A 72,089-nucleotide genomic window follows, 5' to 3' on the forward strand; every position below is an offset into this window, starting at 1 on the left:
GTTTGTCCCCTATACTGAAGAATTATGGAACCTTCGTCTTGAAGGAATTTTTTTATTTTTATTTTTTTATTTTACATATAGTGTTTTTATCTTTTGCTTATAATTTTCTAAACCTTTTTTTTTTAGCTGTTAGACGACCATCTTTAAGCAAATTTTATCATGACTACGTCTAAAGAGCTCATTTATAGGCTGACATAAGTTTCCATTTGTTGGTCACCCTTCAATGTCTTGCAACAGTCCTGAGCCATCTCTTGAAGCTATAGCTCACGAGCTAACTGTTCGTAGATGTGAGTTTTCTTTTTTACTTAGAATTTATTTGAGTATTATTGGAGTTATACTCTTTAGCTAAACTTTAAAAATTTAATATTTTTCTTTTAGGGATGGCAACCATGAAAGAGAACAAGGGAAAGGAGGTGGTGGATGAGGTAATCGGGCCAAAGGAATCCCAGCTTTGTCCTTCTATTGGGGACAAAAGGAAAACTATATCCAAGACGCTTGTTTGGGAAATCTTCCCAGTCATCGAGGAAAGAAGGTGAAGCATGGGTCGTCCAAACTTGGGGTTGTCAAGCTTAGCCTTTCTACATCTCAGCTATCCATCCAAGTCCTTGATGTAGACTCGTCTGTTTCCATCAAAGTCACTCTGTCCAAGACCATTGTGCCTACCTCGTCTCAGCCTTCTGAGAGGGTTCCTATGAGCCTTATTGAACATGAGGATTTAGCTTGGGAATGTTTTTAGAAGGTTGTAACTGATGAGGACGTAGCTGCCTGCTATGACATGTCCTTGAAGGAATTTGAGCATTCTGCTGTTCATGATCTCTTCAAGTTATGTGATCTTACTTTTTCCTCATCTTGTCACTTTCACATTTTTCTCGTCTAACAATTTTTTGTTTTAATTTTTTTTAATCTTTAGGCAATGTCATAGTTCATCGCAGTGTCCAGGCAGGCCATAAAGATGGACAAGACAAAGATATAACTTAAGACAAGGATCCAAGAGGTTAAGGACGACTGCAGGGGTTGGGCTGAGGTGGTGGCCAAGGCTAAAGACGAGGCCAAGGAATTGTAGAACCTTGTCGAAGAGCTTAAAGCTGACATCATTGAGAAGGACACTCGTCTTGACCACCTTCAGAAAAGGAATGATGAGCTGAGCACCCTTCTTAAGAAGGCCAAAGAAGACGCTGTGGTGGAGTTTAGAGCTTCCAAATAGTTCACTGATCTGTTGGACACCAACTACACTGCTGGCTTCGAAGATTTTCATATGGACGCTATGGAAAACTTCCCTGAAATTGACTTTAGCTCCATCAAGCTTAACCTTGGTGCTGCAAGCTCTCTTCTCCAGACGAGTTTTGAAGATGTTAATATTGAAGATGATGCTACCACTCAGCCTACCCAAGATGAGCCTAACGTTGGAGATGACCCCCCACAATGAAGATGTGAAATTTTAGTGTCCTAGTTTCCCTTTCTCTTTTCTCTTCTTTTTTTATGAGGTCCGTTGTTTTGGACCATTTGAAGTTATTCAAGTACATTTCACTCGTCTATAATTTTTAGGATGAGCTTCCAGACATTTGCCTTTTAGGCTTTACTTTATAAGGGTTTTTGGACGTTGCTCGTCTACCATTTTCTAAAATTTTATGAATGAATGTTTATTTCCATCACTTCATTTTCTATTGAACATGTTATTGTATGAACGTACTTTTCTTTATTTACATCATCCCTGTTATACTAGTTTGAGTGTGGCCTGTCCACTCATGGAGGCTTTTAGCTCGTCCATGTTAATATAAATTCCTCATGTTCAACATTTTCACAATTCTTTAAATTTTGTAAGTATAACTCGTTTTATGAATGGCATGGGTTTTTGCTAACTTTAATCATCTAGAAATTGGATTGTTTTGGCTGGATATTTATCCATGGGCTTTGAATATTTTTACATGCATGTATTTCCTTGTCCATTGGTTGGATGAATACGCTTCAGGCTTTATCTCGTCCATTGTTTAGACGAATGTGCCTTAAGCTTATTTTCTTTGTTTTATCCTTATTTTAAGGAAAGCTTAATAGACGTTACATCCCTGCGTCCAGAGATTTTACTCATCTTAGGCCTTTAGCCTTCTTGTGGATGAAATCATGAAAATTAAAAATTCATACATCACATATATTGGAAATCCAAACTGTATATATGTAACATAAACATCGTCCACAAGCATGGCACATGCTTAGAAGCTAGTGCCTTTTAGGGAATTAAAAATACAAACAGATGGACCAAGTCTATGACTTCGTCCATAGTCCATAGCACGTAGTTTAAAAACTAATACACCTTTAGGGAATTAAAATACAACATATAATGCTAATAATGAACACATGAAAGTAACAGAAAGTAGCACAAACTTTATCTCATCCAGAGTGACAATGTCTAGGATGATCTCGTCTGTGATGATGCTCGTTTAGGCTGATATCTTACTGATAATATCTTCTTAAATGCTCGACATTCCAAGGGTGCTCTAGCTTTCTCCCATCTAGGGCTTCTAAGTAATATGATCCTTGTCTTTTACAATTAATAACCCTGTAGGGTCCTTCTCAATAGGTCCCAGTTTCCTATGGGCTGGATTTCTGGTTGCCAAAGAGACCCTTTTTAAAACGAGGTCTCCAATGTTGAAGTGCTTGGATTTCACCATTGCATCATATAGTCTAGCCATGAGGTTTTATACCTCGCTGTCTTTTGCTTTGCGTTCATCCTTACCTTGTCTATCAGATCAAGGTTGAGGTCAAGTTGCTCATCGTTATCCTTATCCTCGTCCTGATACTTCATCACCTTGTGGTTTTCCGTATGCACTTCTACAGGTATCACTGCTTCACTTCCACAGGCTAGTTTAAATGGAGTTTCCCTTATGGGGGCCCTTACAGTCATCTTGTAAGCCCATAAAACTCCTGGTAGCTCGTCTAGCCATACTCTCTTTGCCCTCTCAAGCTGAGTCTTATTTTCAATAAGGATTAGTTTGCCACTTCTACTTGTCCATTTGCTTATGGGTGGGAGGGTGAGGAATAATAATTCTTGATTCCAAATTTCTTGTAAAAGTCCCTAAAAAGTGTGTTGTTAAATTGTCATCCATTGTTTGATACTAGTACCCTAGGTACCCCAAACTTGCATACAATGTTCTTCCAAACGAAGTTTTTGACACTCTATTGTGTGATCTTTGCTAGGGGTTCTGGTTCCACCCACTTAGTGAAGTAATCGATTCCTACTACTAAAAACTTCATCTGCCTGGTTCCAAGTGGAAAGTGGCCCAAGATATCCAATCCTTATTGTGCAAAATGGGCTATGAGACCATCATCAGGGTGAGATACTCCAATGGTTGTCTAGGGATGTTGCTGAAGAATTGGCACTGATCACATACCTTGACATAAGCTTTAGCATCTACCTGAATAGTTGGCCAGTAGTAACCAACATGGATGACCTTATGGACTAGTGCTCTTACTCCCGAGTGGTTTCTGCATGCCCCTTCATGAACTTTCCTTAATATGTAGTTTGACTCGTCCGGAGCTAAGCACCTTAAGTAAGGTTGTGAGAAGCCTCGTTTATACAGCACCTCGTTTATGAGGACATACTTGGTAGCTTTGATCTGGAAGTCTTCCATCTTTGAGGTAAACTATTATTGGAGTCATCCAATTTTTTTCTCTTCTAATTTGCTGTATCTTTGGAAGAGAAAAAAATTGGATTGCTTGAGAGGCCTGAAAAGAAAAAGGCACAAGATCAAAGGTGACCAGGATGAACCGGCCAAGAACCCTCCGATGCTTAAGTTAGTTTTTTTTCTCTGGAATATTAGAATTCCAATTTTGAGAACTGTGAGAACTTACTTCCATTAGATGTGGATGATTGTTTATATAGTGTGCTTTGGAGTGGTTTCTTGTCTCGTAACTTCCTTAATCTTTGTGGAAGTTAAAAGGTTCAAACTTAACTTTTACAAACCGCTATAGAAGTTGGAATGTTCAATCTTATCTTCTATAACTGTCATTGGAAGTTAAGTATTTAGTAGGAAGTTATAGCAATGAATTAGGATCTCGCTTATGTTTCAAAATAGTAACATGTGCTTCGATTCACTAGTCTTTTGTAGGTAAATCTTTCTGGAAATTTTTCAAGTGTTGGGGGTTGTCCAGGTGCTTTCCTGATGGACGATCCTCATGCCCATGGATGACCGTCCTACGAGGAATGACCAATCCTATCTTCTTGACTTGGATGACACCTATGGACGAATTGGAGTTTATTCAATCTTCAGTTCACCATCATACCTCAAGTATGTAGGAAATTCAACTTTAACATGACCATAACCTTGACACCAAAAACATTGTTCGCCTAAAGAGTTGCTAGAAGATTGACCAACCTTATCTTTATTAAATTTAGGTTTTTCAGATGAATCACCTTTAGGTTGTTCATTCTTCTTCACATTCTTATGCTCAGAAAAGTTTTTGTTTCTTGCAATTTTATTATTATTTTTCAAAAAATTCCTAAACTATTTAGCAAGATAGGCAATTTCAACAGAATAAATCTCATCGTCAAAAGCATTATCATCAATATCATCTACTAATTTCAAGACCATAGATTTGGACTTGTTGGTCTTACGTAAATCAAACTCATAGGTTTGAAGGGATCCAATTAATAATTCATTCACAGGGATTGTATCCACATCCTTGCTCTCAGTAATGGCAGTGGCTTTGGGCCTAAAGTCTTCAGTAAAGGATCTTAAGATTTTTCTAACTATCTTAGGTTCCTCGTAAACTTCACCCAAATTAAAAAGTAGAGTTTACTATGTCATTGAGTTTAGTGTAAAACTCATCAAAAGTCTCATCTTCTGCCATTCTGATATCTCAAACCTAGAAGTTAACTGTTGCAATTTTATTGATTTTCACATCTTTGGTTCCTTCATGCACAGTTTGTAAGATATTCCATGCAGTGTGTGCTAACTCTGCGTTAGATATTTTTTTGAATTCTTCTAGGGAAACATCATTGAATATCACATTCATTGCCTTACTATTATAGCTAGCTGCTTCCATTTGAGCATCAGTCCATTAAGCCACAAGAGTGGCAGGTCTTTCCCAACCAGTTTATATAGACAACCAAACTTTCTCATTCATAGATTTCAAGAAGGGTTTCCTCCTTACCTTCCAATATACATAGTTATTCCCATCAAAGTGGGGAGGGATCACTAATGAGTGTCATGATCCATGACAACAGGAATCAATGATCAACTCTAGGTAAAACTACCTAATCAAGAGCTAACCTGCTCTGATACCACTTGTTAGGTTTTAGACCCCTGAAAAACATAGTTTGTTTAACATAATATATTAGCAAAGTTGTTACTTAGGTTAATTATGCAAGCCTAGGTTAAGCAATAATCAAACATATCATTCATAGTGGAAAAGTAAATAACACAATGATATGATGACCCATAAAAACTAATAAAACAACTCATTTCAAGGTAAAAAACCTAGGGGGAACTATCCCAAGAAAACAATTCACTCTATCAAATTGAGATTTATAGTCAAGAATACCAATTCATAATAAATCTAACACAGTCCAAACTAAGCACTGAACTCCTTAGACTTCATTGATCCGGATCTACTCTCACATGAACCACCTGTTAATGTCTTGATCTTCAATACACTTGATAGTTGAAGGCTTGACTATAACTTTACTCCACCAGTACTAGCAATATGAATTTGATCTTCAGTAGATGCTTAAAAGAGTTAGAAGATATAGAACCTCACAGATCTCACAAGAGTAACTCTCAAGACTTGAAAAACATGTATTGGGTAGGGTTTTTATTTTTATTATTTATTATTTATTTATTTATACCTAGCAGTGTTGGACTTAAACCCTAAATGTTTCATGGGTTGTTGGGCTTCAAATAAAATTCTGTAGATCACAGTTCGATTGATTGAGGCTTCTCTTCGATTGGTCGAGCTTGATAGATTATCAATTCTTCTTTCTGCAGCTTGTACATTCTTGAATCTTGACTTGTATCAATTTGAGCAATATTTAAAACATTTCAAAGACACTAAGATCTTATACTAGACAAGTTTTTGTTCTTGGTTTTTCACCGTCCAACAAATATAGAACCTAAACGTTTATGACTAAATATTTAGAACCTAACACTAACCTAATGCATCAACTTATTAGTGTGTTAACAATTTCTTGAACCTTTTTAAATACGGTGTAATTAAGTACTATACATTTTAGTCTTTGTCAAACATATTCTAAAACAATAAGTCTAGAGTCATATAAATTTTTATCGAAAAATTCTTATTTCTATTGTCTTTTTTTAATGCTAAGGGTCCAAGTGAGATACCATGTGAGAGTGAAAAATTCGGTGATAATAACAAGGCTGATTATGAAAATGATCATCAACTGGTGGACTGTGGTAGATGCAGAAAGGTCTTGAAAGATTTTTTTTTTTGCTGAATGTTTTATATTGGACTTTTGCCACACACACAGTAGCTTGTCTTTTTTATGACAATGATGTGTGATGCTACCACTTCCACATTAGAGAAAGTGCTCCTGATTGGAAAAAAGTTAAATGCAGGGATTTTTAGGACATGTCAACTATTATATATTCACTGAATTTCTATGAAGTGGGGTGGCAAAGGAATTCATGAAAATTAAAATAGGCAACAATAGAATGAAGCTAAATGAGTTATTTATTTATAAATTATATTTATTTTATTTTATACAATATTTAAAACTTTAGAGACTTAACTTTTATTACAAACAATACTTTCGAATTCCTCCGTTTAACAGAAAGAACCTCAAATATGTAACAAACTAAGGCTGAATTGATTACAGCCAAGACAAATGACCTATTGACAGGGGAGGCCCAACATTATTTGGGATCTAAGACAAAAAATTTATACAAAGCTTTTAATATATAAATATTAATTAAATAAAGACCTAGGGTTCAATTCCTATCTACATTAAAAATTGATTGGTGTATTGGTCTAACGATAAATAGCTATCATTAGAAGCGGACACCATAGGTTGAAGCTTTCTAAAAAAAATCTAATTTAATTTGATATATTAAATACATGATTTGATGAATAATATCAACTAAAATAATGTTAATTTCATATAAAGAATTGAATATCATAGTTGAACCATAAATATTAATAAAAAGAAATAAAAATATATTACGATTAAAAAAATATTTTATTTTGGATATACAGCAATACATAGTAAAGTTAAAATCTAATTTTTGATTTTATATCTTGTTTTTAAGAGTGGGAGATAGACATTATTTGGTGTGTGACTTTGTAGGATATCAATTTATAAAAATTAAAGTCTCAAACTATTAGGGGAGATTAATCTATAATTAATAATTTAACACATTCGCAACAGTTTTTTGAAACATTTTAGAGTTTCAATTGGGTTAGGGCTCTATTGGTCTTATACATTGAGAATCTTAACAGAAATGAAAAGGAAAATTGCGCTTAAAGCACTATAAAATGTTCTCAATATGATGTGACATTGACTCTCATTGATGAAATTCATCAATTTAACTAATGAATGTTTAAATCACTTTTATTTTGTGATCAGTAACATGGCAATTTATAAGTTAATAGTAAAATTTGTAGTATCCTTAACATCACTAATGTTAGGATATATATGTTTTCACTTGTTAAGAACATATGTCACTTATTTATGTAAACTGGCTAATCCTTTGACAAAACGCACTCTACTTGTAATTGGGTAGTTCTAGGTGTTTTTAATACTTTAAGAAATAAGGTTTCAAGATCAAGTGTTGAAGTCATCAAGTCTGTCCAAGAAAAAACAAGCTGAAGTGCAAATTCATTAAAGCTCGACACCTGCTCAATAGCTACCTCGACACTTGCTATTTGTCGAGATTTATAATTTTAGATTTTCTAATTTGATTTTCTTGGGATTTGTGAATATGCTTTTGGGCCTTCTTTTCTCCAAACCCTAAACATATAAAAGGATTGTTTTAAGTGCCGTCAAGTGTGACACAAGTTGAAAAATCATTGAGCAATCTCTGTTTAAGCAAATTATGACCAAAGACGAAGTTCTTGACCTAGTTCATATTCTCTGAAGAAGTTGCTGTGTATTTGTACCATAGGGTTTTGTGACCAAGCATCTTCCTGATCTTCATCGTATAGGATGAACTGAAGAACTTTGCAGCCAACCTCTCTTCCTTAAGTTGGTGTTTTGAAGTCGCGTATTGGGATCTGCGCATTGGTTAGTCATGTACTTGGGAGCCGTGTATCAAAGGTGGGAACTGTCACTACAGATCAAGTCCAATTGGGTATTGGGGTAAGGGTTCAACTGTAGGTTGGTAAGGTACTTGGGATTCCTTTACTTGTAACTGCTTGATTTGATAATAGTGGAGTTTTGGGAGTGGTGACCTGAAAATCACCCGGTGAGATTTTTGGCCGCGAGGTTTTTCCCCATTCGTAAACAAATCACCGTGTCATTTAATTTCTACTGCATATTTAGTTTTTGGTAATTTGTTTGTGCTTCCATGCAATTGCATGATAAATTGATTAATTAATAACTTGGCTAATTAATTAATTGGTTTAATCAGAAGGGGTCATTCAGTTTGTGGCCTATCAAGTGGTATCAGAGCGGGCACACTCTGATTAGGTTTAATCTTTGCTGTGTTGATCCATTGGCTCCTGTTGTCATGGCTATAACTGGTTTGAAGAGATCCTTGTTTTCAAATACATCTTGTTTTTCTAATCATTATTTGTTTGAGTGCCTCAGAAAATACAAGTCTAAAAGTTATTTGAATTCTTTCATAATGACTATTGGAAAGGATCTCAGTTTGGCTAAGAAGAAACTAGACTGTCTCAGAATAAAAATGTGCAAAAGAGTTCGTCTGAGAAGAGCAAAAGTTAAAGGCTTAGCTCATTAAAGGCAGTTGAGTGAAAGAACCATTCCCTCTGATTTGTCATCCAAGCATGAAGTGTGTTTCATGATGAAGTCTGCTTTCAAAGTAATGGATACATGTCTATGGTATCTTGACAGTGGTTGCTCAAGACACATGACTGGAGATCGATTTCTCTTCAAGATCTTTGAGCCTAAAAAGGGTGGTAATGTGACTTTTGGTGATGGAAGCAAGTCACAAATTAAAGGGAAAGGAATCATATCTCTACTAGGACTGCCAGACATTGCAAATGTTCTTTATGTAGAAGGTCTAAGGGTAAACCTGTTAAGCATAAGTCAGATATGTGATCAAGACTTCATGGTGCTCTTCTCAAAGGGAAAGTGTATTGTCATGGATGAGTCTGGAAAGAAGCTCATTAGTGGGGTTCGCACTCTGGACAATTGCTATGGATTGGTTCCTAATGCCGATATAGTGTGCAATAGCATTCGTTTGCCTAATGAAGATCTATGGCATCAACGAATGGGACATGCTAGTTACAAGCATCTATCCATTGTATCTAAGCATGAATCAGTCTTGGGGATACCAAAGCTTAGCAGAATGAGCAATGTGGTGTGTGGACCATGTCAGCTTGGGAAACAGATGAAAGCTAAGCATCCGGGCACTCAGACTTCAGCTACCTCCAGACCATTGGAGTTTTTGCACTTAGATCTTATGGGTCCAACCAGAACTGAGTCTCTTGGTGGTAAGAGATACATCATGGTTGTGGTAGACGACTTCACTAGATACACTTGGGTCATCTTACTTCGATCCAAGTCTGATGCTCCTGAGCACATTGAGGCTTTATGCACAAGACTGCAGAATGAAAAGAGCCTAAAGATTAATTGAATTCGAAGTGACCATGGTAAAGAATTTGAGAACTCATACATGGAGTCTTTTTGCATAAGATCAGGCATATCTCAAGAGTTCTCTACTCCTATTACGCCTCAGCAGAATGGTGTGGTAGAAAGAAAGAATAAGGTTATTCAAGAGATGGCCAGAGCCATGTTGCATAACAAAGATGTGGCTCGAGACTTATGGGGAGAAGCCATAAACACTGCTTGTCATATGGTTAATAGGGTGTACTTTAGACCCGGTACCAAAAAGACTCCCTATGAGCTATGGAAAGGAAGAAAGCCAAATGTGAAGTATTTCAGGATATTTGGAAGCACTTGCTTCATCCTTAAGGATAGAGAGAATGTGGGAAAGTTTGACTCTCGAAGCGATGAGGGCATATTTCTGGGATACTCGTCCACAAGCAAGGCTTATCGTGTATACAATAAGAGAACTCTGAAGGTAATGGAAACCGTAAATGTGGTCATTGATGAGTCTTCTAATTCCAGTTCTGAGAAAGGCATTGAGGAACTCTCTAAAGAAATTCTTCCTCTTGAGCCTAGGGAAGTTCAAGATATTGCTGAACCAGAACCTGTGTCCCCAAGTACTCCTAGTATTGTGGAAGACTCTGCAGATGCTCCTACTTCACCAGATTCTGAGTCTCATGAAGAAAAAGGACCCTCCTCTAGAATCAAATTAAATCATCCTCCTGAAGATATTGTGGGAAACATGAATGAACTCAGATTAAGGAAACGTACAGTTGATAAATGTGTTGCCAACTTTATGTCTTATTTTTGTTATTTGTCACAGGTTGAACCCAAGAAAGTTGAAGAAGCACTACAAGATGAAAGTTGGGTTGAAGCAATGCATGATGAACTAATTTAGTTTAAGAGGAATGATGTTTGGATTCTAGTACCTAGACCAGAAGGTGAGCACATTATCGGTACAAAGTGGATATTCCGCAACAAGACTGATGAAGAAGGCAATGTGATTCGCAACAAGGCTCGACTTGTGGCTCAAGGATACTCGCAAATGGAAGGAGTAGACTATGATGAAACATTTGCCCCAGTTGCCCGAATAGAGTCAATCAGAATTCTACTTGCCCTAGCATGTCAGGTGAATTTCAAACTCTATCAGATGGATGTAAAGATTGCCTTCTTGAATGGGTTACTCAAAGAGGATGTCTATGTGGCTCAACCAAAAGGATTCATTGATCCACACTTCCCAGATCATGTGTTGTACCTTAAAAAGGCACTTTATGGGTTGAAGCAAGCTCCTAGAGCTTGGTATGATAGACTCACACAATATCTAGTGTCACATGGGTTCACAAGAGGAAAGGCTGATCAAACTCTCTTCATCAAAAAGGAAGATGGTGAGTTGATAGTTGCTCAAGTCTATGTTGATGACATCATCTTTGGGTTGACTAAGGATAAACTTGCTCATGGCTTCTCAAGACTCATGCAAGCCGAGTTCGAGATGAGCATGATTGGAGAGCTGACTCACTTCCTAGGATTACAGATTCGCCAACAAGATTCAGGTATATTCCTTTCTTAATCTAAGTATGCTAAGAATCTTGTGAAAAAGTTTGGTTTGGAATCTGCTAGTTCTGTTAGAACCCCTATGAGCCCAAATGTTAAACTCACTGTAGACTTGTTAGGTAAGAGTGTTGACCCCTCTCTTTATAGAAGCATGATAGGTGTCTTCTTTACCTTACTACTAGTGGACTTGACATTAGTTACAGCGTTGGAATGTGTGCTAGATATCAGGCTAATCCCAAGGAATCCCACATGACTGCTTTAAAAAGAATTATAAAGTATGTCAAAACCACTGCTGAGTTTGGTGTGTGGTATAGCAAGGACAAAGTGTCTTATTTAGGTACTCTGATGCTGATTGAGCTGGTAATGCTGATGATAGAAAAAGTACTTCAGGGGATTGTTTTTATGTGGGTAATAATCTGGTCTCTTGGATGAGCAAAAAGCAGAACTCCATCTTGTTATCCACTGCGGAAGCTGAATACATTGCTGCCGATAGCTGCTGCACCCAACTCCTCTGGATGCAAAAACTCCTTCATGATTATGGTATTTGTCAAGAGCATCTCACCATTTACTGTGACAATACCAGTGCCATAAATATCTCTAAAAACCCGGTTTAGCATTCTCGAACCAAACACATAGAGATTCGACATCACTTCATTAGGGAGCTTGTTGAAAATGGTACTCTCACTCTTGAGTTTATTCACACTGATGATCAGAAAGCTGACTTGTTCACCAAACCTCTTGATAGCAAACATTTTGAATTCCTTCATCAAAACATTGGTGTCATCTCTATGGATTGATCTCCTTCTCTTGCTCTTCTTCCTCATGCATTTGCATCTAGTTTTATGCTTTGTTTTGTTTAACATGTTTTTGTGTGTCTACTTTTAGTTTTGTTTACTTTTGTTTTTAAAATAAAAAAAAAAAAATTGAAAAATCAGAAAAATACAAAAACAGTGTGTGTTTTGTGTACTTTAGTACTTGTGTACCTTGGATGGCCATTGAAACAAAATTTCTAAACTTTGTATCTTTTGTAACTTAGATGAGCATCTCTATGCACAACTAAGCAAGTGAGCTTTGTGGCTCTTGTTTGTGATGAGTAAGATTAAGTTATCTCTTAAAACTTAACACTCATATCACTCTTTTTGACGGGTAGGACTAGAAAATCCTAAGAGAAAGACATAAATAACCATTTCACCACTGTTGCTCGCCAATTATAAATGACACATGTATGCTTCCGCATAGCAAAAGTGCGGTGTCATAAACACCTGTATGCTTCGGCATAGCAAAAGTGCAATGTCAAAGGCATTTGTATGCTTCGGCATAACAAAAGTGCGATGTCAAATGCTTAACATCTTGGGTATTTCTTTTCTCTCTTTTTATGCCCATGTATAGTATGCTAAAATAAAAGAAAATATGCAAAGAAAATAAAAAGCAAAAAGATCAAAAATGCTTTAAATATGGCTGCAAGCATGTATTCTAGGAGATGTGGGAGTTATAGGATGTACCTCGAAGGTGATAGTCCCCATCAAACAATTATGATTGTGTGTGAGTTAAAGTTATTTTCTCATATCTCAGATCGTCATAACATGTATACACATATGCAATCTTGCGATGTTTTTCACACACAACACGAAATATTCTTTGCTACTTTTGATACATGTGCAGGTACAATGTGATTTGGCCATCACAAAGGTTTTACATGTGCTAATGTATGCTCACTAAACTGTCTTAACTTGTTTTTGAAAAATAAATTTGGTTAGACTTGTTTAGTATGTGTGTGTGTGTATTTTTGAGGATCCATGTGCTTAAATTTTTGTTGAGAGATGATTTTGAGAGCTTTATATGTTGAGTGGATCTTTGGTTGAGGTGTATGTTGGATTGCATTCATGTCTATGTTTTTCTTTTCTCGAAAAACTGCCTTTAACTGCTGGCTCGACACCTCATCGATACCTGGTTATCTGTCGAGCTTCTCAAGCCTTTTCTTATCGCAATCTCGACACCTGTCTCGACACCTGGTGGATCGATTGAGAAAGTTCCTGTCTCTTCGACACCTCCTCGACACCTTGTCGATCGATCGAGCTTCTGTTCTTTGAAATTGGTCTTGTACCTCGACACCTCTCGATACCTCCATCTGTCGACGGCCAAATTCTCACACCATTCTTGACAGCTTCCTCGATACCTCTCGACACCTCAGCTGTCGAGAATTACTGAGGTGTCTATAAAAGGATCTGTCGCTATGTTTTACTCATTTCCTCGATCTCTCTCGATTTGTCCGAAGGCTTTTCATCTCCTAACCGCTTTTCTCTCACTCAAATCTTCAAATCCTCTTCATTTTCGGTCTTCCCTTGGTTTCTATCACTTGGTAAGTTCATTTTTCCCTCCCTTTCTCATGCATTTCATGTTTTGAAACCTAGTTTTTGGGATTTTTGAAAATTTTTGGGGTTTTTCAAAATTGATGAGTTTTTCTTGAAATTTTGGGTTGGGTTTTCACTTGAATGCTTTCAAAATGTCATACATTGCATTCCATGTGCATTAGAATGATATTTAGATGCATTTAGATGTGTGCTCTATGCTGTGTGTTGGTAGGATTGGATTGGGCTGAGCCTATGATGCCTTTTGATTTGCATATCATATGCTCATGCATTCCCATGCATACGTTCTTTTTGTTCAACATATTTGATCTTTTTGAACTGTTTTGGGACTTTTCTGATTGTCTCACTCTCTATCTCTTTCTCATTCTTTTACGTTAGTAGTGTCTATGGCAGCCAAACGTAAATCCACTTCTGCTCGGAACCCTCTGCGTTCTGGAGCTTCCTCTTCTTTTAACTCTGCTCCTCTTAACCTTTGGTTCTATGATAGAGATGCCCACAAGGCATTTACAGAGAACTTTTCTCGACGAGGTGTTCATTCGGAACACCAAGTCATTCTGGCAGACTTCGCCAACACTAACCTTCCCTCTGTCATTCACAGAAGGGGATGGGAGTCACTGTATGACATCCCTGTCACTTGTCCTCTCGTGTTGATTCAGGAGTTTTACTCCAATATGCACGGGATAGATCGTTCAGTACGTCTCTTTTTCACTCGCGTTCGAGGTACGCGCATCCCTGTCACACCACAGCTAGTTGTAGATGTGCTTAGGGTTCCTAGGATAGAGTTTCCTGACTATTCTTCTTGTGAGCATCTGAGGATTGTGTCCAAAGATGAGCTCATCTCTGCCTTTTGTCAGTGCCCTGCTGATTGGAGTGAGCATCAGTACACATCATGTAGGCCTTTTGCTAAAGGTCCTAGATTCCTAAATATGGTGATGACATTTGTAATCCATCCTCTCTCTCACTACAACTTTATCACAGAGCCTCGTGCTAGATTTTTGTTATTTCTTTTAGAGCATCTTACTATAGATTTTCCTTCTCACTTTATTCTTTCTATCATAGATGTTCATCTTGATTCGGCGTCCCGTGAAAAGCTCATCTTTCCTTCCGTTATCACGAGGATCTTACGCTATTTTTCTATTCCCTTTCCTATGTCCGGCCACTTCACACACATCTGTGCCATAGATGCCACTACCGTAAAACATAGTGAGGCGCAGTTTAGGTCGTGACAGATGAATTCCACTCCTCCCTCCCATTTGGCTCCATCCAAATCAGCTCCATCTACATCTGCTCCTTCTTCTTCTACGAGCGATGTATCTCTAGGAGACATTATGGCGCAGCTGCAGCGCATGGACACTCGCCTTGATACACTCTTTGCTGAGTTGTATCAGGTGAATGTTCGTGTTGGTTGTATTGCACGACGGCAGGCGACCATGGGTGGTTTTGCTCCAGAGGCTACTCCTTCACCACCTACTCCAGCAGCTTTAGATTATGAGGATGATGATGATGATGATGATGATGATGGAGATGCTAGCTCTACTGATGAGATGTCTACATGACACTCTACCCTTTGTTACTCGTGACAATAAGGGGGAGTAGTTTTTGGTTATGAGAGTAGTCATCTTAGGGGGAGAGTTAGTATATGACATTTTTGATAGGGGGAGTGTTGATAGTTTAAGGGATGTAGTGAGGTTTTGATGTATCTTTTCTTTTCTATTCTTTATAGATACATTGATCTTATATATGAGGTCCTTTGACCATTTTTACATACATTGTATTTATTTTTCTTTATATATGTGGATGTATGTTTCTTTCACCTCTCTCTTCATGTGTTGTTTCTTCTCTATCTTTATACACATGTTCTTTATACTTGTATACAATCTATTATTTCTGTTTCACACAAGATGCCTTGATGAGTTTTGTTTAAAGTGTTTCAGAAATACAGATTGTCAAAGTCTACTTGCCATAAACTCTCTTCTTGCAAAACTTTTCAAGAGTTTGTGTTAGGATAGATTTTATTGTATTCAACAAGTCAATATGAGTTTAGTGATTTATGACTTCTCTCATATGTTCATTTGTTTGTTGTGGTTTTGTCACGGATTGCCAAAGGGGGAGATTGTTAGGACATATATGTTTTCACTTGTTAAGAACATATGTCACTTGTTTATATAAATTGGATAATCCTTTGACAAAACGCACTCTACTTGTAATTGGGTAGTTCTAGGTGTTTTTAATACTTCAAGAAACAAGGTTTCAAGATCAAGTGTTGAAGTCATCAAGTCTGTCCAAGAAAAAGCAAGCTGAAGTGCAAATTCATTAAAGCTCGACACCTGCTTGATAGCTACGTCGACACCTGCTATCTGTCGAGATTTATAATTTCAGATTTTTTGATTTGACTTTCTTGGGATCTGTGAATATGCTTTTGGGCCTTTTTTTCTCCAAACCCTAAACATATAAAAGGATTGTTTTAAGAGCCGTCAAGTGTGACACAAGTTGAAAAATCATTGAGCAATCTCTGTTCAAGCAAATTGTGATCAAAGACGAAGTTCTTGACCTAGTTCATCTTCTCTGAAGAAGTTACTGTGCATTTGCACCATAGGGTTTTGTGACCAAGCATCTTCTTGATCTTCATCGTGTAGGATGAACTGAAGAACTTTGCAGCCAACCTCTCTTCCTTAAGTTGGTGTTTTGAAGTCACGTACTGGGATCTGTGCATTGGTTAGTCACGTACTTGGGAGCCGTGCATTAAAGGTGGGAACTGTCACTACAGATCAAGTCCAATTGGGTATTGGGGTAATGGTTCAACTATAGGTTAGTAAGGTACTTGGGATTCCTTTACTTGTAACCGCTTGATTTGATAATAGTGGAGTTTCAGGAGTGGTGACCTGAAAATCACCTGGTGGGGTTTTTGGCCGCGAGGTTTTTTCCCATTCGTAAACAAATCACTATGTCATTTAATTTCCGCTGCATATTTAGTTTTTGGTGATTTGTTTGTGCTTCCACGCAATTGCATGATAAATTGGTTAAATAATAACTTAGCTAATTAATTAATTGGTTTAATCACAAGGGGTCATTCAGTTTGTGACCTATCAACTAATAAAAAAAAAATACATAACCTTTTAAAAGTATACACAATTTTATAAAAATTTAAGCCTTTAATAATTAGAAGTGGGGTGGCCCTTTTCCCTAAGGGATTTTTTTTTCTTTTTTTTTTTTTTTTTTTTTGTTTTTTTTGGGGTGGGTGGGGCCTTAGGCCTAGGTAGGGATGACAAGTTTTGCCCGACCCACGGGTACCCGGCCCAGCCCTAATGGGCCGGATTTTACCCGGTCCAATTAGGAATAGGGTTGGGTATGGGTTTAAAAAAAAAAAAAGAAATTGAACTGGGTTCGGGTCGAGTTCGGGTTTTATCAAAAAAATTCAAAACCCGACCTGAAACCCAGCCTAGATATAACCCGTTACGTTGAAATTACCAAAACCCCCTATATATATATATAGCTATAACTAACCCTAAAGCCCCTCATTTCTTCAGCAGCAGCTCCCGCCTCCCTCAGTCCCTCCTTACCCTTACTCCTTCATTTCAGCTCACTCACTCTCAATCATTGCCTCACCCTCCCTAGTAAGTTACTCGTGCAATGCGCAGATAATGTTATAATATTTTATGTAAGATGGTTTTAGAGAATGTTGTATAAGTATTGTAAGGACTCAGTTTGTATCCTAAGCCCAAATGATAAAAGGATTTAGGTTCAAAGAGCCCTGTACAATGAATTTGTAGAAAGTGGGTTGGAAAACTAAGTTCTAATGAGTTGGGTCATGATTACAATGGATCCAATAGACAATAAAGCAAAAATAGACTGGATTTATATAAGGATAATCTTCCTTGGCATAATTCGAGAAGATCAGTTCTTGTATAGATTACTTGAAGTTGGTTTCAAATATAGTTTTGATTGCTATAGTGTCTCTTTCTCAATTTTCCCATCCCTTTCTCTTAGGGTTTCTCCTTTATTTTATACTATCTTCCCTTTTCCTCTCTACCCTCCATGTGCAGATCAGATTACTGATGTGGATCCTTGTCCCATCAGCACCTTCCTAAATTTTTTGGATAGTAGCTGTAAGACTAAAAACTATTGTTCAGGTATCACTTACTCATTAAATGCGGCTAGAGGGTTAGCTGCAGAGCATTCAATGTGATGGTAGCAGCTTTCCCTTAAATATTTCATAGCTTTCCTCTGTCTAGTTTCTTCCTAATACTTATCCTTATCCATGGAATAGTTTGGAATGTTACTCTTGATGGCAGACCACATCCTCTGACATCGACTTTGCCCAGCCGAAGAAGCATTCATCCTCAAACTGCCCTTTTGGATGATCATGATCACGCTTCACCTCTTCACTTACTAACACGGATTCTCATGAAAGTGTTCACTAATCCTTGGACTACTTAATGTTCTCGGATTGGGCCCCTGGCTCAATATGTACATAGATATGTTCCACTGGGCCTATTATCCCTACAACTGCCCTTTGAGATTCTTCTTTCTGGCTCTTCGGGAAGAAAGAAGGATTTTGATGTCCCTATAGTCACTCCGTGCTCACTGCACATCGTTTCTAACTGCGCAAATGCCTTTTTAACTGCCCAAGGCACACTCCTGACGCTTCGGCATCCGAGACACGCCTTCATTAAATTTTTACTGCTCCATGTTCCCCACGTTCTATGGCGCGATGTGAATCCAACGACTGAGAATTTTGTTGGAATCCGGGCGGGAATTTTCCTGCTTGTAATTTTCTTCTCAATATAAATACTGCTCAAATCTATCATTCCTCTCACTTTAGCAATCATACACTGAACCTGCAGACTTACCTAACTTACCTGTGCCTTCACAAATACCAAGAACCTGTCTGAGGAGAGTTTTATTCTTTCTGTAAGTCTTTATAAACCTTTTCACTTTATTTTTCCATATACTTTTCTTTTATTTGTGTCTTTTTCTCCTTATCTCCTCTTACTTCTCTCAATCTTTTTAGTACCTCCAAACCTTTCTTAGGAATGGGTAGATTCACCTATTTGGTAGACTCTAAGGAGGGTTTAGAGAGTTTTAGAGCTCAGTATAGGATCCCTTCAGGAGTAGCCATTAGGTACTATAAGGAAGGGCAATGGCATGAGGAGAGGCAAGAGGGAGAGGTGGTAATCCCAATGATTGCCTTTATAGAAGGAGGGATGAGGATCCCTATGGGCACGGTCACTAGGGACTACCTTAGGGCCCATAGATTAACTCCTACCCAATGTGCCCCCAATATGTTCAAGATCTTAGGTAGTGTCGATGCCCTAAACGAAAAAATGGGCTTAGGTCTTACCCATCATGGCGTTAATTGGATTTACAACCTCCACCGACTAACGGGGCAAGGGTATTACCTAAAATCGAGGTACCCTGAGGTTAGGCTCATCCAATGCCTCCCTGATTCCAACAAAGACCTAAATAAGGTATTGGGGGAATGGCATGATGGCCTCCCCTGCCCAACGAGAGAGGGGACACCAGGTGGGGCTCTAGGTCTAGGTTCATTATTTCAAAATCATCCCCTTTTCTTTTTCTTTTGTTTGTGTCTGCACATGAGTTTTCCTTTGATTCACGCTATCCTTTGCTGATGATGCTTTTTTGTTTTTCCTGATGGCTTTGCAGATAAGCGCACTACTGTTCCTAACTTCAGTCTTGTCAACCAGTCGAGCTTGGATAAGATATTAAAGGCCGATGTGTTCATCCACACAGACGGTTAGCTCAGAGCAGCACATTTAATCCTTGGCTAGACCCCTATCTCCAAAAGCTACCAGGCGCCAAAGTGCGTCATCAAAGCAAAAGACCCTCGCATACATCATATCAGTGTTGCCGCCCCGGGCTTTCTCATCACTAGTCCCATCCTAGAAGGCACTCTCACCATTAATCCTATCCTCAAAGGCATACCAAAGGTTGTAACAACCTAAGAAAAAGCACTAGCCACATCTGCGCTATACCTTAAAAGGACTCACAATTGAGGTTCCTTGTAGTTGTTAATAAAGCTCAGATCTACCCAGTAAATATCCGATGTGAGACTCATCACACACCCACACACAATCAATCATAATGGGGCATCACAATCTCCCCCACTTAAATCCCTAACGTTCTCGTTAGGGCCCACTTTGTGGGGTAGTGTTTTCGAGCCCACACGAGGTTACTGGGCCTGCTCTGATACCATATGTAATGACCTAAGGAAAAGCGCTAGTCACATCTGCGTTATACCTCAAAAGGACTAGTCACAATTGAGGCTCCTTGTAGTTATTAATAAAGCCCAGATCTACCCAGTAAATACTCGATGTGAGACTCATCACACACCCACACACATCACACAATCAATCAAATTGGGGTATCACATGGGATTACTGGGCCGACTTTGATACCATATGTAACGACCCAAGGAAAAGCGCTAGCCACATCTGTGCTATACCTCAAAAGGACTAGTCATAATTGAGATTTCTTGTAGTTGTTAATAAAGTCCAAATCTACCCAGTAAATATCCAATGTGGGATTCATCACACACATACACACACACACACACACACCACACACACACAATCAATCATAAGCGTTAACCATATTTGCGCTATACCTCAAAAGGACTAGTCATAATTGAGGCTCTTTGTAGTTGTTAATAAAGCCCAAATCTACCTAGTAAATACCCGATGTGGGACTCATCACACACACATACACCCACACACATCACACAATTAATCAAATTTGGGTATCACAATCATATATAATGACCCAAGGAAAAGCGCTAGCCACATCTGCGCTATACCTCAAAAAGACTAGTCACAATTGAGACTCATTGTAGTTGTTAATAAAGCCTAGATCTATCCAGTAAATACCTGATGTGGGACTCATCACACACCCACACACATCACACAATCAATCAAATTGGGGTATCACAATCATATGTAATGGCCAAAGAAAAAGCGCTAGCTATATCTATGCTATACTTCAAAAAGACTAGTCACAATTGAGGCTCTCTGTAGTTGTTAATAAAGCCTAGATCTACCTAGTAAATACTCGATCTGGGACTCATCACATACTCACACACATCACACAATTAATAAATTTGGGGTATCACAATCATATGTAATGACCTAAGGAAAAATGCTAGCCATATTTACGCTATACCTCAAAAAGACTAGTCACAATTGAGGCTCTTTGTAGTTGTTAATAAATCCTAGATCTACCTAGTAAATACTCAATGTGGAACTCATTACATACCCACACACATCACACAATCAATCAAATTGGGGTATCACAATCTCCTCCACTTAAATCCCTAACATCCTCGTTAGAGCCCACTTTGTGGAGTGGTGTCTTTGAGCCAACACAGGATTACCGGGCTGGCTCTGATATTATATGTAACGACCTAAGAAAAAGAACTAGCCACATCTGTGCTATACCTCAAAAGGACTAGTCACAATTGAAGCTCTTTGTAGTTGTTAATAAAGCCCAGTTCAACCCAGTAAATAGCCAATATGAGACTCATCACACACCCACACACATCACATAATCAATCAAATTGGGGCATCACAAAGGTAGCACTGCCATTCCAACGTGTTGCCGAGGAAGTAGCCATATCATTGCAACCAACTGCCAAGGAGGAGGAAGAGGAAGAAGAAAAAGAAGTGGTTGAGGTGATTGACTCTGAAGAGGATTTTGCCATTTTCAACCAGCCACCATCTCTAGAGCCTCAAGTTGAAGATTCTAGCCACCCTCTACCGGTCCAAGTAAGCAGCACCCAAGAAGACACCACCGCTCCTGAAGAAATGGGGATTCAGCGCAAGTCGAGATCAACTATCCAAGAGTTGCTAGAGTCCCAACCTGGGGGGAAGGCATCCCAAACTAGGCTTCCCACCCCTTCACCCCCACAGCCCCTCCGAGCTGATCCCGTTGACCATAAGAGGAAAAAGGGATTGGAAGGGTAAGAAGTTGGTGGAAACAAGAAGAACCCACCCCTCCTAGGAGGACGAGTCCCAGAGGGGGGCCAAATAGCCTAGAGGCATGCAGATGAGGTCATCCAACGAGGGTGAGAGAAGGGGTGACCAGTAAGTAGTCACACCAGCCTAGGCCCCATCCTTGGTTCTGGATGGTGCTCTTCTGCAAAGTGATGCCTTTATAAAAGACTTCTAGAGGGGCAAGGTGGGCTATGTGGCCAACTCAGTGGAGCAGGTTCTGTTACTGCCCAAGGATATGGCTGACCTCAGATCTATGAAGAAACATGAGGTGTTCCTCGGTCTAAAAAGGCACCTCGCAATGGTAAGTTCTTTAACCCCCTCTCTCTTTTTCACTTACTATATTTTTATTTTTCATTACTTCTTTTTCTTCCTTTGTTAAATGCTTTTCCCCTTGGTAGGCTATTCAAGCCACGTATAGGGCCGAGGAGATGGTGAGCTACTCTCACCGGCAAATGAAGGAGGAAGAAGGGAGACGAATAGCGGCCATGGATTCCTTCCACGTGGCTAAAAAAAACAATCAAAAGCTTAAGAATAAGCTGACCGAGACAGAGAAGGATAAAAGAAGTGCTGAAGTTGCCTTGGACAGTGCTGAGAAGTAGGTTGAAGGACCAGCTAGCTGCCTCTAAAGAGCAAATCGTCATGTTAAAGAAGAAATTGGAGGAGGCTGAGAAGGCCAAAGATAAAGCCGAGCAGGGTGGCTACGACATAGGGGTGACAAAGACCGAGGAGGCCCTAAGAGCTGAGGTCTCAGGGGTATGTAGAAACTACTGCCTCTAAGTGTGGAATGAGACCTTCAACCAAGCCAGGGTTGAGGCCTCTTCTATTCTCAAAAGGGTAGAGAGTGTATACTACTCCCTACCATCTGTGCCTTCTCCTCCATCAGCTCTAAGGCAGACACCCCTTCCGAGGTGGTAGAACTTGAGAAGAACAGCCTAGACAATGTCCCTCTCTCCTTTGGCATCCCTCCAAAAGAGGCTGAGATGACTAAGGGAGTGGCCTATGATGTCACCAAACCCCCAGTTGCTCCCCAGGATCCCACTAAAGACAAGGAGGCACCTAGGATGGAGATTGTTCTTGCAACTCTTCCATTACCTGCCAAAGGTGACCTCAAAGGCAAAGACCAAGGATCCTTGAAGGCCGCAGTCTCCCAGTCCAAGGCCCCGCCCAAAGAAAAAATTGTAATAAAAAAGAAGTTGTTTAGTGTAGGTTATTTTATTTTATTTTATTTTTAAATCTATTGTCTTTATTTTCCAAACTTGTAATCCAGTTTGACCTTTTGTAAGCAATTTGCCTTTTTCCAAGGCTCAGATCAATGATAATTTACAAGTTTTTCCTTTATATTTGTGATTTTGATGTTGATTCTAACATAGCTTTTGTTTTATCTAACACTTAACTAACATGGAAATGAGATAAAGCTCCATTTAGTTTTCTACATAAGTGGTAGCATAATTATCTCACCTTATATGATCAGCGGCAAGATAAGTTAAATCTGCTAAGTTCCCCGTCTCGGCAAAGTACAATTTCAACTTTAAAAACATACACATTGATGTAAGATATATACAGGTTTAACTCTACTCAATCCTTCACTCATTAGTAAGTTTAAAGGACTAGAGAAGCAATTAATTCTTAAACAGATATAGGTATTCCTGCAAATGCTTTAAGTGATGCTTATGAGCATTTTTTTTTTAACTTGTTACCACAATGAGGACCTTTGCCATCTAGAGTGGTTGGCCCCATTTGACATTCAAATACTTAATAAGTAGTACTAACTTACCTCAGGCATGTGGTCCAAGGAGCTAGGTATGGCTAAGACTTTGTTTTGATACTTGGCAGAATGATAAGAAGTATTAATTTACCCAAAGTATGTGGTCCGAGGAGTCAGGCATGACTAAAGTTCTGTTTAACACTTAGAAATATGTCATTAAGTATTAATTTACCCAAAGCATGTGGTTTGAGGAGCCAAGCATGACTAAGATTCTGTTTAACACTTAGAAAAATGATTAAAAGAATTCAATTTTCTCAAGGTATATGGTCCGAGGATCTAGGCATGACCAATGTTCTGTTTGATATTTAGGAATATGATAGTAAGTATTAATTTACCCAAAGTAGATGGTCCGATAACTGAGGTTCTGTTTAATATTTAGAAAAATGATTAAAAGATATAAATTTACCCAAGGTATGTGGTCCAAGGAGCCAGGTATGGCTAAGACTATGTTTTGAAACTTAGCAGAATGATAGGAAGTATTAATTTACCCAAAGCATGTGGTATGAGGAGTCAGGCATGACTAAGGTTCTGTTTAACACTTAGAAAAATTATTAAAAGATATCAATTTACCTAAAGTATGTGGTCCGAGGAGCTAGGTATGATCAATGTTTTGTTTGATACTTAGGAAAATGATAGGAAGCATTAATTTACCTAAAATAGATGGTCTGAGGAACCAGACATAACTAAGGTTCTGTTTAATACTTAGAAAAATGATTAAAAGATATTAATTTACCCAAGATATGTGGTCCAAGGAGCTAGGTATGACCAATGTTCTGTTTGATACTTAGGAAAATGATAAGAAGTATTAATTTACCCAAAGTAGATGGTCCGAGGAACCAAACATCACTAAGGTTTTGTTTAACACTTAGATAGATAACCTAAAAACATCAATTTACTCAAGGTATGTGGTTCAAGGAGTTAGACATGACCAAGATTTTATTTGATATTCAAATAAATAGTAGAACACATGACGCATAATGTAATAAACCAAAACATGGCAATGGAAAATTTCATTAATAAAAATACATTCTCAGGTTGTTTACATTCCAGGGGCATGGTACAATTTTTTCATCTAGATCTTTAAGATAATACGCACCTATTCCGGCCACTGAGGTGATAGCCCTTCCTAGTTAGGCCCTAACTTCCCCCATGCTGTGTTCTTTGCAATGCCCAATACGTTTCTTAATACTAGGTCTCCAGGTGCTAATAACCTTAACTTTACATTGGCATCATATCCTTGCTTGGACTTATACTGATAATACGCTAGTTGGACTATGGAATTTTCTCTACGCTCTTCAATTAAATCTAGGCTCTTTCCTAATAGCCCATCATTGTTGCTCAGAGTGAAAGAACTCGTTCTCAGTGTTGGGAATCCGATCTCCAGAGGAATAATAGCCTCGACTCCATAAGTCATTGAAAAGGGTGTATCTCCTGTTGATTTGCGAGGTGTGGTCCGATATGTCCAAAAGACAGCTCATCTACCTATTTTACCTTCGCATCATCCAACCTCTTATTGAGTCCACCCACTATGACCTTATTAACAGCCTTGGCTTTCCCATTCCCTTGAGGATAAGCCGGAGTCGAATGCCTATTTGTAATTCCCAGGTTACAATAATACCTCCTGAAGGCTTTGCTATTAAACTAAAAGCCATTGTCTGAGATGAGGTTATAGGGGATCCCGAACCGAGTGACAATATTTTTCCAAACAAACCTCTTGGCATCTACATCCCTGATATTTGCCAATGGTTTACTTCAACCCACTTAGTGAAGTAATCCATGTCAACTAGCAAATATCTCTTATTCCCTCCTGCCTTAGGGAAAAGACCTATAATGTCCAAACCCCATTGAGCAAATGGCCAAAGGCTGGATAGAGGATTAAGGACACCTTCCAGTTAGTGAATATTTGGTGTAAATCTTTGACATTGATCACATTTTTTCACATACTCTTGTGCTTCCTTATGCATGTTTGACCACCAATATCCCTGAGTGAGGGCTTTGTGAGACAAAGATTTGCCTCCTATGTAACTTCCACAAATCCCTTCATGTAACTCCTCGAGGAGCAGCTCTAATGCTTCAGGGTGTATGCATAACAAGTATGGCCCAAACTGAGGAGCCTTTCTCCGTACCTTGTCAGCTTCTGATTGCTCCTTAGGCATGATATCTTCCTTAAGGAATTGCACTATAGGATCCATCTAGTTAGGCCCCGCCCTAATTTGATGGATATGGACCATCTCTCTCTTCAATTCAGTAGGCTTGCACAAGTCTTCAGCAAGTTGAAAGACTCAAATCTTAATTGCAGGTGCCTAACCTGATTCAAATATTCTTGCATTCTCACATACCTGGCCTCCAATAGAGCCTCATACTCAGCCTCGTTGTTTGTGGTCGAGAAGCACAGTCTTAATGATTTCTCAATTATGATCATCTCGGGAGATATCAGAACTAGTCCCATTCCAGATCCTCTGTCATTCGATGCATTATCAACATAGACCCTCTAGGACAAAGGTTCTTGTAAGAAGACTAACCCAACCGATTTTTCATCCATGTCCTACTTCTCCATTCTCTCTTCTGATGGGGATTCAACAAACTCGACCACTAAATGAGCAAAGACTTGACCCTTGACAGAGGTGCGAGGCATGTACTTGATATCAAAAGCTCCTAGGATTGTATCCTACTTGGCAATCCTCCCTGTGTAATCAGCACTCCGAAATAGAGATCTAAGCAGAATTTGGGTTAGGACAACAACTGTCTATGATTGGAAGTAGTGGGAGAGCTTACACATAACATGCACCACTGCCAAAATGGCATTTTCCAGTAGTAGGTAATGGACCTCAGCCTTATGTAGTGACTTGCTCACATAGTAAATTGGCATCTACACACCACTATCAACTCATACAAACACCAGGCTTACAACATGGGAAGCCACAACAATGTAAGCAAACAAAACCTCATCCACCTCAGGCTTGGACATAATGGGTGGTCGAGATAGGTATTCCTTCAACTGCTGGAAGGCCAGGACGTACTCCTCAGTCTATTCAAATCTCATCCACTTGTTCAACAACTGGAAGAAAGGCCTACACTTGTCTGCTGACTGAGAAATGAATTGGTTTAGAGTAGAAGTCATCCTCATCAACTTCTGGACCTCTTTGGGATTCCGAGGTGGCTGTAAATTGTTAATTGCTTTAATTTGGTCAAGATTGACTTCAATTCCGTGGTGCATAACCATGTACCCCAAGAACTTCCCTGATATGACACCAAAAGAGAACTTAAAAGCATTAAGTCGCAGCTTGTGTCTCCTCAAGATCTCAAAGATATTCCCGAGATCGTTAACATGCTTGGATTCTAACTTACTCTTATTCACCATATCATCTATATAAATCTCAATGTTTTTTCCTAGTTGTGGCTCAAACATCCTGGTCATCATCCTCTGGTATGTAGCCCCCACATTCTTTAAACCAAAAGACATCACCTTGTAATGGTAAATTCTAGTGGGAGTGACAAAAGCTATCTTCTCTTGATCACTCAAAGCCAGTGGTATTTGGTAGTACCCTTGGAAGTCATCCAAAAACCTCATCCTAGGATGGTCTACAGTTGTGTCCACTAGCTGATCAATTTGAGACATAGGGAAGGGGTCTTTTGGACAGGCCTTGTTTAAGTCTGTTTAATCCACACATACTCGTCACTTCCTACTCTTTTTCTTTACTAACAATGTATTGGCCAACCATTTAGGGAAAAACACTTCCTTAATAGCCTCAGCCTGCTTAAGCTTGTTTGCCTCCTCCTTGACAACATCAGAATGTTCTTTAGGTGAGCGCTGAGGTGGTTGCTTCTTAGGGAGGACAGCTGGGTTGACATTCAGATTATGGCAAATGAAGTCTGGATCCACTCCAGGAGCTTTATAAGCATTCCATGCAAACACATCAATGTTCTCTCTAAGAAACGCTATCAACTTTTCTTTCTCCTGGGGAGGCAGCTGAGCTCTAACTTGAAAGAACTTCTTTGGATCATCATCTATAACAATTTCTTCCATCTTCTCACACTTTACCCCTTCCAACACCGCATTCGTAGATAGGACCAGAATCCTTGATTGCTATGAGCCCCCCTCAACAGAGGCTGAGGACTCAGCTTCAGGCTAGTGCATAATTGCAGCCACTAAACACTGCCAAGCTATGGATTGACTCCCAAAAAGCTCTTTAATCTGGTCCTCGGATGGGTATTTTACCTTCAAATGCAGGGTAGAAGAAACAGCCCCCAGGGCATGGAGCCAGGGTCTTGCCACAATGGTCATGTAGGGAGAATAAGCATCCACTATAATGAAGTCCACCTCCACTACCTCTGAATCTGCTTGCACAGGTAGTCTAATCTGACGTTTTGGAATGATAACTTTCCCATTAAAGCTTATCAAAGGTGAATCATAGGCTGTTAAATCCCCAAGCCTCAAGTTCAGCCCTTTGAGTAAGTCAAGGTACATAATCTTTGCACCACTGCCCTGGTCTACTAGTACCCTCTTCACATTATACCCTCCATTCCTGAGGGTGACCACCAAAGCATCATCGTATGGTTGTATGGTTCTAATTTTGTCCTCGTTTGAAAAACTCAACGCTAGTCGATTCTCCACTCTAGCCCTTTTTGACTCAGAATTAGAGTCCTCGGAAGGTAGCCGAGCCACAGACATCAACTTGGAGGGATGGGAACTAATTCTCCCAGGAACAGCAAAGATGACATTAATTGTGCCCAAAGGAGGCCTTGAAGAAGCATTCCCCTAAGCCCTTGATCTTGCTTGGTGTCCCTACCCATTGGCCTGATACAAAAACTTTTGTAAGCTTCCATCTCTGACTAGTTGCTCTAGATAGTTCCGCAGAGTTCTATAGTCCTCGGTGGTGTGTCCTCGTTCCTAGTGATACTGGCAATAAAGACTTTGGTTGTGCCTCATGGGGTCTCCTCCCATCTTATTTAGCCATTTGAAGTATGACTCATTCTTAATCTTCTCCAAGACTTGATGTATAGGCTCTCAGAACACCGTGTTCACTACTTGAGGAGCCATAGACCTAGATTGCCCAGCGAAATCCCTTCGAGGTTTGCTATTGTTTTAGTGGTCCAACCTGAAATCTCTCCTTTCCTGAGGGATAACCTTACCCTTCCCCTTGCCTTGTTGTTGGTCTTCTTCGACTCGCTTATACTTATCAATTCGGTCCATGAATTGATGTACACTTCTAGCAGGTTTCCTAGTCAAGGACTTTCTCAAATTGTGCTTAATAGGCAGGCTAACCTTAAAATTCCGTATAGCCACGTCATTAAAGTCCTCATCGATCTCATTAAAAATCTCCCAGTATCTGTCTGAGTACGTTTTCAAGGTCTCCCCTTCTCGCATAGACATGGACAATAGGGAATCTAATGGTTGAGGAACCTTGCTGTATGTAATAAAACGAGATCCAAACACTCAGGTGAGCTCCTTAATGGAATCAATGAAACCTACACCTAGGCCATCAAACCATCTCATTGCTTCTAGTCCTAAGCTGGACAGAATACCTTACATATCAAGGCCTCATTCTTGGAGTGCACAGCCATTCTCTGGTTGAAGTGGCTTACGTGCTCCACAGGGTCTGTTCGACTATTATACATGGTGAACGTGGGTTGGGTGAACCGCCGAAGAGGTCTCCCTCCCTCAATTCTGCGTGTAAAAGGTGATTTGAAAATTTGGTTGAGTGCTTTGCTCATCGCATCATTTCCCAGGCCTTTGGAAGATGAGTTCTTGTTTTTGCATTCATGGTGGTAGTCCTCATCATACGAGAAAGACTCACTAGGAGGAGTCCTTAATCTGGGTCTATAACTACCATCGTCCTCATTGTCAGAAGAGAAGTTAGAATTGGAGGGGGTTTTCCTTCGCCATTCGTGGCTCAACTTCCTCTTCAAATGATCAATCTCCAGTAGCATGGCTTTGGTATTCTCCTCATGAGAAAGGTGGCTCCCACTTCGAGACTGGCTCCTGCTAGTATGGGTGGTATGCACGCTAACCTCCTAGTCCCTTCTGCGCTCAAGATTAACAAAATGATCTTGACATTGGGACCCCGTGGATTCCTCTCAGTTTGGAATTGAACCCACCATAGCTGACTGTTACACTCACTATCACACAAGGTTTTCCCACATATGGCGCCAATTGTAAGGACACAGTTTGTATCCTATGCCCAAATGATAAAAGGATTTAGGCCCAAAGAGCCCAGTAGAATAAATTTATAGAGAGTGGGTTGGAAAACTAGGTTATAATGAGTTAGGTCACGATTACAATGGATCCAGTAGACAATAAAGCAAAAATAGACTGGATTTATCTAAGGAAAATCGTCCTTGGCACAGTCCGAGAAGATCAGTTTTTGTAGAGATTACTTGAAGCTAGTTTCAAATACAGTTTTGAATGCTACAGTGTCTTTTTCTCAATTCTCCAATCCCTTTCTCTCAGGGCCTCTCCTCTATTTTATACTATCTTCCCCTTTCATCTCTACCCTCCACATCAGATCAGATTGCTGGTGTGGATCCTTGTCCCATCAGTACATTTCTGAAGTCTTTGGATAGCAGCTGTAAGGCTGAAAATTACTGTTTAGGTATCACTTCCTCATTAAATGCGACCAGATGGTTAGCTGCAGAGCATTTAATGCGGTGGTAGCAGCTTTCCCTTAGATATTTCATAGCTTTCCTCTATCTGGTTTCTTCCTGATACTTATCCTTACCCATGGAATAGTCCGGAACGTTACTCTTAAGGGCAGACCACATCCTTTGACCTCGGCTTTGCCCAGCCGAGGAAGCATTCACCCTCAGACCGCCCTTTTGGATGATCATGATCACACTTCATCTCTTCACTTACTAACATAGATTCTCATGAAAGTGTTTACTTGTCCTCGGACTACTTAATGTCCTTGGATTGGGCCCCTGGCCTAATATGTACATAGATATGTTCTTCTAGGCCTATTACCCCTACAAGTATTATAGTATAATTGTTATAGATTTTTATTTCTAATGAATTCATCATAAAAAGCAACAATTATAAATTGTACACACATATTCATTATAATTATTCAATTGAAGTGATGAGAAATAAAAAATAAAAATAAAAACTTTGGAGGAATATTATAAAATTAAAGTTTATATAAAATTTGTCTTTCTCTTTCTCTTTAATTCTAAAACAAAATACACATCCTAGACACCCACAATCAATCACATCATTTATAAAACTCATAAATCCACATCGTTTGACATTAACATCAAAATAGTAATTGTTGTTGTCACTCAATATAAAATGCAAGCCCCCCTCCTTAGTTGTAGCCAACTTATATGGGGTAGGATTAGATGAAACAATAATGTGAGAGCTCGAAAGATTAGAGGTAAATGATATCGTTTTTGGTTTTTGTGTATTTGACATGGGATGGTACGAAGGGTTACAGGTAAGTATATATAAAGGGATAGAAGTGCAAAAGGTGAAAATGGTGAATTAAAATACAAAGAGGTTTGTGGTATGTGTGAGGGATGAAGAGTCTTGAAACATGAACCAAAGGTTATAGAGAATATTTATTTTTTAATTAGAAAATTCTTAAAAAATTGAACCAAATGAAATAAAAAGTCAATATTTAATTTGTTCTTATCTTGAGAATATTTCAATTCTCTTTACATAAAAAGTGCCACTTGGTAGTATCTCGTGCTTTCTCACATGAGGTCTCTTCTTTTAGGGCAACAAGTTTAATGGAGAAATTATGGTTGTAATCTACTACTAATATTTTGTTATATCAAGAAAAAAAAAAATTTATTCTCGTTTTTGGCCAATTCCTATTTAATAGCACTTTCACCACATTCATCGCCCTTGCCTATGAAACATGTAAATGTTATATGTGTGCCCCCACAACTAGATGTGACTCCACTTTTCTTCCCTTTTGATGTCAGTTTCTCTTGATCCTTTCTTTGAGTTGACTACACAGTCGATATCCAATGGTTTGCATTATAGGGTCAAGCTGCAAATAATTTCATTTACTTTGTTGAAAATGCACTGATAACAACCCCCAGCCAAAAAAAAAAAAAAAAGATACATTTGCTTCATCTGTATTAGTCTTGTCCAAGTACTCCTATATTCCTATACCCCATTACAGAATAATTCACCATATGAACTATGCATCAGTTAACTTCAAATTTGCTATGGATTTTATGTTACATAACACAACCTTCAAACTAAAATTATTTTAGTTGAGTTACACAAAGTATCAAATCTTATCGGGATCAGTTTCACGACTAAAATCTTGATAATCTATGGGTAGAGCCTTCACAAATAACAAGACCACCCAAGATGCCCCTCTCATCTGAATTCCTTAAAACTTTTACATTTCATTCATGTTCCATAAAGATTCTGCCATGTTGTCAGAAAGCCAATCACCATCAGCCATATGGCAATCCAACAGAGAGTTCTCATAGGCGCCCATTGCTGAGATAGGGTCCAGGTTGAGAGCCTCCATGTTATAGATACTGCTATCCGCAAAGTGACAATCAGTATTGTAGACTGTATTGCCGAAAGCATGGAAAGGACGAGCTGGGTGTTCAGGAACTTGTGGCAGTTCAGAGATTTTTAAGGAATCTGAGGAATGAATACTTGGGCTTGTGATAGAACTTGAATTTTCAGTGGGATAACTTTCGAAGTGTAACAGATTTCTTGGTGGAATAGATGAGGGTGAAAGGGAAGAGGCTATTGGATTGGGTGATAGAGGAGCTGAAGACCCCTGGGCATTCATGGTTGTCAATGAACAATTAGAGGTAGAAATAGGGGAAGAAGTTTGCTCCATCTTCTGAAGCAGTCTCGGCATCCAGAAACACCTAACTGCTTCAAGAAACGTCCTGCTATTAGACTCGATATTAAGCTGGCGAGCCTGTTTTTGCACCCTTGTTCTCCAATAATTCTTGATTTCGTTATCTGTCCTTCCTGGTAGATGTTGTGCAATTTTTGACCATCTAGAGTTTTCAAATCAACAAGTACAGAGAAAAATGCCAAAGTTAACTAATGAATTAGCAAAATCTGTAAACTAAAAACAGTAGCACAAATGAACCAAACTCTACTCAGTGCAAAGTATAATTTTAGTCCTGAGTCCTACTTGGGCTTATGATAGAGCCGAAATTCACCTGTTACCCCACTTGGAATGGAGTTCAAGGATCAATAGCTGTTCCTGTGGAGTAAGATTCCCGCGCTTAATATCGGGTTTTAAATAATTCAGCCATCTCAGTCTACAACTTTTTCCAGTTCTCTTCAGTCCTGAAGAAGTGGAACAGGAACCAAAAAAAAAAAAAAGATGAATCATTTTAATCAAAGAAACAAGAAGCTATCTTGGGTGTTATGGAATGGTTCTTTACCTGCACATTTAGCTAGTAGGTTCCAACGACCTTCTCCATGACAAGCAATGTAATGGATGAGCATACTGTCTTCTTCAAGAGTCCACGGACCTCTTCTGAGGTCCGCATCTTCATTAGAATTGCAAACCTTCTTTGTAACATTAGGCATAGCTGCTTCTCTTTGTGAGTGTTTCTGTGTGCGAAGTTTCTATTGTTCGTTTAGGCTTGAGCAGTGAAAGTGAAAGTACAAGAAGCCACAGATTTATAGAATTATAGAATCCAACAGGCTTAAGTCTACACCTTGGAATTTAGAAAAGTAATCCCCAATTAGAGTTTCTCACTTTCTCCACATGTTCTTGCCTTTCCCTAAAAAGGCCCTCACTGAACATTTGAGATGGGTTGGTCATACATTATGCAATGGGCCATGGTTCTATTAATTAGCTCGCGGGTGGCCAAGCTAGAGTTGGCTGACTCTATGATGGGTCCTACCTAGGTCATCTCATCTTAGGTCACGCAACTTATTGACATAGAGACCAGAGTCACCCTACCATTTCTTGCACCATAAATAATCAAGAATGAAGCGAGACTAAGATTGTTGTACCTCCTGTTGTTCTTCTTTTAATCTAATGAAATGGCAGTTTATCAAAAAAGGGATGGCTATGAGGTGGGTATGGGTTGGGTCACTTGCCCTCATCTCACCTACATCCGCTTGGGGAAAAGATTTTTCCCTTGACCTCAACCCGTTTCTTCTATGAGTACTTGCCTCAACCTAAGGCAGATCTACCAATGATTCCCAATATCGTGCCACTGACACCACAAATTATTTGGACAGAACCAAACCATCCAGTAGCGAAGAGAGTGTGGCTCGAGAGCAAGTGCGCCGGATGTAACAAGCCGAGGAAGAAAGCCATGAGGGAGTCAGCAATCTCCTTGACTTAGGAGGCATTGACGTGGAGGAGGCCAAGATCAGCAGACAGGGGCGGCTTGATATGTGCTAAGGCAAAAACTGAAATTGAGATGTTTTATATATTTAAATATAACTTAAAAAAATTAAATATTATTTAAACTCTATTATCTTATTTTAGATGTAAAATTATTATTAATTAATATAAATTTGGTTGAATTTTGTTTTTTGTTTTTAGAAAGATTATAGACACAAAAAATTTGACAAAATTTTTTACACTATTGATGTGGTAGATTGATAATTGTAAGTAAAAGAGTTGTGTTAGTAATGGATCTAGGCAAGAATTAATAAAAGTTTGCCAACTTAACTACTGTGAAAAATTTTGCGAATTTTTTTGTGTTTTTTTTTTCTTGAGAAATGTTATATTCACAATAATTTTCACAACAAATCTTAAGTGTTAAGTTGATACTGGTTCAAATTTGAACCTACGACTGAAATTATTTTTTTGCCATCAATAATGGATTGTAACAACCTTCTACTTGGGATTTATTCTAAAAGTGTGGTGAAAAATATTGTGAACGTCATGAAGGAGTCATAAATCTCCTTGACTTAGGAGGCATCGACGTGGAGGAGGCCAAGATCGGCAGACAGGGGTGGCTTGATGCATTTAGGGGCCCAAGGCAAAAACTGAAATTGAGGTTTATATATTTTAATATAAATTTTTTAAAAATAAAATATTACTTCAACTCTATTATCTTATTTTAGATGCAAAATTATTTCTAATTAACATAAACCAGGTTGAATTTTGTTTTTTTTAGAAAGTCTATAAACAAAAAAAAAATTTGACAAAACTTTTCACACCTGTTGATCTAGTAGATTGATAATGATAAGTAAAAAATTGGTGTTATTAATGGACCTAGGTGAGAATTAATATAAGTTTGCCAACTTAACTACTGTGAAAAATTTTGTGAATTTTTTTTTGTGTACTTTTTTTTAGAAGTGTTATATTCACCATATATTTTACAACAAATCTTAGGTGTTAAATTGTTACTGGTTCAAATTTGAACCTACCACTGAATTTTTTTTTTTTTTGCCATTAATAACAGCTTGTAACAACCTTCGACTTGAGATTTGTTGTAAAAGTATTGTGAAAAATATTGTGAACATAACATTTCTTTTTTTTTTTCTTTTTTTTTTCTTGTTTTTCATTTAATAAAAAAATATTATTTTATTTATTGGCTAATATTTGGGCTTAATTAAATTAAAATTTTTTTTTTTCTTCTTCTTCTTAGGGCCTTAAGTGATCGTATCAATGGCTTATATAGTGGAATCGGCATTGTCGGCAAAGTTAACAATACCGACAATAACAACAATAAGTAAGCCTTAGGGTCTGTTTAGGATCCATTTATTTTGCTAAAATTGAAAATTTTTTACTGAAAATACTATAGATAAAAGTAAAAGTTAGCTGAAATAGTACAATAGAACTCATGAATAGTACCAAAAAGTTCAGTGGGGTCATGAATAGTAGTAAAAATAATATGAATAATAAAATAAGCTGGTTTTATAATTTTTACGTGTGTTTGTTTGGGAAGCGCGTTTTGCGCTTCCCACGTCTGCGACTGCATCTATGTTTTTTTTTTTTTTTTTTTAAGACCAATGCCTGGTGCATTGTTCACAGGACATGAAGAGTGCACCAAGGCATATGAACAGTAAAAAAAGAGTGAACAATAAATTTTTTACTATTTTTTTTATTGTTTTCAGTTTTCAGCAAAATACGCGGTATCCAAACAGACCCTTAGTTCCTAAGTTTTGGAGTCGGTGAAAGTAGCAACATTTTTCTTTAATTTTCTCAACATATATATTTTCTTTTATAAAAAACCTTAATATAAAAAATGGTGAGAAGTATCTTTAGAACCCGTTGTTTGTTTTTAACACACAATTTAGCCAACTTATGACCAGTTACTACCAACCCCAAAGAAAAACCCAACACTAGAATTGAAATGTACGATTGAAATAGACCTCTATTTCTAACTCCTATCTATATTGGAACTTACAACTATGACCCACAGTTCCAAGCACTCTTGGACTCTTTTAATATGGATCTCTCTTCACAAACCGTCTTTGAATTGCCTCAAAAATTTCTTCACAGCAACTAACTGTGGTGGCTCTATGGCTTCAACAAATGGTCATCAATCTGCATTTATTCTTTGTGATCTTCACTGTATGGTGTTACTAAGGGAACTAAGTTTTTGGACTCTAGATACACGACACAAGCTCTCTCATCTATTTGAGTCAGCTATAATTGGCCCTTATATACCTTTCCACGTAGGGCTCGAATTTCTTCTTGGTTGTTGACTTAATGGGCCTTTTAAGATAATAAAGATCTCTGATTCTTGATCAATTGAGATTCATTCGAGAGTCGATTGAAAAATATATCTTGATTGATCGAGAGTCGATTAAGATCTGTTGAGATTCCATAATGTTCAACGACTTGAGCTAATTCTTGGTTTCTTAACTAACACTTGAGTTTTTGACATTACAACATAGATAATCATTACATTATCGTGAATTTGCCAACACTAATCTAACAGTTGGGTTCAGGTTGGAGATTAATGCCCACACTTGACCTGTCCCATTTCAATTATGAAGGAAAAAACCCACATCTACCCCAATCCGTCAGCACGACAAGTAAAAGAAAAAAGTTTAGGACCACAAAATTTTTCACAATTGTAACATAGTAGAGTGTGATTAGTGAAAAAAAAAAAAAGTAGAACTATGTGTAAGTAATGATTAACCACTCACAGTCTACCATATCAAACTTGTGACAAATAAATTGTGAAATAATTTATGGTTTTAAAACTACTCTAAGTAAAACATGTTCCATACCATCGAATCTTGTTGAAGTCGGGTACCCACAGATAAGTTGATTATGGCCATGGCCATCCCTAAGTAAGATAGAAGGGCTACCTAAGCCATTAATCATCCTCAATCAACAATAGATCAAATCACAAGGCCATACTCATCTTATTGTCTTTGAATTGGGTCCACAATGAACTTCTTGCTCCCCAACAAAAGGGTCTACCATGAAATAGTGGGTAACATTTTTATCAATTATCTATAATTCATTTACTGACCGTGTATGTATATATATTTGAGGAATGAGAGAGAAAACTGAGAAAAGTCTTAAGAAGAGGAAGAAAGATGAGACCTGGGTCTTGAAAATGAAAGGTGAGTGTTTCTTACGGGGAATGATTACTTCAATTGTTTTTTTCTTCTAGATCTTAGTAAGAAGCGTGATTGACTGGACAAAACATATTGTTTGAAAAACTACACAACTAAACGTGGAATAATAGTGTGTTAAGTAGGGCGGCATTGAAGCACGTTGCTAATTTTAATTGTATAGTAAACAGTGTGATTGGAAGACTAAAGACGCAAGCCCCAACCCCAACCACAGTAAACAGTGTTTTTCCCTATGTAATTTTTGTTTCTCCAACGCCATCAAAGGGAGAGAAAAGAAGACGCCCAAAGGATCACAGAATCCATCCATTTGAAATAAACAAATACATGAAGAAAGGTCAAAGAGAGTGCAGCTAAATTTGACTTTGGTACTATTCACTTTTATTTTGTGTCAATGCAATATAAGCTACAATGAGATGTAGAACGTAGGTAAACAGGTAGACCAATACTACGTTTTCTTTTATAAAAAATATACTTGCAGCTCTATGCTTCTCATAAATGTTAAACTAGTAAGACCCGGAATAACATTCTTTCTAACATTTTTTACAACTGTTAACATGTTCTATTGTGAATAGAATAATAGAATAGAATAAATAATCATCACTGACATCATTTTTATTATATACTAATTACAATAAATCATATAAAAAAATTGTGAACTAAGTACGAAAAATGTTGTCTCTAAAATTATTGAAGTTAAACTTAGGGGCAGAAGAGTTCAAGGATAAGGGAGCTTTGTACGTTGGAGATGGTGGTGGGGTTGAGAGGCTTAAAGATATGAATTGATAGGTAAGAGGATCAATTATTGAAGGTTAGAGATGGGTTTGTACTGGGGTGGAGAGAGTTGATTTCCGTGACGATAAGAGTTTGTCCATATTGAGTAAATAGCTCTATGAGTGGAGAGATGCCTTTGTCACTCAAAACTCAAAAGACATCCTTTTTGTACGTGAAAGCTAAGATTGCTCATCATGTAAATTGGTTTTACTTTAGTGTAAAATGTAAATACCTATTCATAAGATACATTCCTATAATAATTGTGACTAGAATGACGTGAACATGACAAAATTGTCATGATATCAGTGCACGCGTGTTTATGTGGTTGTGGTAAACTGTCTATGATCAATTGAGCCTACAAACATTTATTTGGAGAGACAAAGAGAGATGGATAGGGTAGGAGCATGGATGATGATGCATGAATACTTTGTTTGATGTACGTTTGCATTACATTTGTACAACTAAGAAATTAATAATAACCTATATTAATGCGCATGGATTACACAATGCAAAATATATATTATAATTGTGTCATAAAAGTACAGTATGAGGGGCCTAAACTAAACACTCATAAAGAGGGATCTTGTTCTTGTAAGCTTTGAAGCACAATTGCATAGCTACTTCATTGATAGTTTGATTCTAGTCTTGGAGAATCATTTACTCCATGAGAATTACTGCACTTGTTTGTTGTTCCTTCACATGATTTCGCATAAAGAATACCTGATAGTTTCTGACTTAAGTGCTTGAAAAAGCAAAAACAGAATATCTCACTTCTTTCTATAAAATTAAAACAATAATTGTTGTTTATGTCACCCCCCCCCCCCCTCCCCCCCCCCCTCCTTTCTCTCAAATGTTCTTTAGGAAGTGTATAGAAAAGTGGCCTTCAGAATCTTGGGAAAGAAATAGGAAAATGTGATTCGAATGGAGCAGCTATCTATTTGTTTTGGCATGGTTTAGCATGCTTAGTGCTTACCCAAAAAAAAAAAAAAGGGTTTTACTTTTTTTTTTTTTTTTTTTTTTAGAATGATAACATTTTGGTTCTACAATATTAAAGTTTACTAGTAAGTTTCTCATGTTGTGATACACGGATAATTTTGTAATATTTTATATAAAACGGTTTTAAAGAATGTTGTACATATATTATAAAGAAAAAGTAAACTAAAGTAGATTAAAGAAATATATTCATTTTGAGATATTAAAAATTAGTTTTGTAGTTTCATTGCACATTTGTAGCCTTCTCAAGGTAAGATTATTATTATTATTATTTTAAATCATAAAACCAAAAATAAATGCAAAAGAGTAACAAGATTATGAAAATCAACTAATTTGTATTATGTTCACAGATTACATACTATGAAATGAAAGTATGCCCAACTTTCTCACTGTCTTCCACTCATCGATAGTGCGGTACTAAGACATAGTGTGAATAAGTGCGTATGCATGTGTCTTATAGATAATTTAAAATCATGGTAGAATGTGACTTTACATTACGTATCAAATACTTTCTCTACTTATATACCCAAAACAAAAAATATCCAACCAAATTACCCAAACCTAAATCATATTTAAGCCCATAATTTTTTTTATTTTTTTAAAACAAAATTACTCGTAGGGGTTTTGGCAGCTTAATGGTGGTGGGAGACCAATATGACAGAGGTGATAGCCCCTCAAATTTCTCTTTCAATCTCTTAAAAATGCTTTGTCAATCTTAGGCCTGTTATTTTGATAATAGTAAAACAATTCGTTTTATTTAACAATCCACAACATTTTCATGTCTCTCTATCTCTCCCCAATGCCTTATCTAGTTAGTTATTAATACTAGTCTTTAATTATTTTTTATTTTTATTTTTATTTTTTGCTTTTGTTTATAATACTAAAACGGTAGGTATATTAAAAGACATGAAGAAGAGAGAAAAGTGTGGTTTAAGCTTAGGCAATTAATAAGAGATTAATGAGATAACTGTAAAAATATGTTAACGTGTACTTTTGGGTAATAGTAAAAATACTTAATGAAAAGAGGTTAAAAAAAAAAAAAAAACTAAATGAAAAATTAAAGCGTCACATGGCAGGATCTCATGCATTTCTGTATGAGGTCTCTAATCATATATATATATATATATATATATATATATGTTACAGTGGGTATACTAAAAGACATGAAGAAGAGAGAACTATGTGATGTAAGTTGAGGCAATTAATGAGAGATTAATGAGATAACAGTAAAAATAAGTTAATGTGTACTTTTGGGTAGCAATAAAAAAACTTAATGAAAAGAGGTAAAAAAAACAAAAAAGACTAAATGCAAAATTAGAGCGTCATATAGCAAAACTTCATGCACTTCCTATATGAAGTCTTTGCTTTTATATATATATATATATATATATGATAGAGTTTAGGTTACATCTGGAGTAACTTTAAGTAATGTTATACCACCTAATAACTTTTTATTGAATTAATCTTTAAAAAATCCAAATATTAAATTATATGTTTACTATGTTCTTAACATGCACAACAAGTTTCTTGTCAATCAAATGTCATTTACCATTTGATCTAGAAGCCCATATTTTATACACAATTTTAAATGCAAAAACTTAAGATATAAACACATGATCGATGACATAGTTATTGATCTTAGATTATTTTGAAATTTTGCAAGCATATAGAGTGTTAAAAATAGAATTTAATTCAATGATGGATTTGTTAAAATTCGCATCCAACAAGAGAAATATTGAGTGATGTAACATAACTTAGAGTTAAACCGTATATAANCCCCCCCCCCCCCCCCCCCCCCCTCCTTTCTCTCAAATGTTCTTTAGGAAGTGTATAGAAAAGTGGCCTTCAGAATCTTGGGAAAGAAATAGGAAAATGTGATTCGAATGGAGCAGCTATCTATTTGTTTTGGCATGGTTTAGCATGCTTAGTGCTTACCCAAAAAAAAAAAAAAGGTTTTACTTTTTTTTTTTTTTTTTTTTTTAGAATGATAACATTTTGGTTCTACAATATTAAAGTTTACTAGTAAGTTTCTCATGTTGTGATACACGGATAATTTTGTAATATTTTATATAAAACGGTTTTAAAGAATGTTGTACATATATTATAAAGAAAAAGTAAACTAAAGTAGATTAAAGAAATATATTCATTTTGAGATATTAAAAATTAGTTTTGTAGTTTCATTGCACATTTGTAGCCTTCTCAAGGTAAGATTATTATTATTATTATTTTAAATCATAAAACCAAAAATAAATGCAAAAGAGTAACAAGATTATGAAAATCAACTAATTTGTATTATGTTCACAGATTACATACTATGAAATGAAAGTATGCCCAACTTTCTCACTGTCTTCCACTCATCGATAGTGCGGTACTAAGACATAGTGTGAATAAGTGCGTATGCATGTGTCTTATAGATAATTTAAAATCATGGTAGAATGTGACTTTACATTACGTATCAAATACTTTCTCTACTTATATACCCAAAACAAAAAATATCCAACCAAATTACCCAAACCTAAATCATATTTAAGCCCATAATTTTTTTATTTTTTTTAAAACAAAATTACTCGTAGGGGTTTTGGCAGCTTAATGGTGGTGGGAGACCAATATGACAGAGGTGATAGCCCCTCAAATTTCTCTTTCAATCTCTTAAAAATGCTTTGTCAATCTTAGGCCTGTTATTTTGATAATAGTAAAACAATTCGTTTTATTTAACAATCCACAACATTTTCATGTCTCTCTATCTCTCCCCAATGCCTTATCTAGTTAGTTATTAATACTAGTCTTTAATTATTTTTTATTTTTTATTTTTATTTTTTGCTTTTGTTTATAATACTAAAACGGTAGGTATATTAAAAGACATGAAGAAGAGAGAAAAGTGTGGTTTAAGCTTAGGCAATTAATAAGAGATTAATGAGATAACTGTAAAAATATGTTAACGTGTACTTTTGGGTAATAGTAAAAATACTTAATGAAAAGAGGTTAAAAAAAAAAAAAAAACTAAATGAAAAATTAAAGCGTCACATGGCAGGATCTCATGCATTTCTGTATGAGGTCTCTAATCATATATATATATATATATATATATATATATGTTACAGTGGGTATACTAAAAGACATGAAGAAGAGAGAACTATGTGATGTAAGTTGAGGCAATTAATGAGAGATTAATGAGATAACAGTAAAAATAAGTTAATGTGTACTTTTGGGTAGCAATAAAAAAACTTAATGAAAAGAGGTAAAAAAAACAAAAAAGACTAAATGCAAAATTAGAGCGTCATATAGCAAAACTTCATGCACTTCCTATATGAAGTCTTTGCTTTTATATATATATATATATATATATGATAGAGTTTAGGTTACATCTGGAGTAACTTTAAGTAATGTTATACCACCTAATAACTTTTTATTGAATTAATCTTTAAAAAATCCAAATATTAAATTATATGTTTACTATGTTCTTAACATGCACAACAAGTTTCTTGTCAATCAAATGTCATTTACCATTTATCTGAACGTATATAACTTGAACCCAACCCACATATATATATATATATAGAGAGAGAGAGAGAGAGAGAGAGAGAGAGAGAGAGAGAGAGAGAGAGAGATTGACTAGATATTAATTTTCCATTCCTCATTTCCTGAAAGAAGGAATTGGTCAGTTTGATTTTGCATTTGATTCAAAATTAATTAACCATATACAATTGAACATTGGTAGAGCCCTACGTCCATGTGGAGTGTGGCCATTGTATCCCAATTTTATGTTGTGTGTTGTCTCATTCTCATTTTCCTTTTCCCAAATTGAACACATTAGAATTGTGCTTTATATGTACCATAAAATAAATAAATAAATAAAAATAAATAAATAAAAAAGTTAACCAAAAATGGCCCATAAATGGAGGCACAAACATCGCATGAACCTATAGACTAAAAATCAACTTTGCTTTGGACCTAACTGATCAGTAGTCATTTATCTATAAAATAAATAAATAAAGAAAAGGAAAATCAACCTAGACAGGCTAGACAAACACAACTCATCCGGGCAAGGAAGTATTTTATGTGCTTTGGAAGAACTTCAAGGTAATGGGATGGGACGCAAGAAAAAAGGAAAAAAAAAAAAAAAGTTTTAGAGCCTATACTCTAGGCCCTTAACTGGACCATCATGAGCTTCTTCTATTTTTGGGAGAGAGAAGAACAGCATGAATATTTTCAATGCTCATGTTACGGCATCATCTGTGTGCCAAAATCCATCACTGTCAAACCAATAAGAGCTCAAAAAATTAGCGGCGTTCGATCAACATGTAAGAATGATTATTTACTAGTTTCTAAGTGTTGTTTCCAAGTTATAACACAAATTTGTCTTATGGACAATCAACTAACCGACGTGTAAGATTGATTATTTAGTTTCTTAGTGTTGTTTCCAAGTCATAAAACAGATATGTCTCTGTCTCATTCCCCAAGCAAAGATAGTCTTGAATGCTATGGTGGCCGCATGTCCCTTAAAAGTAGTTTGGTTTGTGAAACAACCATAAAAGAAAGAAGGCCAGAAGGAACCCTCAAAAGTAATGAAGCCTGTACAAAGTTTACATATTTAAATATTCAAAAGTTCAACAACGGGAAAAATATCATTGCACTTTTCATACTCTCGAATGTTAACCCAATCATAAGGAACCACTTCAATGGGCTATGTGCTTGAATGATATAGAACTTCACAAATCTAGTCACATTGCTAAGCGCTTCATCATCCAGCAATTTCATTAACATTGGATGAGCATATATATATATTTGAAAACACAGTCATCAAACATATAAGCAAATGACCAAAATTTGACTTAACTGATATTGAAACACTAGAGAGAAATAAAGTGAAAAAGTATTAGGAAGACATTTTAAGATTTCAATTCTGATCGGGGTATTCTCTTTACATTCTAGCATAATGTTCCACTCAGGCACTCAGTACTTGCTCAAAGGGCATTCTGCCTAGGGCCACTACAACCTTTCCTATTTTCTTGCTTTTCTCTACTCAAGAAGGTTGGGCAAATGCTTAGGCCCAAGTGTGGCTCTTACATTTTCTATTTACCAGCTCAAATTCATTGGGCTTTGGGTTTCATTCACAGTCCCAAACTAATGTGAAAAATTGGGTGGCAACATTTATATGTTATAATATCTAGAAAATTAATTTCGATATATTATATATATCCGCCATCTATTATATTTGGGTAAATAATTTGAATATTATGTGTCACTCAAATGAGTTAAACAATTTATATTATTAGTTAGATATTAAATTTTCTCTTTATGTTCTCCATACTTGCAAAATATAAATATGATTAAAGATTAATAACTATTTTATTTGTAAAATATTTGCTCAAATAGTAAATAACATTCAATTAATATGAAATTCAACATGCATATTAAGGACAATCAAAATGTGTAATCTACCAATACGATTTTGAATATGATAAAACCAATAGAAAAATATTAAATGAGGTAACATTAACAAATTAAATGAGATTTTGGCTATTTCTTGGCAGGCTCTAGTGGATGGTTGGGTTAAGTTGAATACAGATGGTTCCTCCTTACGCAACCCTAAGATTATTAGCGCTGGTGGTTTGATTCGTGATCATAATGGGACATGGTCTTGTAGATTTGCTCATAATGTTGGCCATGCGTCTAGTGTTCTAGCTGAGCTTTGAGCTTTAAAGGATGGTATGAGCTTGGCCTTATCCTTGGGTTTCCCTTGTGTTAAGCTTGATGCTGTAGTTGTGATCTCTTATTGCATTAATGGCTCTAGAGTTCTTCCGCGTTTGATGAATCTTGTGGATGACTGCAGGTCTCTATTGTTGCAAATTCCTAATTACCTTGTGTCTCATATCTTTATTGATGGAAGCAAGTATTAGGATGCGTTGGCTAGAATAATTTGTGGCTCTTATGGCCTCAGATTTGTGGCTCTTATGGCCTCAGATTTTGTTATTTTTATAGCCCTCCTTTAAAGACTTAGTTTCTTCTAATAGGCCTTTGGAGGTCTATCTTCATTCGATAAATGCCCCTGTTTAGAGGCTTCTATAGTCTTTTGTCTTGCTATACAAATAAAAAATAAAAAATAAAATAAAAAAAAGTTATATAGGGTTAGATTCAAGTTCCACCCAGTGTAACTTTAAGCAATATGACATCACTTAATATTTGTTAATTAAATACAAATTTTTGCAAATCCACTGTTAGATTATATTATCTTTATAAGGTTGAATTTTACTAACCATTTTGTTGGCTTTATTCCGTGCCAATTTTCTTGTATTTCAACATTTAGAAACCTTGTACTTATGTGGGAATCATGTAAGGATAGTGTATCAGAGAATGTGAAGAAAAGCTCAAAAGTGTGCAACTCAGCAAGGCCTCGCAACTGGATCTTGCGGCTGGCTCGCGGCTTGCAAGTTGCCAAAGGAGGCACACGTGTGATGCATGCAGAGGAGCTGAAGAGTCACACCAACTGGAGCAATACAGGACAAAACTTTCAGTCTGGCCATTCTATTAGTTCACGACTTAGACTCGTGACTCAGTTAAGTCGCCAGACCACTCTATTTGGGAAAAACTAACTTTTAACATTCCAAACGCACACCAGTAGAAATACCTCTTATACTCTCGAAATGTAGAGAGTTTTTAGAGACAATTTTGAGAGAGAAACCCTAGAGAAAAACAAGATTGACTCATTCACAATCTTTATCCTTTGATTCTCCAAATTCCTCTACTTTCACCCTTTCCATTGTTAAATCCTTGAGAGGTACATTAGTCAAATCCTTTTCTCACTATACCCATATCTGTGAGAATGTTGTTTAGTGCTTGGGAAGTAGTTAGGAAGGGACCAATTGATATTGGTTGATGCTATGAGCTATAGCGGAATCCGATAAGCTAAAGAGGACAAAGGTTTAGCGTAACCTCGTTGGAGCAAGAAACTTGGAGGGCTTAGGTACACTAGGTAGATTAGGCTTGGAGGATCTTTCGATGTTCATGTATCCCAACTTCATTCTTTAGTAGATTATTAACCACTTGGAGGGCGGCGGAGAGATTTTACGCCGGGAACTTCGGTTTCCTCTTCGATAACACATCGCTGTGTTGCCTTTGTGTTTGCATATCTTTTCCCTTTATCTTTGCCATTTCATTTTTGTTGTGGTTGTGATTTTATTTGGTTTAGATTGTCTTATCAATTCTGTTTTAGCTTATTCTCATTTTCCGCACGTATATTGTTTGATAATAAGCTTGAATTGGTAATTTGTAATTTGGAGGTCTAAACGTTCAAAGGTGTTTTACACACACTTTGAACATTCAATCTTCATACATTCTCAATGCTTGCAAAATTTCAAAATGAAAAATCAATAGTCATGTCATCATTCAATTATTTAAATTTAATTTTTTTTTATAGTTTAAAATAATGTATAAAAAATGAGTGGATTGAATAGTAAATAATATCTGATTGACATAAAAATTGGTATGCGTATGTTAAGAACATATATAGAATATGTAATACAACAATGAGATTATTAAAATATGAATAAAATAACAAGTTCTTAGATAGTATAACATTTCTTAGTTTTATGTTAGGTGTAACTTAAACCTAGCCCATATATATATATATATATATATATATATAGAGAGAGAGAGAGAGAGAGAGAGAGAGAGAGAGAGAGAGAGAGAGTCATAATTTTCTTTAACAAAATTAATTAGTACATAGAAATAAATGCATCTACCTATATACACATGATAATAAATTAATATTTTGACATTAATGTAAATGTTTGAAGATGTGGAAGGTTAAATGAAAAGACTTACCAAATAATGTGTCACTTGGCAAAACCCTTAGAGCTTAAAGCCTTAGACCACAATGACTATGGTTTTTGTTTTTATAAGCTCTTATATACCAATTATGCTTGTGCAATGCACCAATTGATTAAAAATTACATATAAATAAGTAAATAAATGTGTGTGTATATATCTATATTAAAAAAATTATTGAAATTTTAGTGAGCCACTTGAAACTTAAATATATAGAGTTTCATCTAGATTCAATTATCGAAAATGCAAACGTATTTTGAGCTACTCAGAGTAATAAGGACTAAGGATGGTTTGTAATGTGTTAATTTTATTATATTAAAATACATGACCATGATAGATTATCAAAATTATTGAATTTTTTTGGAAGTAGAATCTTAGTTTGAGTGGAATTTTAAATTCTTAAAATCTAGCCAACAAACTTATACCTTGTAAGGTTGAATTTAATCAACCATCTTGTTGGCTTTATTCCGTGTCAAATTTGCTTATAATTCAGCATATAGAAATCCTATATTTAGGTGGGAATCATGTAAGGGTAGTGTGTGAGAGAGTGTGAAGAAATGCTCAAGATTGTATAGTGAAACAGGGACTCGTGATTGGATCTCACGGGTGGCTCACGATTGGCAAGCTACCGGAAGATGCACACGAGTAAAGCATGCAGAGAAGCTGAACCATCTTGCCAGTTGTAGCACTACAGGATAAAAAGTCCAAACTGGCCATTCAGTTAGCTCGCGGCTTGAACTTGTGACTCAGTCAAGTTGCCAGCCAGCTCTATTTTGGAGAAATTGACTCTTCGCATTCATTTCTTACCCTAGTATAAATACTCCTTATACCCACGAAATATAAAGAGCTTCCAAAGAGAATTTTGAGAGAGAATCCCTAGAGAAAAACAAGATTGACTAATCCACAATCTTTACATAGAGACTCTTCAAATTCATCTACTCTCACCCTCTCCATTGATACATCCTTGAGAGGTTCATTACCCAAATCCTTTTTTCACCATACCCACATCTATGAGAAGGCTTTTGGTGCTTTGGGAAGCAGTTAGGAATGGACCAATGGTTATTTGTTGATGCTATGGGCTACAGCGGAATCCGGTAAGCTATAAAAGACAAAGGTTTGGCGTAACCTCATTGGAGTAAGAAACTTGGAGGACTTAGATACACTGGGTAGATTATGCTTGGAGGGTCTATTACTGTTTATGTATCCCAACTACATTTTCTAGTGGATTATTAACTGCTTGGAGGGTGGCAGAGAGGTTTTACGCTGAGGGCTTCGATTTCCTCTTCGATAACACATCGCTGTATTGTCCTTGTGTTTGCATCTCTCTTCCCTTAATCTTTGCCATTTAATTTCTACTGTGGATGTGATTTTAATTTGTTTAGATTGTTTATCAATTCTGTTATTAGCTTATGTTCATTTTCCACACATATATTGTTTGACATTAAACTTGAATTGATAATTTTGTAATTGGGGATCTAAATATTCATAGTGTTTTATATGCTATTTGAACATTCAATTGGTATCAGAGCGGGTACACTTGTTATAGTTTAAATACCTAAGAGCATCCGCAGCCGGATCCTATATCCTATCTAATTTTACCATATTAAAAATCTACTTTATCAATTATACCATACCATTTACAATATACTCAACATTCCAAAATTCTATTTTCTTCTTCTACTCATTAGAATAATATATTTACGTAATAAAATATATATATTTTTTTTGTTTTTTCTCAATTTTCTCCCCCACAGGCATCATCCTCCATTCCTTTACTTTTCACCTTCTTCCAGCCTCCTTCTCCAAATCCATCATCCATATCAACCCAACTCCTCCACACAACTCCTCCATCATCCATATCAACAACCCAGATCGGCGAAACAGAAAAGAAAAGAAAAAAAAAACCATTAACCAGCAAACCCAAAAATTTATATACCAGAAACAACGCCACGTCACAAACCCACAAACCGTTCCACGCCACAAACCCACGAACCCAGAAATTTCTCAAACCCAAAAATCCGGAAAAACCATACACCGATCTCCGCCACGCCACAACCACCATAACGCCGATACCAGCGAACCCAGAAAAAAAAAAATATATATATATATATATATACCATACACCAAAGCCACCACAACACCGATACCAGCAAACCCAAAAAAAAAAAAAAGTTATACCAGCAAACCCACACCGGATCACTACGCCACAGCCACCACAGCTCCACCGATCTCGCCACCCACCGATCTCCACCATGCCACAGCCACCACAACGCCGATCACATATACCAGCAAACCCAAAAAAAAAAAAACCATTAACACCCACACCGGATCACAACGCCCTTGCCACCCACCGATCTCCACCATGCCAATCTCATCACCCACCGATCTCCACCCCGCCGATCTCCACCACAGGGTGTTGGGTCTGAAGAGAGCAGATGAGAAAGAAAGAAGGAAAAGAGAGCAAAGAAAGAGAAAAAAAATGAGGGAGGAGAGAGAAATTGCCGGGTTAAAAGGAGAGAGGAGAGAGAAATGAGAGTATTAAAATTTTTTTCTTTTTTTTGGCAATTCAGCTACAGTACCACCTTACATTTGAGATGGTATTGTAGCTATATCTTAAATTTTTTTAGCGTTTTAGCATATGGCCTTTCAGTTGCTGGCCTTTTTTTAGGCTTGTATGCCAAATGTGCCTTGCATTTGGCATATAGCAATCCAAATGCGGATGCTCTAAGTGCGATCCTTGACCCCTTGTGTTTATTTGCCATGGATAGTGCTTTGTATGCCTCTATACATGTTTTGGATGTTGATGCATGTAACATGCCATGTGTTTGTGAAAATGCCTCTATGAGTGATAATCCTTATGATTGTGATGCTATGTTACATGAATTTTTGGATGTTGTTGATATTCCTAACATTAAACTCTTGAAGAAAAAGGCGAAGAAGTTTAATAAGGATTTGAGCAAGGTATTTTGTGAAAATGATGATTTGATTGCTAAGCTCAATGAATCCAACAAATGGGTTGAAAAATACAAGAAACTTGTTGAAAATTCTCTCGAAAAGCTGAAGAAGTTTGAATGTTTGAATATAGACTTGGATGCTAAACTTGTTTTGTCTAACAAACTTGTTGATGAGCTAAAATGTGAAAATGAATCTCTTAGTATGCATGCCAAGCGTTTGATTGCTAAACTTACTAAAAATGATGATAATATTTGTTGCAATCATGTTGTGGTACCTGATTTTGTGCCTATTGTATGTTCTACCTTAAATGACAAATCGGTGTACATTCCTCCACATAAAAGAAATCAAAAGGTGGAGAGAAAAGATGTTAAGTCAAAGCTTCCGTTTAGATCTCAACCTAAGATTTTAAATGGATCTAAGTTTGTTCCAACTTGTTACCGTTGAGGTGTGATCGATCACATAAGATCTCAATGCTCCAAGTTAAAGAGAGAACAAAACCATGTTGCTAGATCCCTTCCCAAAAAGCCTAGTAGACCGAAATGCATTGTTTGTCATCATTGTGGTGCCTTTGGTCATTTAAGACCTCAATGCTCTAAGTTTCATGCTTTAAAAAAAAAAAAAAACTTGAGCTTCATGAAAGTTATGCTAAAAAGGGTAAACCGGATTTGAGTGAAAGTTGCATGTTGTTAAAGAAAGTGTTTAATGCTCTTAACTCCTTGACTATGTGCATCTCCAGTTCTCATTCTTTCAACCCTCATCTCATTTCTCTTGAGACAATCATTCCAAACAATCGTTCCGTTTAGATGAGAAAGGGTTCCTATAGTTGAGTTTTTACTCTTTTGGTCATTGATCTAATTCTTTCGATCTTTGTAGGACCCTTCATGCATTGAATGTCATATGTATGGCCCTAAGATGTCCAGGTCCATTTGGGCCTCTAGTTCGAACATAGATGGTGTAGTCCATTGTTCCCATCCCCCTTTTTTCCATGATCCCAACCTAGGCCCACGCTGAGTGTAGGCCTAGGTTCTGCCACTATGCTTTGCTCGAGGGGGTCATTACCGGACTATATAGGAAGAGTAAACGTCTGAACACCCATCATGAACATGCTCGGCAATACTAGAAACATCGTTGCCAGGCATAATCGCTGAAGTGGGAACCAAGTTCCAAAGCCATCTTCACCCTATCCCACTCCCACCTAACCACCCACTTATGGTTAATGATACTGGACCGCTCATTGCACTAACTGTAAAAATAATCATGACACCCCACTAATCAGAGTGCTATAAATAAGAGAGGCAAGAGGAAGCTAGGGTTAGTTCAAAAAGAGGGGGAGAAAAAGAAAGAAAGGGAGAGAGAGAGCAAGAAGGTGGCAATATAGAAAGAGAAAAGTGATCTCATTAAGTCTTGGTGCCAAGAACGACTCATAGTAGGAAATCCATACCCACTTAACAAATAAGTTGTGAATCTGAAGTGAGGCCCAATCCAGCAAACTCATTTCGGGTGCACACAATTGGCGCCATCTGTGGAGATCTCCAACAAGGCAGTGGTTCCGCTGAGACTCGTACAAGGGAAGATGTCTGAGAGACGTTCTGGAAGTGACGCCGAAAGCAGCTTGGTAGGATCTTCTCGGGGATCCTCTTGGCAAGAATGGAGGCAGAAGAGGCGCAAAGATCGGGCTTACGAGCAAGAGGAAGAACGGTCCAGCCTCGGAGAAAGGTCATATTAAACACAGAGAACAGTGTCCGGTGCTTCAAGGCATAGGCAGTTTGACGAGCAAGATAAGGAGCTTGAACAGCTGCACAGGTTGGTAAGAGATTTGGAGCTAGAAGCGAGAAACGGGCGCCGCAGAAGGGATCAAGAAAACCGAGAAAGAAGGCCTGATGCCAGGGAACAAAGACATGGAATGGGATCAAATCGGTCAGGAACCCATCACTAAGAGCGCTCACATTCGAGGGAATCCCGTCGGCACTGAGACCGTTCGCGTTCACGAGAATTTCGCTGTCGACGAAATCACTCGCGATCGCGGAAACCTGCCGATCAAGGCTTGGACTCTCTAGAAGAGAAATGGCCCCACAATGCAGCTATGGATGTGATGAGCAGTGCACTACGTAGGGCAGCTCGATCCCATTCACAGCAGACATTGAGCAGGCACCAATGCCGGACAGATTCACGTGCCCACCTTTCAATTCATATGATGGGAAAACGGACCCGGTGGAGCATGTCAGCCACTATATACAAATGATGTCTTTACATACCCACAATGACGCTTTGATGTGTAAGGTATTTCCCTCCAGCCTTGGTCCCACTGCTTTAAAATGGTTCAATGGGTTGCGTAAGGGCTCTATCCACGATTTCACAGAACTGATACAAGAGTTCAGAACCCGATTCGTGACATGCAGCCGAGTGCCGTAACCGGTAGACGCACTGCCGTCTATGAAGATGAGGGCAGGAAAAACCCTTCGTAATTATGCTAGCTGATACTGGGAGCTTTACAACGAAATTGGCAGAGGAAGCGAGAAGATTGTCGTGAGCACATTTAGGATGGGATTGCCCGAGGAGTCCGAGCGGAGGGAGTCGTTGACTAAGAAGCCTCCCGAGGACATGAGGTAGCTAATGAGGAGTATTGAAGAATATACAGGCTGGAAGACGATCGGATGCAAAACAAAGGCAAGGCGCCGATGACAGATCGCCTTTAACCGAATGGTTTTCAGTCAAGGACTCGGGGGAATTTGAGAAACCTAGAGCCAGAGGCGCTCATGGGGGAGGTAAATGTGATGTTTAAGGAGCCAGTACATAGGATCATAGACAAGATTAAACATGAGCCATACTTCAGATGGCCGAACAGGATGGGCGGAGACCCCTCCAAGAGGAATCAGAACTTGTACTACACTTACCACAAAGATAAGGGCCACACTACTAAGCAATGCTGAGTATTAAAGGATTATGTCAGACAATTGGGCAAGGCTGGGTATTTAAAGGAGTTTGTGGTGGACCCGGGGGATCGAGGAATAGGGCAGGGCACCGCGCAGAGAGGCAACCCCCTCCCACCCCCACTCGGAATAATCAAGGTCATCCACGCTACCCCTAGAAGCCTTACCCTGGCAGGGAGGAAAGGGGTATTAAATGTAGTCCCCGCAAAGGGAAGCTCAGAAGTGCAACCGGTAGGAAAGAAGATGAAACTTACCCACGAACTCATCGCTTTCAATGACAATGATTTAGAGGGGACGGTTCAACCGCACGACGATGCTTTGGTGGTAACTTCCCGGATAGGCAGCTTTTTGGTAAAAAGGATGATGGTAGACCAGGGGAATGGGGCTGACGTGATGTATCCAGATATGTTCCCGGGACTCAGATTGAAGGATGGGGACCTCTCAAAGTACAATACGCCATTGGTCGGGTATGATGGAAAAATAGTAATACCTGAGGGACAAATCTCTCTGCCCGTGAATATGGAAGGCAAGGAGGTGGTAGTAACATTTGTAGTAGTAGCTTCTTTCTCTCCATACACTGCGATACCAGGAAGACTGTGGATCCACGCGATGGGAGCTGTCCCATCCACCTTGCATGTGAAGTTGAAGTTTCCCACCGAACATGGTATTACTGTGGTAAAAGGGAGCCAGCATACAGCTAGACAATGTTTAGTCGCCATTATTAACTGCAAGAAGGAGAAAGCTGATCAGGGGGAGTATACCGAGTAGAAGGACCCACCACGGGGGGCCCCGTTATAGCAATTACAGGGTGACCGAGGAGAGCAGGGGGGTGTTTGTGCCGAGGAAATGATGAAGGTAAGGGTACTTCTAGATGCTGACAGGTGTTTCCATGTAGGGAAGGGCATGGTCGGACAGGAAAGAGTAGAAATGTTGTTACTCCTTATACAAAACGTGAATGTGTTTGCATGGAGTCCATATGAAGTACTCGAGGTAGATCCGGAGTTCATTGTCCATAGACTTAGAGTTGACCCCTCGTTCCCTCCCAAAAAGTAGAAGCCGAGGAGGTCGGCTTGGGAACATGCTGAAGCGGTGAAAGCGAAAGTCCAGAAGTTAAAGGATGCTGGGGCAATAAGGGAAATTTTCTTCCCTGATTGGTTGGCGAACACCGTGTTAGTGAATAAGAAGAACGGCAAGTGGAGTGTTTATGTGGACTTCACGGACCTCAACTGAGCATGCCCGAAAGACCCTTTTCCCGTGCCAAAAATTTATCAGTTGGTCGATGCCACGTATGGGCACCCAAGGATGAGCTTTCTTAATGCTTTCCAAGGGTATCACCAGATTGCCCATGCGCTTAAAGACCAGGAAAAGACAGCATTCATCTCCCTAGAGGCCAATTATCATTACACGGTGATGCCCTTCAGATTAAAAAATGCCGGGGCCACGTACCAACGAATGATGAAGAGAATGTTCCGAGACAAGATAGGGCATATAGTTGAAGTATACATTGATGACATGGTGGTGAAGAGCAAGCAGGTAGCTCGGCACACGGAAGACCTTCAGGTGGTTTTTGAAGTTATCTGACAGCATAAGTTACGTCTTAATGCCGAGAAGTGCGCGTTCGGCGTAGGGGCCGGGAAATTCCTGAGTTTTCTAGTCACCAAACGGGGAATAGAGGCCAACCCCGATCAAATAGAAGCTGTGAAAAGACTGAAGCCACCGAGCAATCCAAAGGAAGTATAAGTGTTTACCGGGATGCTAGCCGCTCTTAATCGGTTTATCTCTAAATTCACAGATCGCTGCCGACCATTCTACCAACTTTTGAAGAAGTGGATTGGGTTTCAGTGGAACGAAGAATGTGACAAAGCCTTTATGGATCTGAAGGATTATTTGGCGCGGGCACCTATGCTATCGGCACTAGTGCTAGGAGAAGATCTATTCATGTACCTGGCGGTGTCCGAGCACTCCGTGAGCGCCGTACTACTGAGGGACCAAGGAATCTAGCAACCTATGTACTATATCAGTGAATGTTTTAACCGAGTATCCCCTAGAATCACTACCGAAGAGGTCAGATTTCAGGGGGCGAATAGCCAAATAGGGGACAAGGCTTGGTTCTTTCGACATACGATATAGACCTCGAAACTCGGTGAAGGGCTAGATCCTTGCAGACTTCGTCATTGAATTCTCGCCGAAACGGAGTGGGGAGGTTATTTGCCATGTGGAGGCTTGCTTGTGGAAGGTATATGTGGATAGGGCATAGTTCCACGGGGGCTAGTGCAGGAATTGTCATAATCACCACGGAAGGGATACAGCTGGAGCACTCATTTAGATTAGGCTTCAGAGCCTTCAACAACGAAGCAGAATACGAAGCCTTACTCGCCGGACTAAGGACCGTTTCGAGTTTAGGTGCTCAAGACTTAGAGGTATATTCGGACTCGTGGCTGGTGGTTAATCAAGTGTAAGGCAGTTTTGAAGCCCGAGATCTCCAAATGAAAGCATACCTAGAACAGGTAAAGCAAGCTATAGCTGGCTTCAGCACAGTAAAGGTTATCCAATTGGCCTGAACGCAAAATAGGCACGTTGACTCCCTAGCCACACTGTCATCATCAATGGGCGAAGAGATACCCCGGCTAATTAAAGTCAAGCTCGTTCCAAAACCAAGCGTCAGGCCAATAAGCAATTCGGGAGTTGCAGTGATCGACATCACTGCAATCACAAAACTTGGGCCGTGTTGGATGGACCCTATTATTGATTTTCTGGCAGAGGACAGTCTCTTGGGTGACGAAAAGGAAGGCAACAAAATCCATAGAATGGCTCTTCGGTATTGGTTATCAAAAGACTGGACATTGTATAGGAGATTTTTTGGAGGGCCATACTTGCTGTGCTTACGACCCGAGAAGGTGAGCGAGCTCTTGGTCGAGCTTCATGAGGGAGTGTGCGGCAACCATGTAGGAGGACGTTCATTGGCACACCGGGCAATGACTCAAGGGTTTTGGTGGCCTCAAATGCAGAAGGACGCCACAGCGTATGTACTTAAGTGCGAACAGTGCCAGAAGCATGCCCCCCTAATCCACCAGCCCGCTGGCCATCTGATCCCGATCAGTAGTACGTGGCCTTTTGCACAGTAGGGGCTAGATATCATTAGCCCATTTTCCTGGGTGATAGGTAATCGGAGATTCGTTCTGGTGGCTGTTGATTATTTTACCAAGTGGGTAGAAGCGGAAGCTTTGGCTAATATACGGGACGTGGACGTAAAGAAATTTGTGTGGAAAAATATAGTCACAAGATTTGGGGTGCCTGACTCCCTCATATCAGACAATGGGCTACAATTCGACAGGCAAGCCTTCCGTGAATTCTGTGGGAATCTCAATATCAAAAATAGGTACTCAACTCCATCATATCCACAGGGCAATGGCCAGGCCGAGGCGGTGAATAAAGTTATTGTAAATGGCCTGAAGAAAAGGCTGGAGGGTGCGAAGGGAAACTGGGCCAAGGAGCTACCCAAAGTTTTATGGGCATACCGGACAACCCCTAGGAGGTCCACCGAGGAGACCCCGTTCTCTCTTACATACGGAGCAGAAGCCGTGATACCGACCGAGGTGAATCTGCTCAGCGTACGAGTCGCGGGATTTGACCCTACCCAGAACGAGGAGATGATGGCGGGATCTTTGGACAAGTTAGAAGAATGCCATGAAAGGGTGACTATACGGCTCGTGGAGTACCAGCAGAAGCTCGCCCAGAGATATAGCCGAGACGTAAGGACGAGGGAGTTTAGCGTCGAGGATTTGGTCCTGAAAAGGGCCGTGGGGAATATGTGAGATACGAACACCAGGAAGCTGGCACAAACATGGGAAAGGCCTTACAGGGTCATCGCCATCGCCGGTGCAGGGGCGTATTACTTGGAAGACTTAGACGAGAGGCTATTGCCCCAGCCATGGAACGTCCATAACCTTAAGAAATTTTATCACTAATGAGCAGCTTTGTGAATTGAGAGTTAAATGTAAAGGTTTCACTAATGAGGATGATGACGTTCATTCAGGCTATTTCTTTCCATTTTATTGTTGCATTTTTGCTCTAAATTCATTGCCGATCATAAAAGAACCTCAAGCTACAAATTACGGTAAGGACAGAAACCTGACTCTTAGTTCGATCCATATCACCGAGCAGGTGGAAACCTTAGACTCAGAAATTACGCTAAGGACAGAAACCTGACTTTCGGTTCGATCCATATCACCGAGTAGGCGGAAACCTTAGACTTAGAAATTATGCTAAGGATAGAAACCTGACTTTCAGTTCAATCCATATCACCGAGTAGGCAGAAACCTTAGACTCAGAAATTACGCTAAGGACAGAAACCTGACTTTCGGTTTGATCCATATCACCGAGCAGGCGGAAACCTTAGACTCAGAAATTACGCTAAGGACAGAAACCTGACTCTCAGTTCGATCTATATCACCGAGTAGGTGGAAACCTTAGACTCAGAAATTACTCTGACAAAAATTTGACTCTGGGTTCGATCCATATCACTGAGCAGGCGGAAACCTTAGACTCAAAAATTACGCTAAGGACAAAGACCTGACTCTCGGTTCGATCCATATCATTGTGCAGGTGGAAACCTTAGACTCAGAAATTACTCTGATAGAAATCTGACTCTCGGTTCCATCCATATCACTGAGCAGGCGGAAACCTTAGACTCAAAAATTACGCCAAGGACAAAAACCTGTCCTCGGTGGGATATACATAACCAAGATTTCCTAAGGGCAAAATCCCATCACCCGACTTGCTTGCTTTTACCGAGCGGGAGGAAAGTACTTTAAAGACAAGGATTAAAGGTTGAAACCAACACGTTGCCCAAGATCGAAAACACAAATTCGGGCCTCCTGCACTCTATAGTTAAATGAGCATTCAGGAAATCATTCAAGCACACCAAAAAAAAAAAAAAAAAAAAAAAAAAAAAAAATCGAAAAACATGGCTAGTGAGCCTTCATGAAAACAATTAAGGCCAGTGTTTAACGAACAAGCAACACTCAAGTAGAATAAAAACATAGAAACAAAGTTGTTGTCCTGTCACCCTAGTCTGCGGCTCTTGTTTGGTGATGCCCTTGGACGGCTGTAGGGGTACCCGAGCAGGAGCATCTCCCAGCCCAGCGAAGGTCTGCTCGCCTACACGCGGCCTTTTCCTGGCTCGTCCAGTTTGAGACGGGAGTGGAGGGGGAGGCGTCTGACTTTGGCTCGGCTGAGGTTGAGCCTGCGTTGCCTGCCACGCGCCGGGCACGAAGCGGTCAATGGACAAAATTTTTCTGATCACCATGTCCACGTTGTGGTCAGATTCGGTATCAAAGATTTTAGTAATATTAACAATAACTTGCTCAGCGGCAAGTATAGGATCCTCGGGATCAGTCGGTTCTTCGGGTTCGACGGGAGCTTCTTGAATAAAAGCCTCTGGAATAGGTGCTTCTTCTCTAACAGGAGCGTGTGCAAGTTCTCGGAGGTGCCAGGACACGCGCTTTGCCGACTTGTCGCGTATTGGGGCAAGCTCGTCCGAACTAGTGTATCACTGGCCAATCTCCCAAGCTTCTCCTACAATAAAGTTCGGCGGCAAAAAGTTCGCATGCCAAATGTCGATATACGACAAGAGGGAGCTATCCACCAAGAGTGCTTGCTTAAAGGGCTGCCAGGTGGAGTAAACTGGTTCAACTCTGAGAATAAGGTGGGACGCTCGGAGCTGCCGGTCCCAGTGAACGAATATCTCGGATTGAAGCACGAAGTTTAAGTGCCTTACATGAACTACCCTAACATCCAGGATAAACACTCTGCCGTTTGCAAGAGAAAGGAATGATAACATAAGTGACGAGAAAGGGAAAATACAATTAACATGTTTATAAGCACATTGAGATTCAGGTAAATGTAATAGCTATTAAACAAAGAAAGGTCAGGAGTCAATACGAACCCACTTCGCGGCGAGAGAGGGGAGGGGGGATATCCCCGGCAAACCAATGGCCACGCACCCGGATGTACTCCCTAACAGAATTTCTATTTAAGTCAGATAGGCACGATATCAGCCGTACCCGCTTATCCCTAACCTTTAAAAAATAATTTGTATTCTTGTTTCCACATAAGTTGTACATGTGGTTTATATCATGATGGTTTAGCTGCAAACCAAATGTGTGGTTCAACCTACTAACGCAACTGACAACCCGGTAAAAGTTGGGAGGTAGTTGGTCGGGGCACAGCTCGTAATACCGAAGTGTGTCTAATAAGAGGGGATCCATGGGAAACCTAACCCCACCCTCTAGGACTGCCATTAAGGGAAAAAAAGGCTGTTTGATCCCCTCTGTGGAGTTCGAATTCACTCTCGTGGCAATATGCCACTTCTACGTCATTAGGAATATCAAATTTCTGCCTAAATGTGGCTAAGGATGCTGCGGTGTTTAGAAGGTAGGCATACCCCATCCTAGGATCTAAAATAAAAGGGAAAACATGAAGAAAAATGCTGAAATAAAAGTAAGAGGTAGGGAACTTACTTTGGGCTCTAGGGAATGAAGAAGGGCTCTGGGCAGGCAAGTAGTTGCACAAATGAATGCTCGGCAGAGAGGAAGTTCAGAGAGTGAAGAGTTTAAAAATGAAGAAGAGATTTGGGATGAAATATATATAGAGCAATGGAAGGGGGAAATGGTGCCTCAACAGCAATAATGAGGCTCCATTAACGAGGAGTTCACACGGGTGCCAACTGACATGCGCATATCTTTGGTTCACGAACCGTCAAGTAATGATGGCAGCAAAACCCAATGGGCCGAAAAGGCACGTCTTTTGATGGCGCATTAATGGGTCTCTAAAACCGCCCTGACTTGCAGCGGTTAGCCTTCTTGAATGAAAGTGCCCACCAGGCTTCTTGATTCTACCCACGTACCAGGCATGAATCAAGAGGGGGCTAATGTACGGCCCCGAGATGTCCAGGTCCATTTAGGCCTCTAGTTCGAACATAGATGGTGTAGCCCATTGTTCCCATCCCCCTTTTTTCCGTGATCCCAACCTAGGCCCACACTGAGTGTAGGCCCAGGTTCTGCCATTCGGTCTTTGCTCGGGGGGTCATTACCGGACAATATAGGAAGAGTAAATGTCTGAACACCCATCATGAACATGCTCGGCAATACCAGAAACATCGTTGCCGGGCATAATTGCTGAAGTGGGAACCAAGTTCCAAAGCAATCTTCACCCCATCCCACTCCCACCTAACCACCCACTTATAGCTAATGATACTGGACCGCTCATTGCACTAACTGCAAAAACAATCATGACACCCTACTAATCAGAGTGCTATAAATAAGAGAGGCGAGAGGAAGCTGAGGTTGGTTGAAAAAGAGGGGGAGAAAAAGAAAGAAAGGGAGAGAGAGAGAGAGCAAGAAGGTGGCAATATAGAAAGAGAAAAGTGATCTCATTAAGTCTTGGTGCCGAGAACAACTAATAGTAGGAAATCCATACCCACTAAACAAATAAGTTGTGAATCTGAAGTGAGGCCTAGTCCAGCAATATCATTTCGGGTGCACACATCATATCTTTATGCATTTGTGCATTTTGCATTTATTTGTATGCATTGCTTTTGTTTTAATCTTACTTTTATGTTTTAGTTTTGTGTGAGTAAAAAATCCAAAACCACATAAAAAGTAAAAAATTCAAAAAGTTTGATCGTATATATTTGAGCACATATTTCATGTGAGTTTGGCCTAGTGCCTCGTACTAATGGCGTAGTGCATTTATGAGCTTAGCTTGTGATGTATGCAAATCTATTTTTGTGGGAAAAATCTTGACATTTATGTGTGATTGTTATAAATCAATCTTCAAGCTTGTTATGAATGATTAGTCAATAGTCATGTTGGTTTTGATACATGCGTAAACTTGTGCCTATATATCTTCCCACTTTTTTATTTTTTTGCTTAAAGAGTTCAACCAATGTAAATCTTAAAATGAAAAGAGATAATGAGCTGCAAAAACCGCCGCACATACTAGTATTTGACAAGGAAAAAGGAAAAGCGACTTTTATGAAAATGTATGATGCCCAAAAAGCCAAAGGCTTGTTCATCAAATTGAAATATCAAAAATTTTAGGCATCGATCTCAAAAAGGAGATGTAAAGATAAAAAATGATCAAATGTTATGATTTGTAAAGAAGCCAAATGAAAATCTTCAAAGATATGTAATTATTTTCTTGTGGGAGGCCATATATGTTCATTTTTATAATTGAGATAGATCACTTGGCTTAGTACTAGTTGTGTATGATTTGATTGAATTGATCATTGAAGTTTCATTTTAAACTATGGACTATTTCACACTTGATACACACACACAACACACATGTCTAATGTTCAATAAATGTCGTATTCATTTATTCGATTGTATTTGTTTAAATGTGATGTGTGTGTGCTCAACTATATATAGAGTGTTAGGTTCTAAGGTCTTAGGAGTTTTTGTATTTAGAACTCTAATTTGTAATGTTGGAAAACCATGATCAAAACAGTGTATTTAGTCTTGTTTAGAATTGCTCAAAGTTGGTTTAATATTGTAAAGTTGGAATCGAGTGGCTGCAGAAGTACTTGGGACTTTCGGCTTGGCTCGATCGATCGAAGAATAGACTCGATCGATCGAAAATCGTACAGGTTGAATTTTCTGCAGATTTTCCAACTCAGCCCTACTTCATTAAACGTTTAGGGTTTTGTGTTTTTACCCTAGGTATATAAACTAAACCCTAGCCACGTTTTTGAGGGTTGTCCATATTGCTTTGTTGCTCATACATTGCTGTTTTGTGTGAATCTCGTGTGAGATCTTTGAGGAGACTTCCTTTACACAAAACTTAGGGTTTTCAAGGTAGAGATGATTTCAACATCTTGAAGATCATTATAGTTGCAACCATTGGAACTTAAAAAGAAAAGCAAGCGGGGAGCTTGTAGCTGATTGAAGAATTCAAGAAAGAAGTAGTCTGTGGATTCGGAGCCTGCGCGTGGTCGTGTCAGGAAGTTTTACTGGTGGGTAGCATTAGGAAGTCGAGCGGGGAGCTTGTAGTCCTTCTGTAAGAACTTCAATTCTTTCATAGTGAATTTTGTTATGCCTTGAGGATCGGTGGGTCAAATCCTCCCCAGGTTTTTACCGAGTGGTTTCTTGGGTGATCATATCTTGTGTTTATTATTATTCCGCTGCTTTATATCTTGATATGATTATTTGATTGCTTTAACCTAGAATTGCATAATTTGACTAAGTAACAACTTGGCTAATTAATCTAGACTACGCAATCTGTGTGTTTAAGGGNCTCGCGGGTGCTCGTGACTTGCAAGTTGCTAAAGCTGGCACACATGTGAAGCATGTAAGGAGCTGAAGAGTCACGACTAGCTATTGCACTACAGGACAAAAGTCCTAGGCTGGCTAGGCCGTAGGTTGTGACTCAGTCTAGTGCAAGGCCAAGTCGCCAGACCACCCTGTTTGGGAAAAATTGACTTTTCGCATTCCTTTCTCACCTTCAGTATAAATACCTCTTATACCCACAAATGAAAAGAGTTTTAGAGAGAATTTGAGAGAGAAACCCTAGAGAAAAACAAGATTGACTCATCCACAATCTTTTCATAGAGACTTTTCAAATTTCTCTACTCTCACCTCTCCATTGTTACATCTTAAAAGGTTCTACCCAAATCATTTTCTCACCATATCCACATATGTAAGAAGGCTATTTGGTGCTTTGGGAAGCAGTTAGGAAGGGACCAATGGTTATTGGTTGATGCTATGGGCTATTGCGGAATCTGGTAAGCTAAAGAAGACAACGGTTCGGCGCAATCTCATTGGAGCAAGAAGCTTGTAGGGCTTAGGTACACTGGGTAGATTAGGCTTGGAGGGTCTTATGCTATTCATGTATCCCAACTTCATTTTTTAGTAGATTATTGACCACTTGGAGGGCGGCGGAGAGGTTTTACGCTGAGGGTTTCGGTTTCCTTTTCGATAACACATCGTTGTGTTGTCTTTGTATTTGCATCTCTCTTCCCTTAATATTTACCATTTAATTTCTGCTGTGGATGTGATTTTAATTGGTTTAGATTGTTTGTCAATTCTGTTATTAGCTTATGTTCATGTTCCACACACTTATTGTTTGATAATAAGGTTGAATTGGTAATTTGTAATTAGGGGTCTAAACGTTCATAGTGTTTTACACGCTCTTTGAACATTCAGGAACCATTCCTTCTCTCACATTTCTAAGCAGGACAATGCTTTAGTGCATGCCTTAGTTCGGAGGACCCAGCAAATAAGAAAATTGAATCCTCTGGGCATTATATGTGGAAATGAATAGAAGACCCTCTAACACGAGTATCATGGCGGAGCATTAAAACCTTAATCAGTCTCAACACCGATCTAATCCCTCATTTACGCCTACTTGGATTGGACGTTTAACATTTTTTTACATTATCATCTGTAGGCTTTAGCCCTCCACTATTATGTGAACAAAACTTTTAAAAATATGTTTCTTGGTTGGAAGACTAGAAATTCAATTAAAGTTTCAGTCTTCCACTAATTTTAAATGTAATCCCGCATCAAATTCTCTCGACTTAGAGTAAACGATGTATAATAATCCCATATAATTTAGATTTAGATTCACTCATATTGATACCTATAATGGATATATTCTTAATTTTTTAAATATTATTTTTAAAAGTTTTGTCACTGTCTATTTAGGACCATCAGCTTATAGATATAATTAACCGATGACATTTTGTAAAGGACCCACGCATCCACCTAGCAAATAAGAAATAAGGCATCCTCTTGGCATAATTGTTGAATTTCTCAGTTCTCATTTGCTATAGAAAAGAGTCAAAAAGACCTGTCCATGTTTCTACCCAAAGTGCTTGGTCATTTGATATATGGTGCAGCTTGTGGAGAACGTTCAAAAACAATGCCAACTCTTACTCACAGTGTAGACCAATATCATAGATACCCTTATTTCTATTTCTATTTCTTACATATATCGTAGATACCCTTATTAATATTTCTTATATAATGGATGGGGCTTTTGTAGATGCATATGTAATGCAATATTTTAATAACTAATAAGTGGGGGAAGGCAAAGAGTCTTCCGAAGTATATTAGAGAGGAAAAAAAAAAGTCTTCGAAAGTAGCAACTAAAAAAATGTTTAATTAGTAACTTTGCCTTTAATCATGTCTTAAAATTTTCAAGGGACAAAATAATATCACTGTTCTGTTAAAGTCATTGATTTGCCAGATTCTTTCATTCTTTGAAATCGTGTTTCACAACAAGCCTCATTATAATTTGTTGACGTTTAATTTGAAAAGACTTGGAAAGTCATATTTTTCTGCAAGGTTCGTCTATTATTACTTACCCCGAATTTTGGACTATAGAATTGTTTGTTCAGATTGCTGAGTCGTTGCAGATTGAATGTGTTAGAAGCAATCATTAAACGCGTAGCAATCATATTGTCTAGGTGTCTGAATTAACCATACTAGAAATGGTATTATCAAGGACTATTTAATGTCATCTATTTCATTTTGCTCAAATCATTTTTATTTTTAAAACAAAAACAAAATTGATAATTACATGAAGAAATTTTTAATAAAAAATTATATATATTACAAATTGTATCCTTTAATTTTATTTCATTTTCTTTCTTTAATTTTAATATATTTTTATTTCATTTTCATTTTTTTTTTAATTTAGTCATTTCATCAGTGTCCAATTTTAACTTTATTTATTATTTGTATATATTTTTCACTTTTCAAAACAATGTTGTTTTAATGGACTCGACAAATGGGGATTAGATTTCAAGAGTCTTATAGTTTAACTGGTTGATGAGATCTTAGTATTTTTAAGACATCCAAAGTTCAAATCCCCTCACCCGAATGACTATCTTTTGCTTATGCTAAGTAGATATATTAATTATTACCAAAATATTAAGTTGCTTATTAATTGTTAAGATGTTTATTCCATGTAAACTCTATTTCCTAAGCTTTAATAAATTTAATATTCTATTACACCTAAAGTTCATTTATTAAAAATTAAAAGACAAAATAAAATAAAATTTAATACTTAATTTTCGATCATCTATTATAGTTTTGTGTTTTAAATAATTTAGTTTAAATGAAACTATATTACCAAAATATCAAGTTTCTTATTAATTTTTAAGATGTTTATTCCTCAAAACTCTATTACCTGAGCTTTAATAAATTTAATATTCTATTACACCTAAAGTTCATTTATTAAAAATTAAAAATTAAAAAAAAAATTAATACTTATTTTTTTCTATACAAGCTAAAAATTCTACTCTACTTATTTTTTGATCTTCTATTATAGTTTTTTGTTTTTGTTTTAATGCAGTAAACTACATGTTACACGTCCTTCTCCAGCTGAGTGACTCAAGATATATTGCACGTAAAATTAAAAAGTTTTGTCATGTGAATAACTAATTATTAATTAAGATAGTTAATTTAATCATTACTCACTAATTATGAAAACAGTTTCAATAGTATTAGTAAAATGTTTTCTTTCTTTTACATAAAATTTTAATTTATGACAAGATTTCTACTAGTATACATAAAATTAAATAATACTATAATGGAGAGAGAGAGAGAGAGAGAGAGAGAGAGAGTATTTAGGGGATAAGAAAACAAATATACAAGATAATCAAAAATAGGATATTATACATTAGATAACTTAAATAAATATGTACATTTTATGCAAGATACGGTGGGACGAGCAAAATCTGTCACATCCATTTGCCTATTTGTAATGGAAAAAATTTGCATAGAATAGAACACACAAAACAGATCAAACAAGGCCGAGATTGTCAAAGTAATAGCTAAGAAAAGTTTGAGATATATATATATATATATATATCACCATTGTTTTTTTAGTCTTTGATCTGGTAGATTCCTTTAATCTTAAAAAACGTGGTACAGAAGTATAAAATCATGAAAAACGTTTCACCATGTCTTCTGTAATAATTGTTTGGAATTCCAAAGACTTGGAAAGTTTTTTTTTTTTTTTTTTTTTTTCTAAAAGTGTTAGGAAATATGTGGTTCACTTGTTAAGAACATATGTCATTCTTTTATGTAATTGACTAATTCTTTGATAAATCGCACTTTACTTGTAATTGGGTAGATCTAGAATGAGTTGAAATACTTCAAGAAACCATGTTTCAAGATCAAGTGTTGAAGCCTTCAAATCTGTCCAAGAAAACAAGCTGAAAGTGTAAGGTTACTAAAGCTCGACAGCTAGCATGTGTCGAGGTTTAAGGAAGCTGTTCAGCTCATGTGCTCGACAGCTTCTATCTGTCAAGATTTACAAATATTAGAATTTCTGATCTGATTTCTTGGGATCCGTGTTTATGTGTTTGGGCATTCTTTTCTCCTAACCATAGACATATAAATGGATTGTTTTAATGGGCCATCAAAGTATACACAAGTTGCACAAGCATTGAGAAAAGTTTGTTTAAGCAATTTGTGACCGAAAACAAAGTTTTGCCCTAGTTCATCTCTTTTGAAGAAGTTGCTGTGTATGTGCACCTTTGGGTTTTGTGACCGGGCATCTTCTTGATCTTCATCGTGGATGAACTGAAGAACTTTGCAGCCAACAAATCTCTCTATAGTTGGTGATTGAAGTCACGTACTATGATCCACGCATTGGTTAGTCACATACTTGGGAGCCATGCATCAAAAGGGAAAATTGTCACTACAGAACAAGTCCAATTGGATATTGGGGTAAGGGTTCAATTGTAGGTTGGTAAGGTTCTTGAGATTCCTTTACTTGTAACCACTTGTTGTAATAATAGTGAAATTTTAGGAGTGGTGACTTGAAAATCACCTGGTGGGGTTTTTGCCATCAGGTTTTTTCCATTTGTAAACAAATCACCGTGTTATTTATTTTTTGCTGTATAATTAGTTTATTGGTGATTTGTTTGTGCTACCATGCGTTTGCATGTTAATTTGATTAATTAATAACTTGGCTAATTAATCAATTAATTTACTTCACAAGGGGTCAATATGTTTTTGGCCTATAAAGATGTAAAGACTTGAAAAGTTAAGTGTTATAGTCTTCCTTTCTTCCTTTTGCCTATTTGTAATGGAAAAAATTTGCATAGAATAGGACACACAAAATGGATCAAACAAGGCCGAGATTGTCAAAGTAACAGCTAAGAAAAGTTTGAGAATATATATATATATATATTTATTTATTTATTTATCACCACTTTTTTTTTTTTAGTCTTTGATTTGCTAGATTCCTTTCAATTTTGAAAACGTGTGGTACATAAGTATAAAATCATGAAAAACGTTTCACCATGTCTTTTGTAATAATTGTTTGGAATTCCGAAGACTTGGAAAGATTTTTTTTTTTTTTTCCTTGAAGTAAAGACTTGGAAAGTTAAGTGTTATAGTCTTCCTTTTTTAATATAATAGTTTTTTTTTTTTTTTTTAATTTGCAAAGTTGCAAACTGAAAATGCAGGAATCATGTTATATGGGTCCCTGTATTGACCCTACAATCATGTTATCAATTTATCATGTTCATGTGGCAATCATGTTATCATATGGCAATCGTGTTAAACAGATCTCTATTTCTTTTCTTTTTACTCAAATATTTTTTTAAGAACTCAGTTATAATTACATATATACTCAACTTTACTCATTAGTATCCCATAAAAGTATCAAAGATAGAGAAAGTCAAACAAAAATGCTGAAATCATGAAAAAGTGTCACCAAAGTATACACAACGTGTACAATTAGAGATCATATCAATCAAGTAGTCATTATTGACATCAGTGAATTTGCACATTTATAAAGACTCAGAGCATTCACATCCGAGTATCTACAAAAATACACATTTTACATTTTAAAACTCTACTTTATCTATTTTACCATACCATTTTACAACTCACTCACATCCTTGTTTATATATTTACATACAACACATTAAAATAATAATAATCCATTTCACAAAAGTTTTGATACCACTTTTATAGAAAATAAAAAATGCTGTCAAAACATTAATTATTTTCTTTATTTTTTCATTAAAAATCTCCTAAAATAGTGCATTAAAAAATACCCTTAGTGTACGTTTAGTAGATTGAATGAGGATTATGACAGGAATTGTAATCTTTATTACTAGGAATAAAATTTGTTATAATGTAATAACTAAACCTATTCATAAGTTTTGACGAATATCTACATAAAAGTCGTCTAGATGAAAGATGACCTTAGCTATGTTCGTGACAAAAGCTAGGAACAAGATTCCATCAACATGCGTCACCTTCATGGACGAAGCAGACCAACACTTATTAAAGTACAGATAAACGCCCGCAAGACAGCTATGAATCAATAACTGTGCCGGAATAGTTACCAGCATAATGATTGTCCAATGGCTATCAGTTACACCATTAAGGAAATCATTAGTGTTAATCAATGCTACATTACTCTCAGGAGAAAAGCCTCTGGTAATAGCATTAACAAGCATAATTATGCCCATCTGTGGCAAGCTATAAAAGGGAAAGAAGAACTCAGGTAAGAGGCATGTTAGAATTTCTAGATATTGCTTTGTATAAGATTTCCTTTATAGGTGAATTTTGCTAACTTAAGCATTAGAGTATTGTTGATTAGCCTCACGCTGAGGAGACCTCCATTGTTTTCTTTTCTTATCAACAGGTAACGGAGATTGTCCATTGGTATCGACGAGGAACATACTGACGAGGTCCGTTTTTGGTTTCATCAGTTTGGTGTGGTCTGTGGGAAAGTGTGCAACGAGTTGATTCTTACTCAGGCCATTGGGCTCCTACTGACAAAGTTCCTGTCTCTAGATGGACAACGCAGTAGCAACAGTGCCTCCAGATCCTGTGGTGATAGCTCAACAGATCCAGGCCCTGACAGTGAATGTGCAAGAGCTAATGAGACAAAACGAAGAGCTGAAGAAACGAGCCCATCCAGAGGGCAGTAACACTTTACATCATCGGCGAAGTCGTAGCAGACATGATGAGGAAGCCAATAGCCTTGCAAATAGCAAGGGAAAAGATACGACAGAATACACTGGACAATCTACACCTGACAACGACCATTTGATGAAGAATCTGCAGAAGGAGCTTGATGAAGTGAAAAATGCCATGAAGGGAAGGACAGCAATGAACTTGGATGGCATGCTTAAACGGACAGATTCACTCCTCACAGCCAGTGTTTTAGAGTGCCCCTTGCCCCTAAAAAGTTTCATCTGTCGTAATTAGAGTTCTACGATGGTACGAAGGACCCCCTTGACCATATAGGAGCCTTTAAGACCATTCTGAACCTGCAGCAGACCCTAGATGAAGTTATCTGTAGATCGTTCCCTGCCATTCTCAGAGGAGCTACAAGGGTTTGGTTTAGCAAGTTGCTAGCGTCTTTCATAGCAAATTTTGAACAACTCAGTGACTCATTCATTTGCCATTTCATTGGAGGGCAGCGTCACAAGAGGCCAACCTTTTACTTGTTGACAGTAGGCAACAAGAAGGGGAGAGCTTAAGGGATTATGTGAAACGATTCAACAAGGCAATATTGGAGATTGATGAAGCAGATGATTAGGTCATCATGATGACCTTCCAAGCAGGGCTTAATAACCTCGACCGCATTTTTTCCTTAGGAAAGACGCTGCCGACTTCCATGATGGATCCGCTGTTCAAAGCCTAAAAATATATGAATGAAGAGGATGCCCTCACGGTTAAGGGGCTAATGGGAAAACGAAAGAAGGAGGAAACTGGGGAGTCTCATGGTAAGAAGAAAGATCGTAAGAATTTGTACTTGGAGCTTAAGACCAGCAAGAGTAGCTTTGACACCCTAAAGAAAAAGATGAATTTCATCCCGTTAGTTATGCCTGTGGACAAAATACTGATGCAAATAAAGGATGAACCCAGGTTAAAATGGCCAAAGTTGTTGAGTACGTCCTCAAGGAAGCATGACCCAAAGAAGTACGACCATTTTTATAAGGGTCACGGCTATTATATCGATGAGTGCTGTGATTTTAAAGAGTAGATAGAAGAGTTGATCCAATGGGGAAAACTCCAAAAGTTCATCAAGAAGGATCACCGACCTCGATCAAGGGCTGAAGATAAAACCCATGATGAAGCTATGGATGATGGATGAGACCATCCAAAGCAAGCTGTGGGAGAGATATAGATGATAATAGGAGGGCTTGTATCAGAAGGGTCATACAAGTCTTTGAAGAAGACGTATTACCGGCAGATCAATAGTGTCCATATCAAGCATTCGCCCTTGAAGCATCGACAGTCAGAGAATGACGATATCATGTTTTCTAAATGAGATGCAAATGGGATTAAGTAACCCCATGATGACCCACTCGTCATTACATTGGGGATAGAAGGGTTTACCACCAAGATAATGTTAGTCGACAATGGAAGCTCCTCGGATATAATGTACATGACAGCCTATCAACAGCTAAGGGTAGATCCTAAGAAACTTAGACCCTTCAATTCTCCACCGGTTAGTTTCAGCAGAGATAAGATCTACCCAAAAAGGATCGTCATATTGTCTGTCACGGTTGGTACGCACCTGGCACAAATAACAACCCAAGTCGACTTCTTGATCATTGATTGCCCATCTTCCTACAATGTCATCTTGGGATGACCTACTCTGAACAGAATCAAGGTTGTCACATCGACTTACTGTTTGAAAATGAAGTTTCTAACTCCAAACAAGGTAGGTCAAGTGTGTGGAGATCGGCTTTTGGCCAGTGAATGTTATCAAGCGGTATTGGCTTCCAGAGAAAACCACACATGGGTTGTGGAAGAAGAACCAAAAGAGTTATCCCTAGAGCTGGAAGAGGTAAATCTGGTAGAAGGAGACACGACTAAGGTAACAAAAGTAGGGATAGGACTTGTCCCCGTCTAAAGAGCAAGATTATGGAGTTCCTCAAGCAAAACCTAGATGTCTTTGCATGGACTCACGAAGATATACCAAGGATAGACAATGAAGTGATAGAGCATAAGTTGAATGTCGACCCTACCAAGAAGCCCATCCAGCAAAAACTATGAGTTTTCACTCCTGAAAGAAACAAGGCTATTATGGAAGAGGTAGAAAAGCTTTTGGCTGTTGGATTCATCTGAGAAGTTTACTATCTTGAATGGTTGGCCAACGACGTCATGGTCAAGAAGTCCAATGGAAAATGATGCATGTGTGTAGATTTCACAGATCTTAACCGTGCTTGTCCTAAGGACAGTTTTCCACTTCCCAATATTGATCAGTTGGTGGATTCAACGGTTGGCCATGAGTTGTTGATGTTCATGGACGCCTTTTCTGGCTATAACCAGATCCGCATGAACAAGGAGGACCAAGAGAAGACTGCCTTCATCACTAGTTAAAGGCTATACTACTACAAAGTTATGCCATTTGGCCTGAAGAATGCAAGAGCCACTTACCAGAGATTAGTAAACAAGATGTTCTATAAACAGATTGGAAGGAACATGGAGGTCTATGTGGATGACATACTCATGAAGAGCAAGAGAGCAGAGCTATATCTAGACGACCTTAGGGAGACTTTCAATACATTGAGGAAGTATCAAATGAGGTTGAACTCAGCGAAGTGTGTGTTTGGAGTTTCATCTGGTAAATTTTTAGGGTTCATGGTCTTGCAGTGGGGCATAGAAGCTAACCCCGAGAAAGTTAAAGCCATACTGGATATAACGTCCCCAAGGAGTGTGAAAGAAGTTTAGAGACTAACGGGGCACACAGCAAGCTTGGACAGGTTTGTGTCTAGAGCCACAAACAAATGCCTCCCATTCTTCAAAACATTGAAGCAAGCTCTTTAATGGACAAACGAATGCGAAGCCGCTTTCCAAGCACTCAAAGGTTACTTGTCCAAACCACCATTGTTGAGTCTATCTGTCGAGGGAGAGGATCTGTTCCTATACTTAGCCGTCTCTCAGACAGCGGTAAGCTCGGCATTGATCCGAGAAGAACTATAGGTTCAAAAGCTCGTCTATTACACGAGCCAAGCTTTCTAGGGCGTGGAAGCAAGATACCCAAGGATAGAAAAGCTAGTTTTTACCTTGATCATTGCATCAAGGAAGCTCCATCCCTACTTCTAGGAACACACGATACTGGTTATGATAGACCAACCGCTGCGAAAGGCCATGGGTAGGCTAGACGTGGTAGGAAGAATGGTAGAATGGGTGGTAGAATTGAGCCAGTTTGACGTTGACTACAAGCCCAGAATGGCAATCAAGGTCCAAGCACTGGCAGACTTTGTCACTGAATTCACTATAGCAGAGCAAGATCCAGAAGTAGATTACTAGATGATGTACACGGACAGCTCAACGACATTAGGCATGGGTGGAGTAGGAGTAAGAATTTACTCCCCTAAGAAGGTCATGCTCAAGTACAGAGTTTAACTTCAATTCCCAGCGATGAATAATGAAGTGGAGTACAAAGCAGTTTTAACGGGCTTGCGGGTGGTAAAGGCCTTGGGAGTAAGAAACCTGAAGTTGAACTCAGATTCAAAACTTGTGACTAGGCAAATGAACAATGAATACGAGACTAAAGAAGATAGGATAAGGAGGTACTTAGCACTGACTAATCAGTTAATTTCTAACTTTGATGATGTCAAGATTACCCAGGTACCCTGAGAAGAAAATTCTGAAGCAGAGGAGGTTGGTAGACTAGCATCATCAGAGACC

The 72,089-nt window shown here is 38.1% G+C and overlaps 2 protein-coding genes across 2 annotated transcripts; one reads left to right on the forward strand and one right to left on the reverse strand.

Annotated features, from left to right (window-relative positions):
• Positions 1-31,607: 31,607 nt before the first annotated feature.
• LOC112040952 (MYB-like transcription factor EOBI) lies at positions 31,608-33,747 on the reverse strand. Its single transcript, XM_024073872.2, has 3 exons — positions 32,803-33,747; positions 32,575-32,704; positions 31,608-32,406 (listed from the first exon to the last, which is right to left on the reverse strand). Exons 1-3 carry the CDS (start codon positions 32,948-32,950, stop codon positions 31,782-31,784), a joined length of 903 nt encoding a protein of 300 aa, XP_023929640.1. The 5' UTR covers positions 32,951-33,747; the 3' UTR covers positions 31,608-31,781.
• Positions 33,748-55,007: 21,260 nt separating this feature from the next.
• LOC112040954 (uncharacterized) lies at positions 55,008-58,171 on the forward strand. The gene is made up of 3 exons (XM_024073874.1): positions 55,008-55,503; positions 55,564-56,212; positions 57,727-58,171. Exons 1-3 carry the CDS (start codon positions 55,008-55,010, stop codon positions 58,169-58,171), a joined length of 1,590 nt encoding a protein of 529 aa, XP_023929642.1.
• The last annotated feature ends 13,918 nt before the right edge of the window (positions 58,172-72,089 follow it).

This window comes from Quercus suber, unplaced genomic scaffold (assembly GCF_002906115.3).
Source record: "Quercus suber isolate HL8 unplaced genomic scaffold, Cork oak 2.0 scaffold_121, whole genome shotgun sequence".
NCBI classification, from domain to species: domain Eukaryota; kingdom Viridiplantae; phylum Streptophyta; class Magnoliopsida; order Fagales; family Fagaceae; genus Quercus; species Quercus suber.

Bases quoted from the DNA above. Each gene is read 5' to 3' on its own strand.
- LOC112040952 (XM_024073872.2), bottom strand. From the start codon at position 32,950: ATGCCTAATGTTACAAAGAAGGTTTGCAATTCTAATGAAGATGCGGAC. The intron at 32,705-32,802 runs GTAAAGAACCAT...CCACTTCTTCAG, and splicing joins CCTACTAGCTAAATGTGCAG to GACTGAAGAGAACTGGAAAA. The intron at 32,407-32,574 runs GTGAATTTCGGC...TGAAAACTCTAG, and splicing joins CATTCCAAGTGGGGTAACAG to ATGGTCAAAAATTGCACAAC.
- LOC112040954 (XM_024073874.1), top strand. From the start codon at position 55,008: ATGGGCGAAGAGATACCCCGGCTAATTAAAGTCAAGCTCGTTCCAAAA. The intron at 55,504-55,563 runs GTACGTGGCCTT...CCTGGGTGATAG, and splicing joins CCATCTGATCCCGATCAGTA to GTAATCGGAGATTCGTTCTG. The intron at 56,213-57,726 runs GTGAGATACGAA...CGTTGTGGTCAG, and splicing joins AAAAGGGCCGTGGGGAATAT to ATTCGGTATCAAAGATTTTA.